Source organism: Aplidium turbinatum, chromosome 2, assembly GCF_918807975.1.
Source record: "Aplidium turbinatum chromosome 2, kaAplTurb1.1, whole genome shotgun sequence".
In the NCBI taxonomy this organism is placed as follows: Eukaryota; Metazoa; Chordata; class Ascidiacea; order Aplousobranchia; family Polyclinidae; genus Aplidium; species Aplidium turbinatum.
Genome location: NC_137473.1, coordinates 9,276,530 through 9,348,618, shown reverse-complemented (window position 1 = coordinate 9,348,618; position 72,089 = coordinate 9,276,530). Strand labels below are relative to the sequence as shown.

Sequence of the window (72,089 nt, the reverse complement as noted above, 5' to 3'; positions counted from 1 at the left end):
CAAGTTATCAAACAGCTGAGATGTGAAGGTTATAAAATATCTTTTAATGCAGACCGTTTTGTAAACCCTCAGAAATATTTTGAAAACTTTTCCCACCACCACAGTGTATCAAAAAACTAAATGAAAAATGTGTGTTCACTCAAGATTGTGATTCTGTTCAGTTTGAAGCGATTTCACATATCTAGAAAAAAAGTTTTCTTATCAACCATAACTGTTTTGTTATTTGTATTATATATTCAGTAAGTTAACTTTGTTTTGTATGACAACCTACCCAGTATGTTGAATTTTGTGTGTTTTATGTGCAAGCATAGTTGTAGTTTCAGATTGCAAAATTGTTAAAATATATCATTTTAGCAAAAAATGTAAGTATTTCTCACCTCGTTTTGTAATTAACAAGATTTTTTTTTAAATATTAGTTGTATGTGATTTTACTTTATCACTCAGTTGTTTATACTTTTTTTTAAATTTCAGGATTACAACTGAAATTGACTGGGGCTGTTCCTAGGGACAGGCTGTTCCACCCCAGAGTTGGTCGAAGTTAAAACTTCACTGCTCTGGATAGCGGTGTTTAAGGGTTAGTTAAGATTTCAACCTGTTTATTCAATTTGGAGTCAAAATAATTCGGTTGATCATTTATGCTTTTTTAACTTTCATGGATAAACTTAATTTTTTTTTATACATGAGAAAGAGCGTGGAAAACGTCACGAGCATAATAAACACCCTCCAACTGTCCACCAATGTCCGACTTGCGGACGAACTTACAAACAGAAGAAAGGTCTCCAAGAATATTCGAAAAAAAAACACCGCCCATCTCCACCCGATGCGAGAGAAACTACCCAGGAACCAGATATTTGGTAGATACCGTATGTATAAAATAATGTTAGTTAAAAGACTAAGCTTGTGTTTATGATGAAAATATTTTTTTAATACCTCTGGAGTGTAATGAAAATGATTTGCAGGGAAGATGTTTCTGATGGTGAGTTGTATGAGGCTGCGGAGAAATTTTCACAGAACAGAGAGCAGTGGGTTTATTTTAACTTTCGTGAGCTTGTGTTTTTGTGTCTTTAAGGTTGTTTTAAGGTTGTTTAAGGTTGTGTTTTAAGGTCAAAACACAACTTTTTAACTTCAGCACCACATATAATATCAATCGTCAACTCAAACCAGGCTGGAGACCACGCGATGAGAAACTTTAAGATCACGTGATGATAGAATGTAGTTACCTCACTACATTTAAGAAATAAAAGCGGTGGATCAACTAACCCAGTGGCTCAACTAACCCGACCTTCAATTTATTTTTTCTTTGTAGAGAGTGTCTCATATGGTAAAGTTCGCTTTTGTGTTTTTTATTTTCTTGAAACTACGCAAAAAATTTTTTTGTTATTTCTTTTAGAGGAGAAAAACTCCCATCTCGTATGATAAGCTTGTGGGTTATTCTAAATACAAAATACTTAAACAAAAATTTAAAAAAAAATTGAAATAAATGTTAAAATAATGTTATAGTTAAAAGACTAAGCTTGTGTTTATGATGAAAATATTTTTTTAATACCTCTGAAGTGTAAGGAAAATGATTTGCAGGGGGGATGTTTCTGATGGTGAGTTGTATGAGGCTGCGGAGAAATTTTCACAGAACAGAGAGAAGTGGGTTTATTTTAACTTTCGTGAGCTTGTGTTTTTGTGTCTTAAACACGTTTTTTATTTTATTTTGAAATATAAGAGAAATTATATTTAAAAACATTAAATTAGAATTTGTAATCATTTTAAAGTTGAAATAAATTTAAAAAAAATGTTAGTTAAAAGACTAAGCTTGTGTTTATGATGAAATATTTATTAAATAGTGAGCAGAGCGAGGAAGCTCTCTCAGAACTTCAAGTTTTAGAAGAGAGTTGATTGGTGGACTTCCTTCCTTCAGACTTTCAGATTGAAGGACTCGAAGAAGATTGGAGGTAAGCCTGCAGTATGTTTAACTCACTATTTTTAGTCCATGTCTAATTCACCTTCTAGAAAAAAAAAATTAACTTCGTCTTACTAGTTTGTATATGATTCCTACAATGAGAAAGATTTGTTTTGTAAATGATTGCTACAATGAGAAAGATTTGTTTGGTATTCCATTTTTTTTAAGGATGGTAACTGAAGAATTTGATCTGTCTTGGCTGTGGAGCCAAGATCGTCCGATCGCGAGGGATACATTCAACCTCTTTCCACCCTGTGATTCAATCATCCCTCTTCAAGAAGAAAACATCAAAGCCACCCTTCAAACTACTGATGAACGGGATCTTAGGAGATGTGAGCATCGAGGCTGCGACGCACAATGTCTCTGTGACATTGTTGACTCATTTGAGGAGGTTGAAACCCCATCTGAATCCTTACCCGATTTGTTTATTGATGAATTTTGGAGCGTTAATAAATCGTGTAAATAAGTATTATACCGTCCGTGTTGTTGTTATGTATTATCGAAATACACCACACACAAATTGTAAACAGTTTGTTTTATTGGACTGCATAAGCGAAAGTAGTAGGGAAAGAGGAGATCGTTGTCTGCTGGCAAAGCCAAAAGCAGAGTTCTGGCAGAGTCTTGGCAGAGCAAGTGACTTGGCAGAGTCTGGCAGAGCAAGTGCACTGACAGAGCAAGCTGGTAGCGTCTTAGCCTCTGTCCTGGCAGTACTTCTTGTTTGTTTATAAAAGTAGTGTTTTGGTCTTGTTTGTTTATAAAACACTGTCCTAGCAGAGCCTTAGCAGAGCAAGTGCTCTGTCCAGTCAGAGTCTTGGCTGAGTCAAAAAGCAGTGCTCTAGCACTGTTCTGGTCTTGTTTATGAAAAAAGCTCTAGCACTGCCCTGGTCTTGTTTGTTTATAAAAGCTCTGTTCTGGTCTTGTTTATGAGAAAAGCTCTGGCACTGGCAGTATTTCTTGTTTGTTTATTTTATGAGAAAGGTAGTGGTCTTGTGCAAAGCTTACCATGATGTCGCAACCATTGCGTTAGATGTTCTGGTAATATTACACCATTCTTGCATATTACTTCATTTTTTTTATTCTGAGTTGTAGGTTATATGTACAGCAGTAGAGTACCGTATCATTAGTCCTTAGTTGATGTGATGGCAGTGAAAAGGAACTTTGGTTATTCAAGTGTTGCAACAACACATTGACGGATTATGTGGTCAGACTACCAAAAGAAATCAATTTAAAAGGGGATTGGGAGGTTGGTGTTGCCGAAGTTCAATACCCTCACTCCTGGTGGAATGTTAAGAATTCAGTCAACAATTGGGTGCAGTATATTAATGGGGTTAAAGTGACAATCCCAATCATCAAAGTATCCTTAAAGTTTTAGAAACAAAATTGAAGCTTCGAATGGGAAAAGAATATTCTTCTCGAATGTATTACGACCCCTTACACGAGGCTTGTGAATTTTACAGTTGACAGCGGTGTCCGTCTGATTCTCGGTCAAGAGCTAGCTGAAATGCTAGGGTTTAACAAGAAATGTTTTAAAACTGGGGAGTATCAATCGAAACACCGCGTGAATCTGCGTCAGGGTTTTTACTTTGTCTATTTGTATTGTGACGTGGTTGAACCCGCGTAGTCGGTGACACTTTAGCTCCCTTGTTGGGCGTCATACCGGTGGAAAGGAAGACTGGTGATTACACTTATCGAAGAAGTGAAAAAGTACACTATCATCTTGTGCAACGAAAAAACTTTAGTACCATGCATACATCACTGTGAGACGATCAAGGCAATCCAGTTCAATTTGAAACAGGGAAGGTAGTGGTCACTCTTCAGTTTCGAAAAAGACTTCTTCAGCAGCTATAATGCCCTACAAGCCAGCCTTTTGTTGCAATGCAAAAGCTTATGAAAATTATTATGTCTCACAAGTTGGGCATGGAACTCCAGGCTTTTTACCGGCGCTCAATATCAAAACGGTTATTGGTTGAAGAGTATTTTTTCCAGTCTAGGCAAAGCGGTTTTATCTCTCTTTAAATCAGGAGCCAAAATGGTTGGCAAGGAGGTTTTAAAGACTGGTGCACAGTTCGCCTCGGATGTATTGGGAGGAAAAAGTGTCAAAGATGCGGCCATACAACGCTCTAAACAGACCGGCATGAACTTACTAAACAGAGCTGTAGCCCCAACCAAAAGAACTTCCAACCCCCACCACAAGAAGCCTTTTTCTCATCTCCTTCAGCTAAAAGGTCGAGAAAAAGCAAAAAGTCTACTAGTTTGAAAAAACGCAAACGAAAAGCAGTCGCTCCTAAGGACATCTTCAATGGGTAGCTTGATTCATGAAAAGTCTTGTGAAGGATTGAGAAGCGCACTAGATTTGTTTTCTGTTCCGCCAACACAAACCTGTTTAGAACAGCGACATTATGTCGAACATCATCCCCAATCTACTCTTACCGACAGTGGGCCTGTTGAGTTTTTATTTGTGGAAAAAGGCGACTACTATATTGATTTGGCCACACCCTACTTTACGTTTGCGCCAAAGTGGTCAAAAACGATGGGGTAAATTTGGATGCAGATCAAGCCGTGGCTCCAGTTTGCAATTGGTTGCATAGCCTATGGTCTCAAGTCGACTTGAGCCTCAACACCACCCACATTTCTCAGTCTAATCACACGTATCCGTTCCGTGCCTATTTAGAGACACTTCTCAGTTTTGGAAGCCCAGCAAAGACGTCACAGCTATCGGCACAACAACCTGTGGTACAAAGACTCCCACGGAAAGTTTGATAGCTGCAAATCGCGCAGCTGCAAATCGCGGCTTTAACTAACGTAGGCTATTGACAACGGAAAGACGATCATTGGACATGATTGGAAAACTGCATCTGGATGTAGCCTTTCAGAATAGGTATTTGCTCAACGGAGTTGAGATGAAGCTCAAGCTGACTAGAGCCTCCGACTCGGTTTATCTCATGGAAGAAGGAAAGGTCAAACTAGAAGAAGTGGTTCGTTTCTGCAGAAAAGTTAAGCCAAGCGATCCAGTCAGGATCGCCCACATCAAGGCTCTCCAATCTGGAACAGCCAAGTATCCGATACGCCGTGTTGAAACAAAGGCCTTTACTGTACCTCAAGGTAATCTTTCTGTCACCAAAGAAAACTGCAAAACTTTTGCAGCTTTGTATATGCATTGGGTATAAGCAAGATGACTGATATGTCTTTTTAACCAGTCACTTAGATGGATTGCGACTTATATTGAAAGTAATATTTTTTGAAAGAATTCAATCGAGCATGACAACGTCGTTTGAAACGCGCCCTGATCAAATTTGGAGGGAAAAGTCGGCTTATATTATGGAAGCACTCAACATACGGCTCATTTCTAAAAAATTGAAGATGGAAGAAGAGTTGAAAATCAACATCGACATACTCAACACAATATTACAAGAGTTGATTCATCACAGGGTGATGCACCACCCCCCAAACGTAAGTTTTCTTATTACTGTTTTAAAAGTTTATTATTTTATCACCATCGTTATGTTCGGGAGTACTTCTATATTAGCAATATGGTTCTGCTATTTTGCATTCATCAAATGAGTAGTTGGAGATGCATGTCTATTGCCCCATCGGTATCACCGGAAGTAGCACCAAAGGTAGACCCAAGGGTATTGACGGAAGTGGTATCCCCGGGTATCACCACAGGTAGGGTATCACCATCTCATTTCGGCGCGTGACATCATTCTATGCTAGTATTGGTTTATTAAATATGATAAATAATAATTGTTTTTGAAATGTGTACCTTTCTTATTTTTCGAATCTGTTAAGAGTGATATTAATGAAACCGTTTTGTTCTTCACAGCTGGTGGTGGTTAGGCGTAAAACTCTCATAACCCAGTAGGTCTAAAGTCCACTAAACAGAGATTTGTCTATCATAAGCAGTTTTGTTGTGGATGCACGAACTCAGCTTGCTTCCTGTATAATGATATCTTCAGAATAGCCTAGCAAGCAGCTGGTACAATGCACTCTTAGTTTATTTTTTTAAATACGATAAACGATGATTGTTTTTGAAATGCGTTTTCTGCAACAAGGACATGTGCTAATTTTTTGTTCACAAGTTCGGCAACAACATAAATGTCCGCACGGTAAAAGTATAATATTGGTTCGTTTATCTAAGCAGACAACACAAAGATTGTTATCGATGACTTCTGTCTCCACCCTTCTTTGTGGTCGTTGAAGGCCTTCCATGAGTAACTCCCCCGCAGGTCTAGCTGGTTCACTTTGTAGGCGTGAAGTATCAGGTTCCCCAGAAAAGAACATATATCGTTGTTCTGTTCTCAAGCGATGGTTGTTGATCAAAACCCGTCCATCTCTTGTGAAACTGCTATGTGGACCGTTTAAAAATTGACTGGTGATGATTTCTATGAAACGCGTTCCTTTCTTGGTTTTCAAGTATTCACATCTATTAAGAATGATCATGGTAAGTTGTTTTGTTCATTTTTTTAATTTAATTTGATTGGTATGGTACTTACAGAGGGCTCCATTTTGCAAAGTTTATGAAATGGATGGGTGTATTCTTTATAAAAATTTCAACAGGCGTTTTTTTTATAATTTGAAAAAAAAAAAAAAACCCAGATGGTTCGGTTTGTTTAAAAAATTTCAACAGGCGGTTTGTGTTTAAAAAATTTTCAACAGGCGGTTTGTGTTTGTTTTATAAAAAACAGGCAGTTATGTTTGTGTTTAAAAAATTTCAACAGGCGGTTTGTGTTTGTTTTATAAAAAACAGGCAGTTATGTTTGTGTTTAAAAAATTTCAACAGGCGGTTTGTGTTTGTTTTATAAAAAACAGGCAGTTATGTTTGTGTTTAAAAAAAAATCAACAGGCGGTTTGTTAATTAAAAACCGGATGGTGTGGTTTTGTGTTTGTTTTATAAAAAAAAATTCAACAGGCAGTCTGTGTTTGTTTTATAAAAAACAGGCAGTTATGTTTGTGTTTAAAAAACTTCAACAGGCGGTTTGTTAATTGTTTAATTTAATTTGAAAAACCAGAGGGTGTGGTTTGTGTGGAAGTGGACGTGACTCTGTTTCCTGAAGAAAGGTATATCAATTGAAACAACTTCTAACTAACTCAGTCATCATGAGTAATTCTGAATGTCTTGATTTTCTTGATCAGTTTAATATTCAATTAGAATCAGATGTGTTACAAAATGTTCAGCAGTCTGTTTCTGAAATTAAGAATGTGTTGCAGTCTAAAAACCCAATTCCAAATAATTGTAATTTGTGGAGAGGTTTTTTGTTCGTTAAAAAATTAGACTTTCAATCAATGTGCTCAGTTGTTCAAAAATTATTGTTTAAAAAACCTGTAATTGTTTTGAAAATGGAGAAGTTTAATTCTTCGTTAGTTTTATTCTGGGATCGTTGTGATGAACTAAATTCGTTCTCTGCTCAGAAATTTCATTGTGAACAAGTTATTAAACAGCTGAGATGTGAAGGTTATAAAATATCTTTTAATGCAGACCGTTTTGTAAATCCTCAGAAATATTTTGAAAACTTTTCTCAACCGCCACAGTGTATCAAAAAACTAAATGAAAAATGTGTATTCACTCAAGATTGTGATTCTGTTCAGTTTGAAGCGATTTTCACATATCTAGAAAAAAAGTTTTCTTATCAACCATAACTGTTTTGTTATTTGTATTGTATATTCAGTAAGTTAACTTTGTTTTGTATGACAACCTACCCAGTATGTTGAATTTTGTGTGTTTTTATGTGCAAGTATATTTGTTGTTTCAGATTTTAACAATTTTAAAATAACCTACATCATAGCAAAAATGTAAGTATTTCTTACCTCGTTTTGTAATTAACAAGATTTTTTCAATTAATTGTAGATGATTTTACTTTATCACTCAGTTATTTACACCTTTTTTTTTTTTCAGGATTACAATAGAAATTGATTGGGGGTGTGAAGTGCCAGAATTGGCTGAAATCAAAATTTCACCGCTCTGGATAGCGGTATTCAAGGGTTAGTTAAGATTTCAACCTGTTTATTCAATTTGGAGTCAAAATAATTCGGTAGATTATGTATGCTTTCATGGATAAACTTAATGTTTCTTTTTCAGGTGAAACACACTGGAGAACATCACAAGACTACAAGGACCGCCACTTTTACGGTGGCGGTCTATCGCCAGTCGTGGCCGCCTTCCTAGGTGGTCACATGACAACCCTCGAGGATCTCCTCGAGGATGGGTGGTCCCCCATGTCTTTACTTCACATAGTTAATGAAATCCCCACTGGGTACGCCCAGTGGGTGAGAGAAGCATTAGCTTCTCATAATTTATAAAAATATATAATTAGATTTACTTTGGAGTAAAATTTTATGATCCTCCACTCCAAAGTCTGGAATAAACTATTTATTATTTCAACTTCTAATGAGTAATTTATTCCAGGTTGTTTTAGAAATTTGTTAATAGGCTATGTATAGTTGTGAAATTTGTGGTGCTTTGTTTCAATCAAGAGGAGGAAAAAGACGTCACATGATGAAACACAACAACATTCGGTGGCCTTGTCAGTTGTGTGACAAAACATTTGCACAAAAAGTAACACGAACCCGACATGAAAAGGGAATGCACAAGAAAGTTTGTTTTTATAGCACACAAAAGACAGTTCCTTATTTCGATTTTTTAATCATAAAGTCATTTTAGGAAAGTTGAAAGTGTTGGTGATAGAGCAGAGTGTTCAAATGGAGGAGTTGATGCTGAATTACTTAACCCAGAATTTTGGAGGTAAATAAACAACAAAACATATTTTAGCAAACTAAAAAAGAATAAGTTTTACCCAATTAAAAAAAGAAAAGAGTTATTTTACTTGTAAAGAATTTTTTTTTTTTATTTCAGAGCAATCAACTAGGTGGGGAATGATTTCTTTTTTTTTAAAGTATGTTTTTTTAAATTTTTTTTTTTTTTCAGAGAAATCGACTGGGTGGAGAATGAAATGGAGCAGGATCTCGCAAACACGCAGTGGTGGAGGTAAGTTTTAAGATTAAAAAGATAAACACTATATTACCACCAGAGAAATTCAGCAGAGACCCACTAACCCCTCATAAAAATGTAGTCAGTGATTTTTTGTTCTGTTGTTTTGCAGAGATATTGATTGGGATCAACCATTTCAAAATCAAGAAGGTACCGGGTAAGTTTGTGTAATTCATTTATCTTGCAACTTAGATAAACTTCAGTAGCAGCTGTGATGAAGAAAATAAATAAGTTGAATTATTTATTTATTTTATTTTTTTGTTAAAATAGTGCCACCACTCACCACCTTTCTGGGGGCAACACTAACATTATTTTCACTTTTATTTTTTCTAGAGCAGAACCAATGGAAAGCAATGAGGATGTTAGGTGAGTGTGTTTAACTTATGCATGATAGTTGGAGTCTTTTTATTTTTTATTTGCTAAGCGTTGTGTTATGATAGTTGTTAACTTTGTTCAGTCAGATATTTATTTTTATTTTTTTTGCTGAGAGTTGTGTTATGCTAGTTGTTAACTTTGTTCAGTCAGATATTTATTTTTTTTTTATTTGCTGAGAGTTGTGTTATGCTAGTTGTTAACTTTGTTCAGTCAGATATTTATTTATTTTTTATTTGCTAAGAGTTGTGTTATGATAGTTGTTGTTAACTTTGTTCAGTCAGGTATTTACTGTTTTCTTTACTTAGTTGTTTACTGAGTTGATAAAGTAAGGTGTGAGTACACGTGTTTATTCATCTTTCTTTAATTTCAGAGCATTTAGACAACAACACATATCTAGTATCCACGCAAACCACAGAACCAACCAGAGAGTCCAGGACAGATACAATTTTGCTTTGGACAATAACAATTTGACATCAAGAACAGATGAGTTTCGACGTGATATATTTGAAAATCAACAATCTCAATTCAAAATTAACTATAGTTTTGGTTTTATCTTACGCCACCGAGTAAATGGATTGCTGCGGTACTTTCATAGTTCCCACGGAGCGGATCGTGTGTTACAATTCTCACCCCTCATATCAAATGCTCAAGATTTTGACAATTTTTTGGAAACTTTGGTTAACCAAGACATTTTAGAAAATGCTAGAGCACAACGACCAGACTCTAGTTGGATTGTAGACTGTGTTACTAATATCACATTTTTTGTCAACAAATTACCAAAACATAGTATTGGTTGTGGTGTAGAATTACCTGATTTTATTTTGAATAAGAATGGTTTAAATGTTCTTGTGAAGAGTCAACACACTGGTCGTCTATATACAGACAATCTATGTTTGTTCCGTTGTCTTGCCTTGCAAGGTGGTTGTTCATGTCATAACTTGGAAACAGTTGCTAAAGAAAAATTTTATGCATATTGCACACGTTTTCATATTGACCCAACACAATTTTCAGGTGTTTCATTGTTTGATTTAGATCAAATTGAAAAGTTGTTTAAAATTAATATCTGTGTATATAAATTAGAGATGCAACAAGAAATTATTGCTTCTTTAGTTCAACGAAGTGTTAATCGATTTCCACAGACCATGTATTTGAATTTATTTGAAAATCATTTTAGTTACATTTCCAACTTATCTCTTTATTCAAACACTTTTGTATGTGAAAAATGCCAAAAAATTTGGACCCAAGGTTTCATGTACAATAGACATTTGAAAATGTGCGATACTAATGTTAAACATAAATTTGTAGGCGGTGTTTAAACACACCTCAAAATGTTTTTGATAAATTAGAACAAATCAATATCTGTGTTCCTGAAACTCAACGTTATTTTCCCTATAGGGCGAGTTATGATTATGAATGTTTGTTTTCTAGTGATCAACTTCCCAGTAGATCTGATACAATTCAGTGGAAAGCCGAACACGTGCCTGTTAGTGTCAGTGTGTGTTCAAATGTACCAGGTTTTGAAAATCCTGTATGTTTTGTTGATGAGGGAAATGCAAAACATCTTGTTGCTAAAAAGTTAGATTATTTAAATCGAATTTCAACAGTTGCTTATAACATACTTGTTGATAAATTTAACTATGTGTTTGAAGAATTGGAAAGTCGTTGCTCCTCTGATGAAAAGAACCCTAAAAACAAACCCATTAAGGAGTTGATCAATCGCTTTGATGATTACTTAAAAGAATTACCTGTTCTGGGTTTCAATAGCGGTCGATATGACTTAAATTTGGTAAAAAGAGAATTTTTTGAACAAATCCAAAATGATATTGAGTTTGTAGTGAAAAGGAATAACAATTTCATGTGTGTTAAAACTGAAAATCTCAAATTTCTTGATATTATGAATTACATTGCTCCTGGTTTTTCTTATGATAAATTTATTAAAGTTTATGATGTGGAACAAACCAAATTCTTCTTTCCCTATGAATGGTTAACTGACTTATCACAACTAAACCAAACCTTTCTTCCAAACCACGAGGCTTTTTACAGTCAGCTAAAAGGGTGTAACATTACTGCCGAGGAGTATGCTTTATGTCAAAAGACCTGGGAGGACAAGGGTATGCAAACAATGAAAGACTTTTTAGTTTATTACAACAATCTTGATGTCGGGCCTTTTTTAACTGCTGTTGAAAAGTGTTTTCAATTTTATAAATCTAAATCTCTTGATATGTTTAAAGATGGTATCTCTGTACCTGGTTTGACTTTAAAATATTTGTTTTCTACTCTTGATGCTGATGTAAACTTTACTTTAATTGATGAGAGAAATAAAGATCTTCACCACTTACTAAAATCTCAGATTGTAGGTGGACCTTCGATTATTTTTCACAGATACCATGAAAAAGGTGTGACAAAATTGCGTGAGTTAGAATACAGCACAAGTGCCAAAGTGTGTCAATCCATCCTCGGGTTTGATGCTAATGCATTATATTTATCTGCTCTTTCTCAAACAGCCCCTACAGGAAGGTTCATTCGCTACAAAGAGTCAGAAGGGTTTAAACCCACCACTTCTCACAAGTATGGGTTTCTTGCAATGGAGTGGCTGGAGTTTCTTTCTTTCCAGGAGGGTTGTCATATTCAACACGCATTCAATCGAGGTGAAGTGAAGGTTGGTAAACTCTATGTAGATGGTTTTTGTAAAGAAACTCAAACAGTCTATCAATTTCACGGATGCTACTGGCATGGTCACCGCTGTCAATTGAACATCGATCCTTCAACGGGGCTGATGAAAGAAACAAATGCATCAAACGGTATCTCCATGGAACAATTGAGCGAAAACACGGACAAGCACACCAAGTATTTGCACGATTTAGGTTATGTAGTGGTTCATTCTTTTGAATGTCAGTGGTTAGAGAAAAAGAAAAGTAATTGTGTAAAGGAATTCTTGAAAACTTTAAATGTGATAAAACCCTTGTACAACATGACCCAGGATTCTTTGCTTTCTGCAATTTTAAATGATAAGCTGTTTGGGCTCGTCTTGTGTGACATAGAAACACCTGAAGAGTTGAAAAGTTATTTTTCTGAATTTTGCCCCATTTTTAAAAATGTTGAAGTATCCCGTAATGATGTTGGAGAGTGCATGCAGCAATTTGCTGAACAAAACAAGCTACTGCCTCAAGCCAGACGAATGCTCATTTCAAGCTTCTTTGGTGCAAAAGTCTTATTGATTACTCCTTTGCTAAAATGGTATTTGAAACACGGTCTTGTTGTTACAAAAATTTATGAAGTTATTCAATACCAACCAAAGAAATGCTTTCAGAAATTCGCAGATCAGGTCTCGAGCGCCCGCCGAACGGGTGATATGGACCCCTCCAAGAAAATTTTGGCAGATACTTTCAAACTGTGGGGAAACTCTGCTTATGGGAAAACGATAACTAACAAACAAAAACATAAAAACATCAAATACTGCGATGGTGAGTCTGTCACGCAAGCTATCAATGAACCTTTTTTCCACCATTTAAACCCCATCTCTGATAATCTTTTTGAGGTAGAAAATTTCAAAAAAAGTATTAAATTAGATCTCCCCCTCCAGATAGTTTTCTTTGTTTATGGGTATGCCAAACTAAGAATGTTAGAATTTTACTACGATTGTTTGGATAAATTTGTTGCCCGTGAAGACTTTCAATGCCTCGAGATGGACACAGATTCTTTGTACTTTGCCATATCTGCAACATCTTTAGAAGATGTGATCAAACCTGAAAAGCGTGTCGAATTCTTTTCCAACTACCACTTATGGTTTCCTTCTATTGCTTGCCCTTCCCACCGTGCTGATTTTATTTCTATTAAATGCAGTGGTGGTGAGTTCGTTCCCCAAGAGTGTTGCATTGCCCAACAAAAATTTGATAAGCGCACTCCTGGTTTGTTTAAGGAGGAATGGACTGGCACAGGTTTTGTGGGTTTGTGTTCGAAAACGTATTATTGCTTTGGTACTGTTGATAAGCAAGTTTCTAAAGGGCTAAGTACAACCACCAATAAATTCAACAAAAATTCCTATCTCAATGTCATCAAAAATCAACAAAGTTCTGGAGGGACCAACATCTCCTTTTGAGTGAGAGATAATAAACTGTTTACCTATCGTCAAACTAAAAAAGGATTGGCATATTTTTATCCAAAGCGTGTTGTGTGTTCCGACGGAGTCACAACATTACCATTGTTTCTGTAATTTATTTTTTGTTTACTTTTGAATTCATGATTTGTGTTTGCTTTCGCAAAGATATTTAATGTGTTTTCTCTATACCCAGTAAATAGTGTTGTTCTTTTTCTGCATTATTTATTCAAGATTTTGTTTTTGCAGATTTAAGTTGATTTTTTTTTAAAAAGTTACATGTCATAATGAATTACATTACAAGATCTTCTCCATTGGAACAAGATGATGATATACACGAAGCTTTGTTTCTGGAATGTGATTACCAGTTGGATGTCGACAAAGCCAAGATGGAGTACCCTTTTCCTACTGGTTCAGACTTGTGGTTGGGAAGATATCGGAAGTGGTTAGATGGAGCTCTTCAACTGATCAACAAAAAATCGAACTGCCCTTATAAAAATTCAATTGATTTGGACAGTTTGTCTCTTGATTTGGGTTGCAATTGTATCATTACATATGTTTTTCGTGAACGAGTCATCATTTATAAATGCACCTATCATCGGATACACCCCAATCAATTGCATTGTGATTGTGGTGAATTATCTTGTAACATATGTAACACACTATGTCGTTGTCTGTGTAGAAAATATTATAAAACAAATATCATAGATTGCAAAAGAATTGTTGGTTGGTATTTTCTTTGTACAACATGCATAGAAATGGAGTGGTCAATGCGTTTCCTGAGTGTATAATAATGTTATTATTGCATTTCAGAGTTAGGATTTCAAACACTATGTCTAATGAATTGAGAGACGGTGATTGTTTGCGGCTTGCGTCCCAATTACATTACTCGAAGGGATGGTTTGTCCTTGGTGCGCAAATTGGAATTACATTACCGATTCTCGAAAACATCCAGGAGGATTATCGATATTGTATGTTTGGTCCAATTAATCATCAAGTGTGGAGTTGTTAAAAGAAATGAATGAAATTCTTGCTAGTGGTTTGGCAGATGATGAAAAAGTAAAACTTTACCAGCAAATCCTACAACGCTATCTACAATTTCAAACTAAAAAAACTGAACCGCTCCATATAAGTATTGAACCACAGCTGGAGGAAAGGACTCACGAACAAGAACTTTTACAAAACAAACAGCAAAGCGAACAGAGAATATTACAAAGTATCCCAGTTAGGTTCGCAAAAAAAGGACAGCTGTTGATTAACTTTATAAAAGACGACCCAAATTTAAAGTGGAATGATAAGGTGAACTGATTGTCAATGAAAAGGTTATCCACAACTCAAATATTCAAGATTTGGTCAATGATTCGTTAAACGCGAGAAAAAACTTTCAACCGACAGGATGGAAAACATTTATGAATGCATTAAGAGTGTCTAACGTGCCTAGACATTGAATTGCAAACAAAGATCGGTTGAACTTCCTTGAAACTAATTTTGATACGTCTCCTTTAATTTCTACACCGAAAAATAAGCGTCCCCCATCTCTGAAGTCAAAAAGCGAACCTAAAAATAAAAGGTATTGGCTCCCTTACTGATCATGACTCTTCATCAAATTTATTACAACCCAAAAAAGGTTGGAAGTGTAGGTGGAGTTAATTCTTTACAAAGAGCTTCAAAAAAATCTTCAAAAACAGTGAAAGAGTGGTTGCAAAGTCAACATGCTTACACACTTCACAAACCACTAAGAAAAAAATTCCCCCGAAGACGTGTGATTGTTGGTTCCATAGATGATTGGCAAGCCGATTTGATTGATTTGATTGGATTGAAACGACACAATGATGGTTACAGATTTTTGCTGACTTGCATCGATGTCTTGTCTAAGTATGCTTGGGTTGTTCCACTTAAGGATAAACCAGGAAAAAGTCTTATTCAAGCATTTCAAACAATTATTACAAAAAGAAAACCGCTACGCCTTTAAACGGATAAAGGGAGTGAATTCACGAATCACTCTTTCCAGCTGTTCTTTTCGGTACTTTTTCGGGGTTTTATTCGGTACAAAGAGCGTGAAAACTTCAAACCAGTCACCTCTCACAAATACTGCCATCTCGCGATGGAGTGGTTGGAGTTTCTTTCATCTCAGCAAGGTCTTTCAATCCAACATCAATTCAATGGAGGGGAAAAGAAAATTGGTAAACTTCCTGTGGATGGATACTGCAAAAACACACGCACTGTGTACCAATTTCATGGATGTTTCTGGCACGGGCATCTGTGGGCCCTCAATATTGACCCTGTCACTGGCACGATGAAGGCAGTAAACTCCTCCAATGGCGAGACAATGGAAAAACTTAGGGAAAACACAAGCAAAAATACTGAATACATTAAATGTCTGGGTTACACTGTGGTCGAGATGTATGAGTGTGATTGGCTTCAGGAAAAGAAAACACGTGTTGTCGAACAATTTCTCAAAACTTTAAACATCATTAAACCTTTACGCAACATGACTCAGGACACATTTCTTTCCTACATTAAACAAGACAAGCTTTTTGGAATGGTGTTGTGTGATATTGAGACTTAGACAATTTAAAAAAGCACTTTTCTGAATTTTGCCCCATTTTTAAAAATGTTGATGTATCCATAGGAGTATACATGCAAGAGTTTGCAGAAAAAAATCAAATATTATCCAAACCAAGATAGCTCATTGGGAATTATTTTGGTTCGAAAACTTTATTGATCACACCCCTGTTAAAATGGTATTTAGAACACGGTCTTGTTGTGACTAAAATTTATGAAGTGATCCAATACACTCCAAAAAACTGTTTTGGAGAATTTGGTAACCAAGTTTCGGAGGCAGGGCTAGGAGGTGACGCTGATCCAGATAAGGCAATTATTGGGGACACATTCAAATTATGGCGAAATTCAAGCTATGGAAAATCCATCACAAACAAAACAAAACACAAAGACATGTGATATCACACCAATGACTCTGTGCACAAGGCAATCAACAAACCTTTTTTCACCATTTGAATTCACTCTCTGAAAGTCTGTATGAAGTATAGAATGTTTCAAAAACAAAATTAACTTAGATCTCCCACTTCAAATTGGCTTTTTTGTCTATGGGTATGCAAAGCTGAGAATGCTAGAATTTTATTATAACTTTTTGGATTACTTTGTTGATTGTAGAGACTTTCAGTGTTTGGAGATGGATACAGATTCATTGTATTATGCTCTCTCTGCCCCTTGCCTAGAAAATTTTTTTGATACATACTCTCCCCATTTTCGATCGAGTGGAATCACATGCAAAAGCTAGGCATAAACATTTCCGACCATGCTTGGTTTAAGCAAATCACACAATGGCCGAGTATCGGCAGCAATGGCCGAGTTGTTAGCGCGTTGGGCTCGCAGTCGAGAGCCTGCATGTTCGACTCCAGCCACCCGCACTTGCTGTTGTTTCTCTGGGCAAAAAACTTTACGATAATTGCCTCTACCCAGTGATCGATTTCGAGTAATGGGTAGTACCAAATTTAAGTCATAAGTAGAGTAGACAACCGGAAACAGACATTGCCGTCGGCTGCAGCGTGGATCAGGTGTACGTCGGAAGGCGTACACCGATGCATAGCGCTCAAGCCCACTTTCCCGCAATGCAGGATAAAGATATGACAAACAAACAAACAATAAACATACATTGAATAAAAACCCGACTTGAGGTTTACAGGATTTTCGAGTGTGTGTTTCCTAGGTAAGAGATAGGCTAATAATCTTCTTCAGCGATGCCGAGTATTGTACACAAACGCGGAGAGAAAACGAGGGTGGCTCTTTCCATGATTTCACATGTAAGTTTTCTTGTAAAATTATCATAATGAGCTTGAAACACATAAGCTGGTTTGACGCAAAGAGCATCAATATCATCCCTCGAAACACTTACCTCAATTGTTTTCCGATAGAGCTGTTGGCTTAACGAATTCAAAATTGAAACAAGCTTTTTAGGTAAATCACAGTGTCCATCAGGGAAAGAGAGGTGAAGCGTTTGACCCATGCAGTTTACCACGATAATATAGGATTTTGTTGAGATGTTGTTGAAGTTGATTGGGAAGTGGATTTCTGATAACCCATCTCCCATCCCCCCTCCAATCTCACTTGATAGGGAAGCTTTACTTTGAAATTTACGAGTGTGTTGTCTGGCAATTTATTCATGGAGGCATTCAAAGGAGAGTAATATACATGTTCACTTGATGACTGGATTCGATAATAAATAACCTAAGCAGGAGCTGAGCAGGGAAATCCAAAAATCTTTCTGTTCTACACCAGTCGAGAGATTATAAATACTTGCTATGATGACAGCATACACAATGATAACTTAACAAATGAACACAATTTCGTTACGTGGAACTTTATGCCCAAACAGACCCCAAGATCCCTCAGAGGCTGGACGTTCACTCTCTTGAGGACTCATTTTCTTTCTGAAGGATGAATAGCCTGGCGTTTGCTTATAAAACACGATTGAACCGTGAAGTGATAAAATTTTTTGCCAGTTCATCGTTCTTTGATAAATCACCAGAGTAAATTTTCAAGATCTTTTTCAACTTATACCCTCTTGCAGATAGCATACCGAATAGCAAAACGTGATGACCGCAAGATGTCGCCATCAAACCTTGTACTGGCTGTTCATTAAACTTGGTTGAGGTCGCATTTATTTGGAGGAAGAGATAGATTTCTCTATACATTGGACGGAGTCCTAAAGGATCAAAATAAGTCGCTTTGTGGTTTTCAGCAATGAAAATCCCTACCCAATGTAAGCCAGGTTGATCGGACCTGTCAGGATTGATAACGCATAAACTAGGGTTTTTAAAGTCAACTTCCATCAATTGATCCCTCGCGAAAACTCCTTTAAAAACTATCCTTGCATATGGGTCGGTCTGTAAAACCCTTGCCAGTTTCTGAGTATCCATGATTAAATTATGATACTTATTCAAAAAACACAACAACATTTCTCTTTATTAGAAAAAAGGGAAAGCCTTTTTTTTCCTTTTCACAGTATAAAAAGGGTGGAATGAATGTTTTTTTTTATTATGTGATAGTTTGGAAAAAAAATCAGTCAGACAACTAAAATTAAACAATTTCACAATTACGTGAACAATCAAACTCACTTGTGAAACCTCTGCTCATGCCGATTTCTTGACATCACTTGCGAAAACGTCCTTGCACAAAATTCTTCTGTGTTTTCTCAAATGCTGATTTTTTCCATTTCTAGACTTGAATTGGACATTACAGATTTCACAATTATACATTTTCTATCTTTCCCCTATCGACCTGAAATTAAAATGTTCAGTTTACAACCGAAAAACTACAGACATAATTACGCATCAACTTCACTTCTTTCAAGCCACCCATACAGCCGGTATGAAATCTACTCACTTTTTATAGAACTCTTCATACAATAAAAGCTTCCTTTTGCTGATTGAAACTCTCTGATTCAAATGCAACGCAAAATCAGACAATCGGCTCACAATAGACAATCTACAGTATTCACTCTTTATTCTTTATAGAACAAAAGCTTCCTTGTGCTTATTTCAACTTCCTCATTCAAATGAAACGAAATTAACCGTTACTCTCCCGGCCGAAAAATGTGCTCACAATCACTACATTTGGGAGGGGGTTAACCATCACTACATTCAAGGAAACTTCCTGGTTTAAATGAAACGAAATTAACCGTTACTCTCCCGCTCAAATCGGGCGAAAAATGCGTTCACTTTGATATAGTGTCATCAGCCGAAAAATGTGTTATCTTTGATATAGCATCATCAGCCGAAAATGTGCTCACAATCACTACATTTGGGAGAGGGTTAACCATCACTACATTCAAGGAAACTTCCTGGTTTAACCCTTAACATACCAAGCGGGGTCTCGTAGGGACCCCAGAGGTGATTTTTTTTGTCTCCCGCCTTACCTATAGCAACAATTTTTCTCTTTATCTTTGTATGTGTCATAAATTTAAGCAAGTTCAGTATAGTGCAACAAAAATTAAAAAATTATTTGAAACATATGCAAAAAACAGCATAACGTTACCTGGGGTCCTAATGGGACCCCCCTTGGTATATTAGGTTACAAATGCTGAATGTTATCCAGTTAACTTCACGCGAAAAATGTCCTTACATTTTGCCAGAGTTTGAGACTTTGATGACAAATCAACACTTGGTCAAAGAAAAGAAAATGCTAAACTTGCAGCTTTTCCCGAAAGTTGGGATGGATTTGTAGAAAACTGCAAAAAAACTCTATATCATAAGCCATTTGAAGAAGTAACGGTAGAAGAACAATTAGTCTCTTTCCGAGGGAAATGTCCAATGAGACAGTACATGAAATCAAAACTAGCAAGATATGGAATTAAAGTGTGGGCAGCTGAAGACATGAAAACCACTTACCTGTAGAATCTCCAAGTCTATACTGGAAAACTTCCTGGGAGTGCACCAGAGAAAAATCAAGGACGCCGGGTTTGTGTGTACTGTGTGACATGATGAAATCACTGTTTACAACTGGAAGAAGTGTTACCACAAATAATTTTTTCACATTAGTGCCAACTGTAGAATTTTTGCTCCAGAAAAATATCACCAAGACAGGAACACTGAGCAAAAAAGTCAGATATTCCTGCAGTTATGGAAGTTGCAAAAGGAAGATATGTTTTATCGTCAAACTTTATCTTTTCAGATAAACTGTCAGTTGTAAGCTACCGGTATGTGCCTAAAAAAACAAGGCGGTTCGTTTACTATCTTCTCAGTATCTTGATGATTCACTGTCTAATGAAGATCACAAGAAATCCAACATGATACTTGAATATAACCGCACAAAAGGCGAAGTGGATGATGCAGACAAGTTTGTGAGTGAATATTTTGTGCCAGACGAATGTCACGATGGCCTTTCCAACTTTTTACGAACGTGCTTGACATTGGAGCTCTGAATTCCTATATCACTTGGGTGTTCAAAAACAGAGACTGGAACAGTTGAAAATCTAATCGAGGACATTATTTCTTGATGGAGTTAGGCAAAGAATTGACGACACCTAATGTCTTGCGCAGAGCATGTAATCCATCTGGTTTCAGCTTCACATCGTTAGAGCTATTGAAGGTATGGGAGTTTCTGTAGCTCGAAACACTGAAGCTTCAAATATATTCTTAACGTCAAGGCAGCTAGTGAGACGGAAGAGATGAAGATGTTTTCAATGTCCTTGAAACAACTATAGAAAAGTTAATATTATATGCTCCAAATGCAAACGATTAGCACCGAGTCACCAACACGTGACAAGTGCAAAAGAATGTGAAGATGACAGTGAATGAACTGTGTGTTTACTGTTTATGAATATGATCTAAGTAATTTGTAGAAACACATATATTATACTGCATGTGATGCTAAGACTAAAATTTTAGTTTTTATAACACTTGGGGTAAAAACAGGGGTTTGTTACAGTGCCATAAAAATGGCATCTGCTTTACTTACAATCTCAGCAACCTTCCTTTGTTACATTAGCTGTATATTCTGTAATTTAAGTAAGGATGAAGAAAATAGACTACAAGTTGGCTTGTGCTTTGATGTGCCGGTATACTGATTGTATGTATTGTGAGAGAAAGCAAATCTGGCTCAGCCAATTTGCCGTTTTTCATTTCCAAGGAAGAATGGCCTCCTTCATCCCCAAACCTGAACCCCCTAGACTTTGGCATCTGGTCTTACCCGGAGAGCAGGGTTTCGACTAAACACCACCAAAGTTTGGAAGCGCTGAAGGCTAATTTGAAAAAAGAATGGACCTAAATACCTCAAAGAGTTATTCATGGCTCTTGCAGGTCCTTTTCGAAGCGTCCCCGACTTGTTATCGACGCAAATGGCCGACACATTGAGTAAAACTTGTTTTTCCTAAATATTTATTTATTTGACTATTATATTATAATGTTTATTACTCAAATATTTGTTAAATACATTTGTTTGAAGTTGTAACGTTAATTATTGATGACCCTATATATACTGTATACTTTAAACAATAGAAACGATGGGGTCCTTGGAGGACCCCACCTTGGTAAACGACGTTGGTGAGCTAGGCTTGGTATGTTAAAGGTTAAATGATACGAAATTAACCGTTACTCTCCCGCTCAAATCGGGCGAAAAATGCGTTCACTTTGATATAGTGTCATCAGCCGAAAAATGTGTTATCTTTGATATAGCATCACCAGCCGAAATATGTGTTATCTTTGATATAGCATCACCAGCCGAAAAATGTGCTCGCAATCTAGCGTCACTACATTCAAGGGTTGGATCATGCTTTTAAGACTACTACGCCATATATTAACAAACAAGCAGAGTAAATGTAATTGTCAAAACAATGCATTGTACAACTGTTGGTTAGATTATGGCGCAATCAGGATGGTAGCGAAAGACCATTAGCAGTCATCTAGTCAGCCACCACCCCATCACAGTAAATCTAACTACACATTCATACACACTAGTGTGCAGAGGCAGGCACACTACTTCAATGAATAAAAAGGGTTCGCCACTGAGATTGAAAAACAACAGTTGTTGGTTTGAATCTCCATTCTCAGACTGAGTACCTAAGCCGAGGATGAAAATTCAATACAATTAACAAATTAACAACACTCTTCAATATGCTCGAAATCTTAAATTTCTTAATTGGCATTTTAGAATTAAATTTGCAATCCTTAGTTGTATACGCCCCACGGGCTACTTTTAATTTTAGTTTGCTATGATGATAAGTCACGACTTTAAACGGTGATTATAGGCTATATTTAACATTATCCATTGCAGTTTGTTCTGAAGCTGAAAAACTATAAAGGAATACTTTATCAAATAGAAAAGAGAGAACAACATTAGAGTTGTATTGGTAGTAGAGGTCACACAAAGCGAAAATATAGGCTAGTTAAAATGAACGGCCCAGAATTACGATAAACTTGATAAAGTATCATCAATGACATGACGATAATTGACATACGGCGGAAATTACTCTTTTTGGGGCCTAGTGACAAAGCCCTTCCGGTATGCGAAGCTGGTTGCAGCAAAGTTTATGGAATGGCGTAGCCGGCGTCGGCTGCGCAGCCGAGTGGTGAGAACGTCTGCGCGACGTCCGAAAGGACATGGGTTCGACACCGCTCCAGAGCACGCGGCTGTGTCTCGGCAAAGACACTTAATGGCAAGCCAAAATAAGGGGAGCAGCTGACTCGAAGACTATATGTCACTTCGCTGCTTCCTGTCGTCTGTTGTATCGCATCTGTGATCGCAGTGTAGCCTACTGTATGTTATCGCAATGGGCGGAAATAAAAACACGATTATTATTATTATATGGATGTGAAAATAATTTTTGGAATCTTATTTAACACACTATTGATAGAAATTAACGCATTCGTGCTGTTACAGTACCATAGGATAGATGTAGGAGCCAAGAATGCAACTGCACTCTCAAACTTTTCAAATTGTCAAAAATATGGGGAAAAACTTTCAGCATGTCTCAAAAATTGCATGATTGTAGCCTATACTTACTTTTAATTTGTTTGCTCAAATAATCTAAATTATGCCAGACTTTTAGGAGCAGTGTAAAATTTTTAATCAGGTGGACTATGCTTTGTCACAAAAAATATTTGAGCGCATTTAATTATATTTGGGCAAGAAATTTTTCGCACCGCCAAAAACTAACTTTCTCCTGCACCTATGTACAGTAGGCTACCTCACTAACATGATACTTCTGCAACAAAATTACTTGAAATCAGTGATGTATGCGCATACAAAAAATATTGACGCCGTCAGCGTAAACGCAAACGTTCGAAAAAACATACGCCGTATATAACTAATTCATCTAGGCTACTTGTTTTACAGTATCAGGTTTGGTGGCCGTGCTTAACTATACTTATCGATGCAAATACCGCAATATTAGATCTTTTTATGCACGTCTTAAACCATTAAGGTTTTGCCACCTTTTCCTTTTGTTGGTTTTGTTACTGTATTTCTTTTTTACAATATCATTTCTTTTGCGTTCTGACAAAGAAAAATAAATTGAATTGAATTGAACGTAACTTGTAAAAAAAAGTTGTCAGCGTCAGCACATACACCAGCGTAAACTCATTTTGTTTGCTAGGTGCCAAACATTCACACGGTATAAACCACTCGAAACAAACAAGTTTTATTTTGAATTTCCACGAAGAAACACAAGCATCTGAAAGTGTTCATCTGACATTTTGCTGCGTTTTGGTTTCAATATGTCTTTGCCCATTGAAAACATTCTTTTAACTGCAGCGCTGGAAGGTATTGGCGTGTTGTAGCGAAAAAAATACCTTAAAAAGTATGCGTTGACGCTATGCGCTAAACAACCGCGAAAACTTTACGGCGTAGCCTCAAGCGACAACTATCCAAAAAAATGTGGCCGTAAGGGTTAGCGCAAACAAAAAGTCTACGCCGCAAGTCTACGGCGTATACGTACATCTCTGCTTGAAATCATGTAAAATCGGTCACAGTGGTGACTTGTAATAACTTAGGCTACCTATCACTAGCAACTGCATATCCAAACGAGGAGCCCAATTGGGCAACAAGCAAAAAAACAATGCCTGTAACGATTTTTTGGCGCCATGAAGCAATCAAAAGTAGCCCAAATGGTCGTCAAAGCTCCCAATCTGCCAACCCTAGTCTGTAATAGTTCATTATGTAGCCTAAACTTTAGACTAGAACAGGGGTCACCAACCTTTTTGCATCCGGCCACGATGGCACTAAGGAGAGCTTTTTTTTTGCGGGCCGAACGCATTTCGTACCCAGTATCCGGAGTTACATGTTGTTAATATTATCTTAGAATACCGCAGCAACAAAATTAGTCGAACAAAGCTATTGCGAGGCCAAGCTCCTTAACAACACTTTTTACTTTTTCAACAATGCCTAATAAACAAAGCCACTTGTTTTGCGCACTTATAGCGAGGCGAGCGGTTTCATCAGAATATTCATCGCCAAGCAAGAGTAGTGTTGTCACTTCGCTTCACAAAAGATATCTTGCAATTAACAGATGCAGTAAACAAGGAAACGTTTGACACATCGCAATACAGGCAACAATAGTGACCTGCAAACATATCAGCAAAAAACAAGCTCCAATAACAGGGAGAAAGAAACCAGGTAGGCTACCATGAAACAAACGCTTGTGGAAATCACCGAAAAAAACGTTTCTATGGTAACTCATGAAAGTGTTCCATCTAAAAAAGCAATTAGTTGGTTTTTCATCCTTTTTGTGAGAGTCTATAAAACCGTCTTTATTTGATTAATTAGACAACTGTCACTTGCGGTGCTTATCAGCATGGCAAGAATTGTTGGTTAACAACATTTTGCAGTAGCCTATTAAGCTAAATATTTTCATAATCCAACCAGAAAAAGTCTTTAAATTTATATAAATTATAATGTTTTGCCAATTTATTATAAATTGAGTTGGCACACCGACCTATTTTGCCAACAAAAACTTGCATAAAGGGAACACTGCTCGTGAAACACAATAACGGTGAAACGCACACAAGTGTTTACATGACATAACTTAAACTAAGCAACCCAATGCTCACAGACAATTTCGTCGAGATTTTTGTTGCTGAATGTTTTTGCAAAGAACATCAATGTTTACATTGAAATTTGTGACAGACATTTTCAAAATAGAATGCAAATGTTTGTCCGTCAACCTTGATCGAAGTTTCTATTTCGAAATCTTCATTCGTGAAAATGTTTGCTCGCTTATGTAGGTACAGTAGGTACTACAAAGACTGTAAGCATAATAGAAACGTTTTCCTTCAGGTTAGTAAAATCATCAGGGAACCGTGAATAAAGCTCTGCTATGTTGCTTAAAGTGTGGCTGGTCATCGCATTGGAATAACTTTAAGCGACCCCCACCTAGAACTACAATCTGATTTGTCGATCGGTGGAATCGTATACAAAGCGAAAATATGCTTCCTGAAAAGCATTTTTTGCCTTCATGCTCTTTAACTCCTTAAGAAAAGTATTTTTGGTTATATTTGTACGCTGATACTTTCCGCGGGCGCACATAACAGCGTGGCAGGCCGCCAGTTGGTGACCCCTGGACTAGAACATTACATGACTATAGAATTGGCAAAAATAAATCTTAATTCCATGTTTTCAAAATCTACACTTTTTTTAGAACTTATGCTTCTCTTTCTTCCTTGTTAATTGTATAATGGACCAATGGTTTACCTTTTCAAAACCCACACCCTTTTTTCCTTTTAGCCGCACTTCTCTTTCTTGCTTTGAGAGTTTGATCGATTTGATCTTTATTCTCGGACTGGGAAAGCTTTTTCAAGAACTTAATCCTGGCAGCTACGCATACTTGCGGAGGCTTGGAACCTCTGACGCAGGCCCTGTTACCGAGATTGACAAAATGGAGTTCTCAAATGCCTTGCTCTAGCGCAGTGTTTCTCAACCTTTTGTGGTTCACGACCCCTTTTAGGTGTTTAATACAGCCTGCGACCCCCTTCCTGCTATTTTTCTCTATAGATATATAAATTAGAACAAAAATACATTTCAACAACATTTAATTTCAAAGAACTGTTGAATGTCACAACTTTTAATGTTTGGCGTTTCAAACCGGCTACATGGCGTTGAAAAATTCTAAATGCTTGCTGATGTGATTGGGATGCTTTGTTTCTAAACGCCATTTTAACTGCGGTGGCTTTATACAGTTAGCACCGAGAACTACATTGCACAAAACACACTGTGGCTTCTCAATGCTGTTGCTAACTATGGAAGTAATGTCAAACATTAAATACTCTTCAAAATGTTTTCGTTTCTTGTCTATGGTAAGTAGTCTATAGAACTGAAATATTTATAACTGCATAATAATTAAAATCTGATTTAGACAAATGTTTTTTAACAACTTTGTTCTTCACTTTTACCGCAATTTTCTTCACTTCGCCGACCAAGGTTTTTCGACGACTGTTAAACAAGCTGACTCAGTTCATTCGTTCTACTTGAACAAACGATGATAAATTGGCCTACAACCGAGCTACACGTTCCCTTTCGTAACAGTGCAACCAATTAGTCACTTGCTACGACATTACTGTATACAGAGTGATTAATTATTGCGAAGATTTTTCATTTATCCAGAATTCTTTGCGACCCCCATGACATGACCTTCGCGACCCCCAGGTTGAGAAACGCTGCTCTAGCGCATACCTGAGAGCAGAACCAGCCCCGCTTGATCTTTAGCCGGGGGCGTAACCACTGAGTTAACGCGGCGTATCACTAACACGTAACCACTCAGTGGTTCAAAAGTCACCGGACCATGATGTTTAGTTCACACAATAAAGTGGGCTGGATTTATAGGTGAAAATGTGAAAAGTGAGATCTCAATGAAGAACCAAAGTGGTTAAAAGACAAGCGATAGGCATAGACACTTGGTTGTGTTTAAGCAAACGATATTTTAATTCAATGCATTTTCATTTTTGAAAATATAAACTTCATTATTGTTATTACTATCTGAAGCCTTTACAGACTGTTTCACCTAACGAATCATCAGAAGGTCTTATTCAAATAGAATAAGACCTTAGAATAAGAATAAGACCTTTCCTAAGACCGATAATAAGAATAAGACCTTCAAATAGAATAAGACCGTTAGGTGAAACAGTCTGTAAAGGCTTCAGATAGTAATTAATAACTATATTTGATTTAATTCGCTCTGCTTTGACTTTTAGCTTAGCATTGAGCACTTTTTGTCGTATTAATAGTTTTCATTGTTTTAAACTTCATTATTGATATTGTAACAAGATTTTCGTTAGATCTGCACATAGGCTACTTCTTGACGCTCGTCTGCAACCCCCTGAGAAGTTCACACTTCAATTGTCCACCCGTTAGCTCAATGGTTTTAAGCGCTCGACTAAAAATCACGCGACGCTGGTTCGACTCTCGGGGTATGCGATTGAGCATCGCATTTCAGGACTGCTTTCCATTCAGAGGCAACCAGTGAATGGAATAATTCCCTGGCTATAATATTTCAACAATCGGAAACTTTACTTTGCCAAACTTGGTAACCGGCCCTGCGTCAGAAGTCTCAACAAATATGCCAAATTACTAGAAATATAATCGACCAAGGCCAGGGCCGGATTTAGCTGAAAGGGGCCCGGGGCACTTTTAGATAGGGGCCCCGTGCGAAAAAACCACCTCTACATCTACAGTAGCATTAATCCAGCACTGCACAGCATTTTGCAGAAACTTCAAAGGCTGAATCAAAAATAATAATAACAGAAAATCATATTTTTTTCCACGTAGGGGGCCCTTCAAAAGTCGGGGGGCCCGGGGCACCTGCACCCTTTGCCCTCCCCTAAATCTGGGCCTGACCAACGCTTTGTCAATTCGAGGATAAAGATTCAAAACCAATACAAATACATGAGTAGGCTAACAAAGATCATTTGACTCCCAATACGGATATTCGAAAGAAATCTTCGAATATCCGTAGGGCAAATTAAATTGAACTGCACTGACGTAGTCTATATAGCCTAAGTAATTTTACAACAGGCCTATTTTATCATCAAAAACAAGCCTTACTTTGCTAGAGTGTGATGATACCGAAATATTCTAGTAGGCAAGCGTTTGAACAAATCAGGCATAACAATTTCTTCATTTAAGAAGTTTAACTCAAAAAGAATAGGCTCCGGTGCAAAGGAATTTCGTTTCAAAGTTAGACTGTACATCTTGCTTGCAACCAGTCTTGCACAATTGGGATTTTTCAGCTTTTTGAAAATAAATTAAAATTGTAATTAGAGTAGAATTTAAACTAGATTAGAATTAGTTTGACGCAGTTGTCACATATCTTTTTCTATTTGGATAAAAAACGCCAATGAGACAATTCTGGATCAAAGTATCATTCCACCATAACAGAACCAAAATTACTTATGTCATAATAGACTTTGTGCCCTAAGTGAATTGATAAGTTAATAAGTTAATCGAGGTTTTAATAATTTCGCTGCTTAATTGACGGAATGACACTTTAAACTTGATTATTTTATTGTATTTTCCTTGCACGAGGTTCATAAGAGAGCAGTTTCCTTTCATTTGCTAAAAAATACTGTTGGACAAACCAGAATTTTTAGCAAAAGCGGAGATTCGATTAGAACTACAATTACAGTAAACAAGTTTTTACCGAATTAAATTAGAATTATTGTCATTTCACTCTAAGTTATCGCATTAGACAACTAGAATTATCGTTTCTAACACTAGTTGCTACGTTCATCTGATGAAATTGAAAGTAAAATTAACAACAAACAAGATGGTTTATTGCTTCACTGACTTCACTGACTAGTGCTAGAAACGATAATTGTCCTGATGAACACCCAAACTTTTCAGTATTCAACTAGAATTATTTAATCAGAGCTGTACGAGTTATACAAATTTGAATTAGCCTAACTAGACAAAAAAAAAAATTCAATTCTGCCTCCTGCCAAGCGTTTCTGCCTATCACTAGTGTAATACAGATTACGCAAAGTCGTTCTGGCAGCAACAAAAATTACCACTTCATGCGGCCTGCAACGCCAGCTGCTAATTCTGATCAAAGTGCAACTGGATCTAAAGAGCAGGAAATGCTTAAATTTCCTTAGACAGGAAACTTTGTCAAAAAGTGTCAAAAAAGGCACAAACCACAGCTGTGGACTTACTGTGCTGTTATAATTAAAATTAACATAATATACGTTTCTAAACGTAAAATCAACGAGAATAAAGACTGATTTGTGGCTGAATGGTAACGTTCAGTTTGATCATATTTACTTGACATCCAGTATTTGAATTCCTCAGCAGTCGAAAGTTGCCTTTTGTCATTTTAACGTTCAGCGACGATGAAACGTTGTAAGAACCCAGACAGCAAAAACCGTCATTTTCACATTGATTTAACATCTGCAGACGTTGAATCAATGTGAAAATGACGAATTTTTCTGTCTGAATAAAGACATTTTTGGCTATTGGGGTTGTGCACTCGCAATGATTCTCGCCAGTCGCATAGGCTACAGTATTCCAAAGGATATTCCCATCCCTCACCAAAGGAAGAATAATAATTAATCAGATAACTCCTATTGAGATGGTTTTCTACAAAGGTAAGGAGGCTACTTTAATTTGTTTATTAAGGTGACTTTCTTAGGCTACAGTACTCAAACAACAAAAAGTAGGTTTAAGGATGAGAAAAACAAACTACAATTTCCAAGTAGCCTCACGCTATCATTGATACAAGAATTCGGCTGCAATGTCACAACTCACAACAGGCTTCAAATTCTTCAAATTTTGGTCACTACAAAAAAGCGGAGTTTGGTTTGATGCACCGTTAAAGCGGAGTTTGGTTTGATGCATCGTTAAAGCGTGGCATTTTGTTGCCGACACTGGGAACTTACTTCAGTGAAAGCAAAGTTGCGACAGTAGCCTTGGTGCTGCACTGAATGCACTCATTTCAATTTATAGTTTAGAGAGAAAGTTTGCTTTTTCATCATAACGCTTAAGCCTGTTGTATTGTTGTGCCTTGCCTGTCATCTTAGTTTAACCATCCAATTAACAATCTGCGTGTTATGATTAAATGCTTGGGTCTAATCTCCACATACTGTCAATCACCCCCCTCTGGATCCACCACTGGCCTCAGCAGTCCTAGGCATTATTTGTTGGGTTAATTATTAATTGTTTATTGGATCTTGGTATTTGGTAACCGTGCCTGCGTCGGTGGTTCAAGGCCTCTGTCCAAGTATAGCTATGCAAAGCTTCTAGGAATAACCCATAAAAGGCTTTGTCAGTCCTAGAATGAATATTCAAAACCAAGTAACCCAACCACGTACTCAACATAAACGTTATATCTGATCTCAAGAGTTTCCCGCTCCTTTTCAAGTCAATATATCCGTTTGTGCCAGATGTGATGCAGCTGCTGATGAACGCACGCACAAGGTTTTGTTCTATTAATGTTAGAAGTTGGAACATTCCTCACTTGAAACCCGCATTGATGGTTCAGTGAAAGAACGTTTAGTCACTTAGTGGCTTTCTGTTCTACTATATAGAATATGAAGCTTCAAAGGCTCAATTATCTGTGATTGCCGCCGAAACTTAGTTCCATCATGCACAAATAATGCCAGTGGAATACAAAATCAAACGAAGTTGTTCGACCGAGAAGCCGCCATGTGGTTCTACTTATTGTGCTATCATTTTTATGCACAATCTATACAAAGTAGCTCTGCTGATTGTGTTCATTACAGTACTTCCTGCATTTTCCTTCCTGGATCAGATTTCCTCATTTATTGAATAATGACTTGATCCAGGGCGTGTTGACAGCCCCCTGAAGGGCATCGCTGATCAGGCAGCCACTCATTTTAGTCTGTTTAATGTTTTCTGACTGCTTAAAAAATGAATATTAGGTACAAAGTTTAAATATTCAATGGATTAAATCATGCAAGGTTGGGAACCCACTTATGTTTAGTTCATTCAGCGTTTATCGGCTTGTAATTTCACATATACCGGTAACAATTACTACGTATTTTTTTCCATTTTTGTAAAATTTTCTCGCTCGCTTCGCTCACCCAACCACATTTTATTCACCTCTGCGATATTGGGCAAACTCTTTCCCAACTTTTTTTTAGATCCGCTACTGCAGGGCTACTCAACTAATGTTAGCAAAGGTCCATTTTGACAAGTTGAACATTTTTGCGGTCCAGTAAATATTTCACATGCAACCACGGAAATTAAACAACCAGTACGAGCACCGAAACACTTTTCAGGTAGTAGCCTATTGTAACACGACTTGGATTTTTGTCTGACACAAACAAAGAATAAAAAAGGAAAAAATGTATTTGTGTTTCTTTGTACTGTAGCTGTGTGGATCGCACATCAGAGAAGACGGCAAAGCGTTGGGGGGTCTGGGGGCGAAGCCCCCAGCTCCTTGGATAATCACAAAAAATTGCTTATCCTTAATGGAAATCTGTTTAAAGAGGCCCTAAAATGTGGCAATGAAGTTATTCTTCCAGAAGCCCGAGGTCCACCTTCAACACCCAAAAGGTCCAGATTTGGACCGCGGTCCGCCAGTTGAGTAGCCCTGCGCTACTGCATTGTCGGCAATTAAAAATCTTAAATAGCTGCTGACATATTGTTAAAATGATGAAATAATTTTTTCCCACATTGAAAAATTTTGTCGCCCTAAACGCTTTCTGGTCTTATTTTAAAGAGCGATTACTAAAATAGGGGCCCACTAGTGGATTTCGGGGGGAGGGGAGAGATGGTGCTCATACGGCCCTGCTTGAAGTACAGCCCCTTCAAAAGCAGCTGTGAGGAAGACAAACGAAGGTGTCGCACCAAATTATTTGAGCAAAATATTTGTGACTCTTCATTGGATTCTCCATGCATTAAGCAACGTTAATTCAACGTAGTCAACTAAATTCTTGCAAATAGGCTACTGTTCACAAAATCACGACTGAATTATCGTTTGTTATCATGACTTCCTGTGCTTTTCAATATAACAGGCTGTCAATCATGCTTTCAATAGCATAAATAGGATCAGTTCATTTTCTGCAGCCTTTTTCGTGTCAAAAGAGGATATAAAATATATTGGCAAAAAATGCAATTTCCTGAAAGATCAGTGACATCTGATTACTGTAATATAGGCTACCTAAAGTGATTGCACGGCATGCAACGTGGTCTTGCCTGTTGCTGCTAGCCGATTGTTGCATTGTTGCAACAAACTGTACGTGCTTAACAGTAGCTTGGTAGTCAACCTAACGTCAGGTTGTCTGTTTTGTTAGTATAGCCTACGTATCTCTTGTTAAATGGAGGTTTAATGCATGTTTTTGCTTTGTAGACACTTACGTTGTATAAGTTAGTTTAAGCTTCTAATAAAGCAAATACGATGTATCGCAGGGGTCACCAACCTTTTTGCTTGCGGGCCACCTTAGCACTAAGGAGAACTGTGGCGGGCCGCACTAATAAAACTTGAGGTTGGTCGACTCTTATGCTAGAAAAGAACTCATCTCGTACCCAGTATCCAGCGTTACATGTTGTTCATATTTATCTTAGAATACCGAAGCAACATAATTAGTCGAACAAACGCTATCGCCAGGCCAAACTCCTTTAACAACACTTTTGACTTCTTTGACAATGCCTAATAAACGAGATAAGAATTGGCAAGAATTGTTGATTAACAACGTTTTGCAGTACTAAGCTAAATATTTTTGTATTACAACCAGAAAAAGTCTTTAAATTTATATATAATGTTTTGCCAATTTATTATAAATTGAGTTGGCACACCGACCTATTTTGCCAACAAAAACATGCATAAAGGGAACACTGCTCATGAAACACAATAACGGTGAAACGCACAAAACATGAAATTTACAAACTTAAAATAAGCAACCCTATGCTCACAGACAATTTCGAAATTCCAAAACAGATGTTTTAATCAACCACTGGGACAATGTGGTTGGACATCGCATTAGCCCCACCTAGAACTATGGGTCTACTGTAATCTGATTGGTCAGTCGGTGGAATCGTATGCAAAGCAAAAATATGCTTCCCGGAAAGTATTTTTTGCCTTCATGCTCTTTAACTCCTCAAGAAAAGTAATTTGGTTATACTTGTACGCTGATACCTTCCGCGAGCCGCATATAACAGCGTGGCGGGCCGCATGCGGCCCGCGAGTTGGTGACCCCTGATTTACAGAATAGTTTCATTTCAATTACAAGCTGTCGTATTGCGTTTCCTTGGCGGCTAAGTTGCGTTCACATTGAGATAATTACCGTTATTATGAGATTACACGATCCCACAAGCATCGACAACATTAATTAAGTTAATGGGATATCAGATTAATACAGTGTTGTTAACCTTTATCCTTTATGGCACCACATTGAAATCATCACCAGTCCTCGCACCTCCTTCTAGAACGATTGAAAAGTAATTGTCAATTACAGGTTGAGAATTTACATCAATTAAATGTCCGGTAAACAAATAGACTACCTAGAGTACTCAGCTTCTCACGTCACGTTATGATTAAGCCAAATAATTCAACATCCATGCCCCCCCCTGAGAACAGGTCTTGCACCTTCGTGAGTGCACCTCTAGATCAGTAGGCTATTATGTTGTTGTGTATTTCGTATCAGTTATGTTACATTTATTTATGTAGATAATTCTCCACCTGCAGGCTTTCAATCCACGTTCAGGCATGTCACAGAGTTCCAATTAAAATTTGCCATTTTCTTAGAATTTGATTAGGCCTATATCTTATTCAGCGTTTTCAATGCACTTTGTACTGCATTGCGTTATCTGGTGGTGATCGCTTTCGGCTCTGATAAGCCTGAGATCGATTTCAAGTCGGGTCACACAACAGACTTTGAAAGTGGAACCGATTGTGAATGGTATTAAAATAATTTTTTTGGCAAGCAAGATAAAATTTGTGAGGGAGGCATTTTTTCTCATGGCTTCACCCCTTAGTTGTAAAGCGACAATAAATGATCCATAACATTATTATTATTATTATGATTATTCACTTCTCGGTTTAAAGTAGAAGAATGGTAGATGCACGATCGACTTAAGTTTTATGGCATGATGTAGGCTACGATACAAGATATTGTGACCGTGCTATATTTTAAACTGATTATCCTGTTTTAGTGTCATGCACGTTATAATTTCCTCGTTTCGTCGCTTCTACCTTCTTCGAGACCTCTGCCATGTTTATCATATATTGTTAATCGTTGTGGTGGTCAGAGATAAAAACAAACTGAACATACTTTTTTTTATTTTTTAAGCCTAATTAGACTATGCCGCTATACGACACTAAGGTTGCTTGCGTTTCATATTGTTCCACGTGAAGTCGATAATTACTAATAAGAAGTCATGATGTATCCTATACCCTATTGAGAAGTCAGGGCTTTCCCGGCTTTTAAACCTTTGGGCATTTGACTGAAGATTCCGATGTTTGGCAATCTTACTACAGGTTACTACTTGCCTATTTCTTTTATTTATGTTTGTAATGTTTGGCATTGTAGCTACGTGAGGTCCCTTATATTGAAAGTCCGGGTGCTGATGAAAATCGACAACTTTTTAGGTTATTAAACTTCACTCTGTCAATCTTGATAGGCTAACCGGACCTGTGTCAGTTGTTCAAACTATCTACACATTCTACAGGGCCGTTGAGGAGCTAAACCAAACGCATCAAGAACTGTGTCCATCAACACTCTTGATAACGTACCACAGCCGACCAACAAAGCAATTGTCTATAAAGTTTTTTTATTATTTTCTTTTTCAGGCCTATAGATACCAATTTTTTAAGTTTTATATTTTCTTTAATTTTTAAAGGCGTTGCGACCGTGCCAGAATCCTTATGTTTGGTAAATCATTTTCTCTCTTGAGCACGCTTTGACGTACGCGTTTGGACGTTTTCACCTTTTTCTGAATCCCTGCTGAGCTATATGTTATGACAAATTGACAAGGTCATATTTTTTTGCTTTGATGGTTGGAACTAAACAACATGATGATAATGATGACAATTTGGGCCCGTTAGGCCATCAATGAAATCCTCTGGCCACAAGTCAAGACAATTCTCAGTACAAGGAAGTAGCCTATACTATATCTAAATTAATACGCGGAGTGTTTTTTTTTTTTTCAATTTTCGAGCTCCTTGTAAAGATTACGGGCCTCGGAAATCATCTCGGGCCGAATCTAAAAGTACCCTCTGCCTTTAGACCCCCCTTGTCAACGCTATTAGGCTTACCTCTACAAGTAGGCCATGCAAAACTGCCAGGAATAACCTTTTAGAATCAAGGACAATTTATTTTGTTTCAATAGCGCCACATTTAAAAAAACAAGCTAAGTAAATAAAGAGTAAAAACAGTGCGTTGTAAGTTAATTACAGCTGTTTGTTAGATTTTGGCGCAATCAGGATGGTAGCGAGAGAACATAAGCTGTCATCTATTCAGCCACCACCCCATAACAGTGGCGTAGCCAGAAAAAAAATTGGGGGGGGGGACAAATATTTGATGAATTGAAGAGAACGACAAAGTGTTTAATTTAAGACATCTGCAGTGGCGTTTCCTGGTGGGTTAAGCAAGGGAAGCAATAAAGCTGATGGGGGGTTAGAGCGTGCCGAAGGCACGCGTATTCTAGGGGGGTCCGGGGGCATGCTCCCCCGGAAAATTTTTGCAAAATTACACTCAAATAATGGATTATAGCGCTTTCTGGAAACACTTTCAGGGTAATATTTGTATGAAATTTATAGACAGATAAACAGCTATTCACTTATTAAAGGTAGCTGTTACACACGAACGGGCAAAAATTGCGGCTAAAATTAGAGAACACAAAAAAACTTAGCTGCACAAAAACTGCAAAAAATCCAACAGAGTAAGCGATTCTGAAATTGCTTCCACAGATTAGTTAAAAGAAGCGTAAATCGCGTAAAGTTTGCGCGATTTACGATTTTCAAAATTTATTGGTGTCTTTCTGTGTGTCTAAAACAAGTCCTGGGGGTGTTAATAGCTAGATGTCTTGATAAACAATATAAATTTATACAAATTATATTATATTTTCAACAAAGGGTTTAACTTCGGAATCCAAACATTGAAAATTGGGGGGGGGGGGCATGGCTCCTTTCGCCCCCCCCCCTGGCTACGCCTATGCCCCATAACAATAAATCTAACTACACATTCATACACACTGGTGTGCAAAAGCAGGCACACTGCTATGGATGAAAAGGTTTAGTTAGCTACTGACATTAAGAAACAACTGCACTTGGTTCCAATCTCCATCCTCAGACTGAGAAAGCCGAGGATAAAGATCAATGTGACAGTGTAAATTGAGAAAGAAATTAAATAGAATAAAATTAAGAAATAACTAATTTAGAAGCAATCAATTCGACAGATGTTTTCAGGTACAACTTTTTATTTTCTTACAGCTGTTTCTAGCCTCCTGCATGCCATGCAATTAAAGTTAAAAATTATGTTAGATTATGTTTATTTTTCCTTTTTAAACAGTCGTGGCCTAATGTTAGACCGTTACTTGAGAAGGTAGGCCTACCCCTTATCAAGTTGGCTACCATTTTTCAAGAATAACAAGTAATTATTTAACTTATTATAGTTTGTTTTTATACGTTTAAAACGTCGGACTATGATTTGAAATTACTTGTCTGTTAAATTAACTCATTCAAAGTGTGCTGCTGATAAAACAATTCTTATTGTTGCGTCACATAGTCCAGAAAAAAAGAGAAAAATTGGCTATATCGGAAAAGATATTTTATAAATAATTTTTTTTGTGGTAAGAAACATAGGGATTCAATGCGTTCCTTCGGATTCTCACGAATCCAGTAGGAAGGCTTCTTAAGCCGAATGTTGCGATTGGTGAATCTATTTGTAAACAAGCAACATCAAAAATTGTATCTGATTTGAAGCTGCAAGTAGAAATCAATGTTGTTACTGAAGAAGGATTTGCCCCTCAACGATATCCAGCCTTTTTCTTATTCCTTTGTTTCTTCCGCTATTTTGCGTTCCATCGCTGCGTCTTACGCAGTTCGATGTCGTCGATTTTGAATGATGAGATATTCTACGAGGAGAATCATACAAGTTGTGGAAGTACGCCGTAAACCGGTAAATATTAAAAAAATTTTTTTTGGAATTCTATTGAATAATAGACAAACAAAACAAAGTAACTTTAGCGGGTTTAACATAATGTATTACACACAAAACAAATAACATAATAACTCTTAAGAATAATTGGGGGGGGGGCAATTGGTCTCCCCTGGTTGCACCTTAGCGCTTTACAAAGCAGACAGACAGGGTCAATGCTGCGATATAAAGGCACAGCCGAATATAGCCTATTATTACCCTGAATCCTAAGCAGGAATAAGATTCAGTAGTACTTTAGAAAAGGCTTTTGTAAGACCTGACAGCAGTCTCTGCCCGACAGTGCATTGGACCGATGGCTACCGATTCAAAAACGGACCCACTAACCACTAAGCCGGTACAAGATTATAATGCGACCTATGACCATGTTAGGCCTCTATGGCCATATCAAGCACGGTATTTTTTCTGTAAACAAACTAAATCACTCTGTGTGTTTCAGAGAAAAGGCTCGGTAGATTATTGCGATGTGCACCCCAGCGACTCCCTGAACAGCTTTTGTTACAAAGTTGATGAAGACTCCTTCACGGGAACAACAAGGATGCTTGTGAGCACACACTACGTCGAGTTTCTTCTATGGTGTATATTCACTTTCAGCATTGTTGCTTTGTTTTTCTTAATATCCTTGTAGCTCGAATACAACAGCAACCATTTCTTGTACCCAGTGATGTTGAAAAGGGGGAATTCATCGTACTTGGAAAGCTCAGTTTGTTTTTATTTCTAACCATCACAACGCGGTGAGAAGGTGGGATGTCGTCACTCAAAGATACGAGACATGCAAATATTTTATCTAAGATGTTAAATTTCTTGCCAATCAGTGCATTTTTAAAAATATAAAATGCAGTTTTAAATAATTTTTTAAAGCAAGAAGCTGAAAAGAAATGTAATCTTAATGAATTGACAAAATATCGAAAAATTTTCTCCCGGAATTTTTTTTGCAATTTTGCCCAAATTATCGACAAATCAAATGTTTTCGGGTCCGACCGCCCCACTCCTGCACCTCCAGCTCTTAGACCATTGCCCACCCTTCCCGCAAGATAGTTTTTCGGTTACTTTTCAGTCCAGGCTACTGATGACATCATGAAAGTGATTATTTTTGTATTCCACACGCTATGCAAGCAAAGCACACTTTGTGAAATTACTATTGTTTGACGAAAGCTTCAAATAAAGTACTAAAACACAGATCGTCAGGTTGCACTTGCCAGTTAACCTACATCGACGGTTCACCAGGTGATATATAACAGTGGCCAGTGGCGTAGCCAAGGGGGGGGTTTTGGGGGTTACAACCCCCCCCATTGACACGCGTGTGACGTCACGATATTGAGAATGATGCTTTCAGTCTAAAAAAAATTGCCTAATTTTATATAAAACTGCATGAAAAGAGCGAGTTTTGCCAAAACCAAACATTCAAACATCTCAGCCAGGAATTAGCAACAAGAAAACATAGAGACTTAGCTTTATTTTCGAAAAATGCCGAAGAAAACATGATCTTATCCTTTTGCTATGCCACCGGACAGCACCATTTTACAGGAATATTCATACCCACATTTTTGTTGAAAATGCTCTCAGAATGCACCAAATTCAAAGTAATTTTTCAAAATTTTCTGGGGGAGGCCCCCCCAGACCCCCCGCCGCTGGGTCGTCAAAACCCCCTCTTTTAAAATTCCTGGCTACGCTACTGACAGTGGCATACAGCTGTTTCGATATTCTGGGCTTCGTTACATCAAGTTCAACCACACGGGGAGATCTAACGTCAAATTAAAGTTGATTTTGTGATTTTCAAACAGCGCATATTCCCAGACAGCGCAATCCGTCATTTTTACATTGATTTAACGCCTGCAGACATTAAATCAATGTAAAAATAACGGATTTTGTTATCTGGGTTGGCACCAATAAATTTAGATGATATCGAAATTTAAAAAGTTGTTGCTGTTTCCAAACATGATTCTGATGCTCACTTTTGATTTTACATGACCTCTGGCAATACTCAACGACAACGTTAAAACAACGTATACAGTAACTATTGAAAAAGCTGTTGCGGAAATTCGCTCAAGGAATACTGAGTGTTTGAAACAAGACTTGAGCTAATATAGAATCAGGTAAAAATACATTGCACAGCAACATTCTAGACACACTGTGACGTGTTGAAGAACAAATAAAAGACAGAACTGCAGTGCGTTGGTGGTATGGGATAAAAAGCAGACAAAGTTACTGAATGTTTAAACGTTTTCATGAAATTACCTACACCAAACGTAGTTATTGTGTCATAAATTTGCTTGTGGACATTCGTAAGAAACCGAATGAAGGCTTCAAATTTTCAGTGAAAAATGCAGATGATGATAGTTATGGATTAGTTTTAAAGTATCCTTTTTTTACACTCACTCACTTAACTCTTCAACGAGTTATTGTTGCAGAATATCTACAGTACTTTTAATATTAGTATCTATCCTTCAAACATAAACACAAGCGACTTAACAATCTATTCTAGAACGTGAAAACGAGTAGACAATGGACATGCTTCTTCAAAATAAAACAATCAATGCAAAACATGTGGTTGCAGTGCTATCTGAGTAAGTAACACCAAGTACATATGACAGAGAAGCGACACGTAAAAGTCTTATGGCCTACTGATATAATAAAGAATATGGTAAATTTCACTTCAACGTATAAGCTATACAACAACATGACACAAGGAATAATAATAACCAAATAGGTTGAAAAAGTTGCAAAGTGAGAAATACAGCATTAAAGCCGTCCAACTGAATTTGTAGAGAAAACTAGAACACTCCAAAACAAGTGATCAAAAGACAATGCAACATTGTTTCATCACAAGCAATAAAATGGAGAAAAACGGAAAGGGCAATGATGAGAGCAATGTGTGGGGTAAAAACCAGGAAGGAGAAAAACAATGAAGAACTTATGGATATGCTAGAGATGGGGGGGGACTATTGAACAACTTGCAAGGGCAAATAGAGTAAGATGGTATGGACATGTACTAAGGAGGAATGAAGGAAGTTTTCTTCAAATGACATTGACTTTGAAGGTAGATGGAAAGAAGAAACAGGGACGTGCAAAAAAAAAGACAAATCATGAAAAACAAAGGTAAAGAAAGAGACAGACAAGGTCGGACTGAAAGAAGCAAAAGCCATGGACGAAATGGGAAGAAGAATAGGAAGATAATCGCTGCAAGGAAAGAATCGGCTACCCCAACTAATGAGGACAAAACCGAATTCGTATGATGACGAGGCTGTGAGAAGAGAGGTCTTGTAAATTTGGAGTCAAACTTACGATTATTGGGTGGCATTGCTAAACAAATATCACACAACTTACGTTTTGTAACTTACGACTGATTATAAAAAAATGTGATGTTGTTCAATTTCTTTTTTTAACTTGTAGTTCCAGTCGCTTCGCTTTGAATAGACTCAAAGCTCTACAGTGGCGCAAACGGCTCGTGCGAAAAGTAATAGATCGATAAACGGCTTGAAAAACATATCAAACGAATGTCTTTAACAGCCGCGCACATAAAACATTTGACTTCTTTGTAGGCTGAATGACAAAACGTCTTTTGCTTTTCACTGAATACACGAGATAAACTTATTTTCGAGATAGATTAACTTATTATTTATTAAGTGAAGATACTTTTACAAAATACTGATGACAAATGAGAAAAAAACATGATCTTGTGGAGTTATTGAACAAATCTAATCCCCTTCTTCAGAAGTATCTAGCTGGTCAATCATGTCACTCATGCTCGCAGTGATTGGAGCAAAGGGAGTGCTTTTCCATTTTCTAGGAGTAAGAACTTTCCTATTTTGAGAGTCTTTTAGGATGATAACAAAACCTTCAATTTTTACAAGCGGCAAAGTTATGCAGCCTTTCCATTCCGCCTCTATACCCCAATCATTTCCGCACTCTTTGCACAAGACCTTGCTCTTTTTACTCCAGTCTGATCCCATCGGCTTTTTGCGTGGATGATCAACGGTGCAATATTTTTGTTTAAATGTATCAGTTGGATTTGTGTGTTGACAGTTTTCAACAATTCTGAAAAATACTTAGTTCAAAATAGGTTCCTTGCTTGCACTGCATGCCTATTCACTGATACCCACTTTAAATAGGGTATTGAGTTTAGAAAATTTCATTATGAGTAATTTTTCTTCAGAATCAGTGTCCTAAACAATAGCATAAACACAACTGCAAAGGGGCATTTTGCCCATGGTTGCGTTTTTTGTTTTTATTTTTAACTTAACATAACACTTAACACAAACTTATCAGAGTAAACGTATAAACAAACTATTTAAATTAGAAATAGCCCACTCTTCATTTATGTGAGAAAAACATCTCAATCTTTACTGCACCTGATGGCATCACCAACTAGAAGCTGGGGAAAAAATATCTTAAATTTTACAAAATTTCTTGTTGCCAAAAGTACCTTATGTCAAATGAAGAGCACACATCAACTTTGCACTTCCTGCACTTCAATTCGTACTCCTTGTCACTCGTACGTAGAGGATTGCTGAGATTCTTCAACAAGGCAAGCTGATCTTGCAAGAGAGATTCATGCTGGCATGCAGCTAGCTGTTGAGACAAAATTAACAGCAGATCTCTAAATATTGGTTGAAAAAATAAGTCTTATTTAGGCTTTAATGTTAAGTCTTATTTAGGCTTAGCAGTTTAATGAAAGTAGAGCAGCAGTCTTTAAAGAAATTCTTGAGCGGCAGTCTTGAAATGAAAGCAGTCTTTAAAGTCCAACAAAACTGAAATTCACAATTTACTGTTGTTATTAAAATTGTTTAATACCTCTTTTGCGTAAGCCAAACTTTCGCTTTCTATAATGTTTTGTATGCGCTTGGTAGCCTTTTCCATAATCAGAGTCCTTTGCATATTCAATTGCTCCCTGTGAGCAACCTTGGCGGAAGAGAGCTGATGCATTTCCCCACCACTCTTACGAACGCGGCCTTATTGAGAAGAGTGAGAGTTGTTTAAAAAGTGATTTAAAAAAATCGCATAAAGTTGATGCAAATTTTGAAAAATGTTGTAAAACGTAAATTTGCAGTTTAGTTAAAGGAAATATGCTGCATTTTTGAACATATAGGTGAGTTTTAACAAAACAATTCAACACAAAACTTCTAATCAAAGCCCAAAGTGCACGATTGGCTCATCATCAACCACAACACTAACCCAACTAATAAATCAGTTCTTTTTGCAGTAATATATGCGTCTGCAGACGTTAAATCAACATAACAAAGGACTGATTTGTTGACCGTGTACAGATACAACCACCATGGCTGAAACATTGTCTAAAACGGAGCTGGCATCACCTTTGGTCTGTACGGTAGCTATTTCACTCCGGAGATAATCATAGTTGATCACAATGCTGCAATCCACGACATCCATCCCTTCTCCAGCCGAGTCAGGAGTACAGATCAACATCTTGATATCTCCATCCCTGAAGACTTTCATGACGTCGGTTTGTTGAGCATGAGTTAAGCCTGAAAGAGAATAGGTTGTCGAACAACAATTGTGCCTTTTGAGGAGCCAGCACTGGAAGTTAAAAATCTAAAAAAATCGGTTATGCTACATTTTATATATCCTCAGACTAAGAATTACTTTTGAAAGCTTCCCAGGCAGCAAATCAGTGCTTTTTTACATTGATTCAACGTCTGCAGACGTTGAATCAATGTAAAAAACGACTGATTTGCTGTCTGGGTTAGCTTTCTTCCAGCTTCACATTCTTAAATGGGATCTAAAAAAACTGCAGACTAATTTCTGTTGAAAATAATGGACTGATAAAGCGTTCGCACACTCATTAACATTAAGTAAATAAATTTCGTTGAAAAAACTCACAATTTTACTACGATTGTTTATCATAAAAACTACAGACAAGGATCAGCATTACAACACAAACAAAATACTAACCGGTGGTGGTGGAATTGGAATTGCCTGTACCAGTGAACACTTCTGCATTCAAAAATTTAAGACTTTCTGTCTCATGCATCCAATCCTATACAGTTAGTAGCAGTAACATTTTAATCTTTAATAAATTCAGTATTTTATTATTAAAAATGCATGGAGAATCAGCAGAGCCCTATTTATGGCATATGCATTTCGCTCTACAACTGTAGAGCATCATTAGTGCCTTATTCAAATAGATTTTATTTGAAAATTGAGAATCGCTGGCCTGCTGCTTCTTAGTCAGGAGATCCTTTATCCTTAAAAAAACTCACTAAATACTTTAATAAATTATGTTAAAAGATAGGATTGTTCTGCGAATCCCAGCATTCCATGAATGTAAATTAAAATATAAAATTTGCTTGTGGTCAGTGAGAGTGTATTGTAGTCAGGAATTCACTATTATTTGATAAACTTTTCCGTTTTTAGCCATGCTCTGATGAAGGCATTGCACCATGTGTCAGAAAAGAGTTTACATCGTTTCAGCGCTAATGTTATTACTTCTTTTGCATCATTCAAAAACTGATGTTGAAAAACGTGCCAATGTACAAGAGACAACTTCAAAGAAATTAGTTTAAAATAATTCTCTTTAGGGACCCAGTGGGTAAAGTTTCTGTTTCAGGGTCCACAGATGTGGGTTTTATACCCGGTCCGGTCATACAAAAGGCGTCACTAAAATAGCATTGAATCGTGTTCCATGGAAAACGTTTAGCATTGAGGAGAGCGTTTGACGAAGACATTTAGCATTGAGGAGATGTAGTAGTAGTCCAGTTTTAATCCGGTGATGTCCCCGTTACCGAGGGTGGCCGGATTCACCTCCAAGTGCCCCAATCGTCTTCACACCCTGCCTCCACATCGATCTGTCTAGCGCGTCCTCTCTTGTCAAGCCCACCTTGCTGCTTTCCTCCTCAAATTGCTTTTTCCACGTTTTCTTTGGTCTTCCTTGTTTTCTACGACCCTCCACTCGCAACTCCAGCGCTCTTCTCAAAACATCATCTTCATCCCTTCTCAAAACATGCCCATACCACCTCACTCTCTCACCAAGAATAAATAATAAATATATGAATAATGTTCTCTGATATTCTTCTACTGTATATTGCTGCAATGCATCTTATTACAGAACATGTCTGAATATTGTAAAGGTGGTTGGTTGACTCGAAGACCATAGTTCTTGGTCTTTTCGAGGCTTCCGGTCGTTCAACTTCACACTGTTCCGACAAGGATAATAATCACGTGATTGTGGGAATTATTCCATACTGCAAACTGTACTGTGCTATCCATTCAACTTATTTTGTGTTTGCTTTCTGTGCAACGAACGAAATCAAACTAACTACTACTCACAACTCATGCTGATTGCCTTATGCTGTTAATAGTCAAGACTGTTGCGACGATACTTTGAGCCAGGTACCCATGAGGCATTCCGGCCCCAAAATAAAGACACTTCTAAAGAAAATGCAGCATACTGTTAATAGCAAATGATAAAAAGCACATTCGATACCGATAAGCACGTTTCAAAAAAATTTCTTACCTTTAGAGAGGAAGTATAGGTTCTCTTTTGGACCATGAGCATTCCTTTCGAATTCGAATCTTTGGCAAATCTAATCAAAATCAACCTTTCTATTTCTTTCAAATATTCATTCGAGCATCTTTTGTCGTCCTTCAGACTAAGAAGGCCTGGAGTTGCATCTGAAAGATGTTCAGAAAAATTACGAAACTATCTCCAGGAAATAAAGTAGGGTTGCTATAGCCCAGGGCCCCAGGGGTGGGCAAACTTTTTTATCTCGAGGGCCGCATTAAGAGTCTGAATTTGTTCGGGGGCCACACTATAGTATAATTAAGATTATAAGCCCATAGGCGTCGAAATAGGGTGGGCCGGGTGGGCGACGCCCACCCTGTTTTCATGACACTTATGAAGTGTTCGTTACAATTATTTCTGTTTTTCTTAAACGCTGAATTATCCAACCAACTGCAGCGTAACTTCTTGTTTTACGCTATGTCTCTCGCTATTAGCGCTATGTTCTGTCGGATACTTATCCGACAGAACAAAGCAATTCCGCAACAACGCTGCGTGGAAAAAAAGGGTACTCACTGCATTGTTGTTGTTACGGCAACTGCCACAGCTCTCCCGTGATTTGTCACAACCTAATATCCGCCATTTTCAAGTTTTCGAGATAAACCACTTTTTGTGTTTATAGCTGTAAAATCACCAAGGTAAAGCACTCGAAGTTGACATTTGGAAGGCTGGAGGGGACAACCAAACAAAATTTTTAAGAATGAAATTTGAGCCAGGTTTTTGTTTGTTTATTAAAATATGGCGTATATTTAGTTTTGCCAGATAACTAGTTATAAAAAAAGTATTAGGTTTGTATGATAAAACCTAATATATACTCTCGATGTTGATTTTAACCGCCTTATTGGCTTATTTAATGTTATGTTTTTGTATGATAAAGCCTCATATAAGCTCAATGTTGACTTTGTCCACACTATGTTGGCTTTGTAAGCCTAAATCAAACCTAAAGTACCGGTAAGCCTCTGGATTTCTCCCAGAACTGTGTATCATTTCATCACTGTAATCTTTAGATGACTTTGCTAATATCACAGAAGCCTGCTAGGTTAAAGGCTATCGCTGACTCAAAATTAGTTGCTGGTAACCTACTTAATAACCATGCCTTCATTTAAGGCAGAGGTGACGAACCTGCGGCCCCTCAAAGAGTTTTGTGAGGCCCGCAAAACGATTTGACAATCGCTCATGCATTAAAGACAAAATACATCTCAAAGCTGTTTATGCAATCACTGGTACACCTTTCCTTTGCTATTTTCTTGCCCTAAACACTAACTTCCAAGGTTTAAAGTTAGAAAATAGAAAAGCTATAAGGCAAAGTTGTTAACACTATTCACCAACTTCACCTTGTATTTTTGGTCGATTCCAATGTATGACGTCATAGAATTTTGACAAGCGCTAAGTTGTGTGGCCCGATAACTCATGTGTAATTGACAAAGTGGCCCGCAACCGCAAAAAGGTTCGTCACCCCTGATTTAAGGCTACCGTACTACATTGGCTCATTGGCTACACAGCATGTGGGACGGTTGATTAAAAATGACCAAACACACTGAGTAGCGTACTCCCGGGCCTCTGCTTTAAAATCTTAATAATCATATGCAAGCTAAGTTATTTAGGGTACCGTAAAGTCAACTAAGCCATCAGTAGCCTACACCAGTAGGCTACGAAACATCAAACTGATCGACGAGACGTAAATGATACGGCATTTAATGAAAAGAAAAGCTAGTGTGTTCGGATGGACATTTTTAGGCTAGCCTACATAATTAAGCTTACTTAGTGCTTGACAACATTTTCGCTCAATCTACTTTATCAAACGCTTATCCGCTTCATGCAACTCAAGAGATGTAAGATGTTGTGAAATAGCCTGCTGCAATTGCTTCTGAAATTATGGCTGTCACGTGACGATATCCTGTTACGTGATTGGAGTAGATGAATATATTAGGTTTCAAAAAATTATTCTTGCACAGATTAGTATATGTTAGGTTTTACCCACCAATTATCTCGAAAACCATACTACATTAGGGCACAAATTTTTGTCAGGAGATGCATAAAGTCTTTTAAACGTAGAAAAATGCAAAAAAGTCATTTTCGACAAAATGGCGCATATTAGGTCTACCAAAATCACGGGAGAGCTGGCAATTCCAGGTGAGAGAAAGCCACGTTTGATCCTTTCTCGGAAAGGTCTCACTTTCGTCACGTCACAATCAAACTTCAGTTCCGGGTCAGCGTAAGGGAATGTGAATATGACATCATAATGAACATGACAATAAAATAACCGACACAAACTAAAGACGTACTGAAACAATCGCTTTCACAAATCAAAATGCGGCAAATCCGAAGGCGCCACTTTAAAGATAACAGGTCACGAGTCACGCTTTTTTTAGGTCACAAAGGAAAACATCAAAGAAGTTTGTTTAGTTTAGCAGCGCTCATAAGATCGCAAGGTGCAAGAAAGAAAACATCCAACCTATTAAAGCTTAATTGCTGCAGCGACGCTAAACGCAGTCTTTGTGAGAAAGACTAACCACACTCTTCGAAATTACCGTTGGCAATTGCCGAGGTGATTGTAAGGACCACAAGATTACAAGAAAAAACTAATTTTCTTAAACTACACCAGACTAGGATGTTGATTCAATCTTACTGTTGCTGGATGTTTTATTTGAGTTACTTCCTACTTCGCCGGCGCTTAGACACGTGCCCAGCTGGGAGAATCTTTTATAGAAATATCACCCTATTCTGTTTGCATTGATTTAACTCCAGTAGACGTCAAATTATCGTAAGCATCTACTCCTTGTTGCGCCTCGCTTTCCGTTATCTCGTCCAGCTGATACAGCATCTGATGATACCGATTCTGACTAGTTCATCACACAGACTTTGTGTTGCTCGCAGTGTCCCAATTGTGCCGAAATTATGTTGGCTTATAAGCTTACGTAAATCGAGGGAATCTTCTCGCAGGGAGCTCTTGATATGTTACCTGTACCTGGTTGAGCAATTAACGTTATTTTATGATAATTCAACGTCGCTAGATGTCGAATTAATGTAAAACAAACGTAAATTTCTTATTGGGCATTGTTGTTACGCAATATAACCCGCCGGAAAAATTAAATCGATTTGTGCTGACTCGAACGTTGAATCAACCCAAAATTAACTTACTTTTCCCCTCCCCGTGAGTTTTTTAACGTGAATTACCGTAACAGCGTGCGTATTGCGTTGCTCGCTTTATCACTACTTTTGGTATTATTACATCACAACAAATCAGACAATGCGTTCGTGATAGACTACTTTAGTATATTTTTCGCTTCTCGTTTTACATGTTTTAGTACAATCTTTTCCTACTAAGTGTTCAAAGCAATTGCCGAGGCAATTTCAAATTTTGCCGTTTGGCCTCGGCAACGTTTTTGCCGAAGTAAAAATATGCTAATTTCGAAGACTGAACCATTGCGAATTTGCAAACATATACAAAACACGTTCAATGAAATCTGTTTGAAAACTCTCGCCCACCCAGAATTCCTCTTTTCTAAGAAAAAAATCGACGCCTATGTATAAGCCAAAGCATAAAATCTAAAATAGTTAAAATATAAACTTTTATTTAATTTTAAAGTGACTAAAGAAATGGAGATTTTATATATAAAAGATATACAAAACGTTTATCTCAATTATTTATTTAAATACAACTCACATGTATCAGAAGTATTAATGAGATTTGTGCAGTTGGTCATTAACCTACTTGTAGAAAGACTAAAATTTATCTTTATCAAGATGAAATATATGCAGAAAAAGTTTAAACTAAGTCCTTGTAGTAATGAAGCTTTTCAAGCAAAAATTATTATTTTTTATATAACTGCTTCAGGCTTTCGCGGGCCGCACAGAAAATTGTCTCGGCCTCATGCGGCCCGCAAGCCGTAGTTTTCCCACCTCTGCTGTAACCTATGTATGTTAAGCCTACAACAATTTACACATTGTATTTACAATAACGATTTTTTGAAGGTAATATACAATTATACAGTATACCTGTACAGTGTACACAAGTGATAAAAAATAAATGAAGTACAAAGTCATAAAGCGTACAATAAAAAATGTCTCAAATACGTACATCAGAAATCTAAAACGTTTCATGAAATGTTACGAATTGTTATTAAAAATATATATCATTTAGCACATTTGCATCGCAGTGTCTACAACAGCAAAATATGTAGCCTGACAATTGACAAGATCAGTCCTGTTTGCGTATTTGTAATTTGCAAGTCGCTGCAGAAGATGGACTGTTTTGACCGGTAGACGCTTTAAACACAGAACAATTTTCTCTTTGAACCAGCTGACTGCAGTCATTGTGACATTTCTAGCACTCAACCAGAGAGTTAATTCTTGCTTTGAACTTTATTTGGTAATAACAGAAGAAAAAAAGAGTAATAGCAGGGATGGGAATCGAACCCACGTCATTGAAATTACTATTCTCTAGCACTAACTCTTTAGGCCAAACTGGCCACGGCGAAACGTTTAATTTTTTGTCTAACATGATTAATAATTGAAGTCGCATAATTGGAATCAGCTGATTTAAATCTTGGCTTCTGATTGGTTAATAGACCCCATCTGCTCTAGCGACCTGCAGATTATAAATACGCGTCCCGTTTTACATTGATTCAACGTCTACAAATGCAAAAGTGAACGATTTTTCGGTCGCACACGTCTTTCATCATCTTACCTTTCACTAATCGGAACAATTGCTTTTCAACCTCGTTAAAAGTATTGGGTACTTTCAATTCTAAAAACTTATTTAAGTGGTTGACTCCGTCAATAACTCTGCACTTAGAATGCAAGTCCAGCACATCATTGCACACCTGCACAAAGACAACAGAATACTAAGGCTATAGCAGGGTTACTCAACTAATATTAATAAAGGTCCAGTGAGACAACTTGAATGCTTTTAGTGGTCCGGTAAATAAATTATTTCGTACGCAACCAAGAAAGTTAAAGTATCAATGATGGTAACGAACCATTTTTTTTAGGTAAAAAATGTAACTCCTCAACGATTTTTGACCAAGTGTTGGGAGACCCGCCCCCAGCTGCTAGGATAATCACAAAAGCAAATGCTTTCTCCCAGTAGAAATCTGTTTAAAGAGGCCCAGAATCGTGGCAATGAGGTTATTCTTCCGAACGCCCGAGGTCCACTATCAACACTCAGAAGGTCCGGATTCGGACCACGGTCCGCCAGTTGAGTAGCCCTGGGCCATAGAGTAGACCATTGCAAAAGACAACGCAGAAGTAGCTTACAGTGGGACTCGCGTAACTGAATAATCATATCTTTGGTCCGGGAATGTTTTTGGTTTATTTTTCTACGCAGATTTTCACGTTTGATAGATCTATTGATGTTATCATATCAATAGAACATAATCCACTCAGAATTGTACAGGAGCTAGTCGGAGTCGAAAATTCTTGGCAAAAACAGGAGCCGGAATATGATTTTTTGATACTTTTAGGGTACGGTACAAACATTAACGCTGTACTTGGTGCAGTTGATATTTTTGTGAACTTCTATGGTTCTATTTTATAAGCAGATTTCCTTTAAAAACATGTTTTTCTTTTTATGACAGGGATAGTGAAGGTATAAAAAACTAGGTTATGGTTCATGGCTTACGTTCGGAATCAGAGTGGAGTCAATATTATTGAAATATTTGGAGCAGGAGTGGAGTTTGGAGTCGCAGACTTCGGAGTCGGAGTGGAGCAGAAGCCCAGAAAACCTGACTCCACATTTACTTTAGATGTTAATATCATTGTTCTTCTTCGCAGTTTGATGAAATAAAGCTAATTATAATGAAGACGAAGTTCTTGCGAGTTTTTTTTATACCTTATATCATGAAATTATTTTATTTTGTCGATATGTTTCTGTGGTGTGCCATTTTGATGGTGAACAGGCAGTTTTTACCTGTTTAGCTGAGTTGATAAGTCGGTCGTGCTGACTGAAGAAACGTCACAAATAAAGCCGGTTATTATTTCAATATCTTGTGGTAATGTGGTAGCCCAGTTTGCAGTCAACAGAAGAGCGCAAGAATTATGTTTTATAATTAGATGTCTACCAAACAGCCCCATTCTGTGTGTGAGAAAGAACATAGTACATGAGGAAAAAGTAATAAATCCTCAATTGTCAGTGCAACAACGCTTTGTAGTTACAAAAACAAAGGAACTCGACAACAAAACAAAAAACAGTGCATCGAACAATGGTTTCCCAAACATTTAAACATATTGTTTCAAGGGATCGATTGTTTGACCTGTTAAGTGCACATCACAACAATAGTCGATTCAGTATCACAGCCTTTCATGGTAAATTTAATTTCGCTTCGTGCTCTTCGCCCTTGTCTGGAAGGCGCTAGCCTGTTACAGCGTGTAAAGAAACCGAGAAACATTGTTTCTAATGACAATTGCACTCTGACAGAAATAATTCGATTACATCAGACAACGATAGTCCAATATTGAATTCTCTGGAATAGTCAAAACGACAAAATGAAACACAAACTACCAAACAAAATTAAAACCAAAGCTTTTAGCTCTGCGGGCTAGGCTCCTAGTCCGGTTGCCAAATCCAATTTTTTGACTGAACCTGGAAATTTTATGCAAAGTTTTTTTTTTTATTGATTTTGGTAGCCTAGGGTCTACTCTTTCAGAATCTGCCGGGTGCACTCCGCGCATCCTTGAGCATTTTGAGAAATTCAAGATGGCGTCCAAAATGGCCGCCGTTTCAGATAACTCCCTATAACTCAGTTAGTATTTGACCTAGGATGATAAGTTTGGTGTCTAACCATATGTTTTGAGGGGCAAGGAATACATTAAAACTATTTATTTGACTGGTTGGGGATTGCATCATGTAGAAATGCAATAATGCCGCCAATAGGGTTGCCATATTACAAAATTCCAACAAAAACAAACAAATTCACTTGTATTTGGTCTAGAATGATAATTTTGGTGTCTATCTATATGTTTCGTTGACAAGGAATCCATTTAAGGAATTAAAACAGTTGCATATGAATTACATCACAGGAAAATCCAAAATGGCTGCTGATATATTTGCCGAATACTTAGGCCTAGTGTAAATTTCTTAATCTCGAACTCCCACTATGCTACGTAATCACTTTGCTTTCTGACTGATCAGCGCGAGCTTACGTCTCAGCAGGCTAGTAAGAAAGATCGATAAAGCGTTCTCTCTAAAGAGTTTCATAGACTGCATCGGGACTCTGATGGAAAACAGTGGACTGGAGGAAGTTCTGAGTGATGTGTTTGGAGGAGTCGCAAAAATGTTGACTGGAAAGAAATTTCCGCAGAACGTTCGAGCATTGAGAATGCTGGCTGAGGAAGTTCTTCGAGAAGTACTTGATTGCAATACACTTGAGTCGAAGGAGGATTTCGTGGAAGTCTTGGAGAACATAGCCAAAAGGAGTAAGACTGCCAAACTGTGGGTGGACACGTTGATCAAACCAGTGTTCCTTATCATGAAGTTTGTCCGAGCTGAGCGGGAAGCTGATTGGCTGTTGCATCTTGATGCTGCAAACAAATGCTTCCCTATTTCTTTGCCGCTGACCATGTGCATTATCCAAGGTATAGGATGTGCTACCTAAGGGCAATGGAAGCCCTCCCAGAAAAGGTACTAGCCCGGTTCATGAAAGGGGAACATGTGATGAGCCACCAGCGCGGACTATGGAATGGCCTGTGGAGTGATATGTTTAAAGAAACTACTTTCATGAGATATGGCCATGCTCCAAATGACATCATAGGAATAACTTTGAAGCCGGATACGCTCAAGATCTGGGCATTGTGTCTTCATACATGTAGTACTCGTCGTCGTGTGAGCCTCTGGGGCCGAGGGTCTATCATTTTACCACCCCAGATTCACGATGTTCCAGGACTACACTGGAAGGCTACTAGAGAGCAGCCAGTCTTTGGTTTCATCATTCATGACACGCAGACCTTCCACTCCGTTATAAGGTGACTTGAAGATGGAACAGTCATTGATGATGTGGTCCGCGGTCTGTTCCTCGGCACCACATTCACAGGAGGAGGAAGAGGCCATTTCCCCATTAGTGCATGGTTGAGCGGAAAAGCCCGACGCCCGTATGGAGGTGGTTGAGGCGCACCCATGCCTGTGTGGGTAATGTCAGGCCGATGGGGCGTGTGTCGGCATCGGGGATGAACGAATAGAGTCTGGTGGCACTTGACTTCCATTCAGAACTCCATTTATGGTCCGCCCAAGTAGCCGCAGAGATACATATAGTACTGTGGAAACTGCTCCTTGGGCGAAATGCTTGGAGATTCTGGAGACCAGGAAAGTGGACATAAGAAAAGAAGGCACGGATAGAGAATGACAACAAGGACCGAGAAGCCATAAGGACGAAGCTTCAAATATGTATGGATCCACTTGATCCCGCGAAACATCCAGAGGATCTAGTGAACATTGCAATTGGTCAACATGGAACCCCTGCAGTGAATGTGCAGGAAGCTGTGCAGAAAGGATTCAAATAGATGTGCGAATTTGGAGAGAATTTACCTGATGGCTTACATGAAACAATTCACAAGACCGTGACTACCATGGTGGCTACAAAGAAACATGTGAATGTGGGAGGTAGTAAAGTGAACAACATGAATATCATCTACTCCAGGGTCATAGGCTAACAGGCAAGTGGGCTTGATGTTGACATAAAAGATGTCCTATCCTACGAAGTGGCTCCAGTACCAAAGTCTATGTTTGACCCCACAGGAGAAATGAGAGCTGCAACACCAAAGTCATCCTTAAAGCGACAGCTTTAGGTTAAGGTATCTGCTCGAACAACAGCAAGTGACACTTCAGTAGTTGTGATTGATGGTTCAGCCCTACTCTGGGTGATTGCTTGGCCTGCAGAGGGCACCACTACAGACTACGCAAACAACTTGAAACACGCCATTGCTAAAGACTAAAATTTGGGGACGTTCACCTAGTGTTCGATCGGTACTACAATTGCAGTACCGGTACTAAGAGTGTCGCTCGAGCCACTGGAGTTAGCCGAGTCCACCAGATGCAGTTGAACACCAAGTTACCACTTCAAAAAACGGTATTGACGGAATGACGGTGACCGAAAACAAGAAGCAGTTGATAAACCTGATTGTCAAACTTCTGATTAAAGACGAGTCATTCCATGAATACACCCAAAGTCACAAGTTGATAGTGATTGGTGAGGACGTTGCCCCATTTGAGATCAGCCGTGGTGGTGTAGTGATCAGGAAAGAGGACCTGTCAACTAGTCATGAGGAAGCGGACAATATCATTATCCAACAGGTGATGTTGCCTGCTCGAAATAATGAAGAGAGTGATATAACTGTGATATCCGATGACACTGACGTTTTCATTCTCTTGCTTCATTATTATCACGTTGGAAGCATGAAAAATCGTATCACCATGGAATCACCAATTAAGGAATGAACAGTCATTGGCATTGGAAAAACCGTAGAGAAGCATGTGTCTTTTGAGAATGAACTCCTGCCAGCCCATGCTCTTACTGGTTGTGATACCGTAGCATGCTGCTATGAGGTTAGCAAAGGTACTGCATTAAAGGTTCTGAAAGATGGTCACTCACTGTCACTTTTCGGGGTCATTGATTCTCCCATAGAATCAGTGGTTGCGCAGGCAACCACATTCATGTCAGCCTGTTACGGTCAATATACTACGAGTAAATCAATGTCTGAAACACGCTGGAGGGTATGGGCATCCCAAACGGGTCGGGCCTCCGCGGTACCACCAAAACTTTGTTCCCTTCCTCCTACAAGCGAGGCCTTTAAAGAGAATGTAAGAAGGGCCCATCACCAAACCATTGTGTAGCGTTCACTGGAAGACAGCAATCGGCCTGAACTTGATGCAGAAATGTACGGATGGGTGAAAAACTCGAAAGTTAAAACGCTACAACCGGTCCCCCTTCCTGCAAATGTTGAACTCGCCCCAGAAACTGTCATGCGCATGATCAGTTGTGGATACAAGAGTGACAACCTCTGCAGAACGCTTTCTTGCAGCTGCACAAGAGATGGTTTAAAATGCACAAAATTCTGTGTGTGATATGCTGCAGGTTGCAGCCAGACTCTTACTTACCATTTTAATTCAATTGGACAACGTCACAGATTTATGGACCAGGTGCTTAATGACGAGATGATAACCACAAGTGACTGTCCTGTGACCGCGAGAGAGGCTTGTACATTACTAATGGTAACATTTGTGATAACTAATGGTGACGTTTGTGAGTGATATTATATGTTAGATGGTATTTCACAAACAAAGTCGCAGAAATAATGATTTTCTGTAAGTATTCAACAAATATATCAGCAGCCATTTTGGAGTTTCCTGTGATGTAACTCATATGCAACTGTTTTAATGCCTTAAATGGATTCCTTGTCAACGAAACATATGGATAGACAGCAAAATTATTATTCTGGACCAAATACAAGTGAATTTGTTTGTTTTTGTTGGAATTTTGTAATATGGCAACCCTATTGGCGGCATTATTGCATTTCTACATGATGCAATCCCCAACTAGTCAAATAAATAGTTTCAATGTATTCCTTGCCCCTCAAAACATATAGTTAGACACCAAACTTATCATCCTAGGTCAAATACTAACTGAGTTATAGGGAGTTATCTGAAACGGCGGCCATTTTGGACGCCATCTTGAATTTCTCAAAATGCTCAAGGATGCGCAAAGTGCACCCGGCAGATTCTGAAAGAGTAGACCCTAGGCTACCAAAATCAATAAAAAAAAAAACTTTGCATAAAATTTCCAGGTTCAGTCATACTTCTGCCGGACTATCCCAACATTCCACGAAGCAATAACGCGACGAAAAAGATTATGAGTCGCCAAATTAAATCCGTACAGTAACGCGAGTTGCAAAATATTATTTACGCACTTCACGGGTTAAGTACCTTATATCGACCAAAACTTCCATTCAAAGATTCAATTGCAACGCGCACATCAATGTTTTCGTCAAACTATAATCTTTCGTTGTGTAGTCCGCATGAGAGCTTCACAAAGAAAAATGTTTTAGCAAAGTCATCAAATGAAAAAAAAGCAAGAAAACGTGAAACGCCCTGGCCAGTCTAGTGTTACACAGTTATATACGTCAAAGTAGAATTTTAAGAAAAAGCGAGTACCCTCTAGTGTTGCGCATAGTTTTATACGTCAATGCAAAGTTTTAAGAAATAGAAAGGGACCTTACCTCCAAATATTCAACGCAACTGATGGCGTCTCTTCCTTTCTCAAAATCTCCTTGTGCGATTTCGTTCCTGATCGAAACACACCACGTTTTATACGCTTGCTTTTTGTCTTCCGTGTCCGCATATTTTGGAATGTTCTCGCAAGCTGAAACGATAAAATAAGATAAAATATACAAAATATAAACGTCTTACAATGTTTTATGGTATAGCTTACTGGCAGGTGGTTAAAGATTTGATTTAAACAAAAAAGACACCAAGAAAACACGCTGTTTTGAGTTTATCTTCAAGATTATCATTGGAACGTCCAGCCAAGTTGAAATCGCACGCTTTTGGTAAGAATCGTTTTGAACGTAGATCTTATTATTGTGAAGAAAGGCGTTCTTCCCGGCTATCAGCACAGTGCGATACTGATGAGCCCAGCCTCATGGGCGAAACACGTGTCTATCGCTGTCTATTCGATGCTACAATCGGCTGCCAAAATAACTTAAAGATCTTATTATTGTTAGTAGATTAGATTAGATTATTTCCTTGAGGCACCAACTTCTTATCAAGAAAGGGGTAAAGGTGGTCCCATAGTAAGCTACTGAGATTCGGGGAATGCGGACATAAGATTCTTATCACACTAGCCAGTCCTAACTAACGAGACGAGAGAGGTCAGTTCCTTTCTTACGACCGCATTTCCTTCAGCAATTACGCCCAACCAATTTGCTTTATTACACTCTGGATAGTTGTGAGCGATGTTTATCAGCAACCAGCTTCAGCCGGAAGTCAAGTCATGTTTGTATTGTCGGAAAGCCAACGTCATATCCGCTTATCACACCGCTATCAAGAAAGTATTTGACGTTCAGCTGTTGTGTCGTAAAACAAGAGAAGCAAAAAAGAGTTTTTTCAAACTTCTTTGTTTCAAATTTCCTTTTTTGAGAAAAACGACCGAAATATCATTAAAACACGTGATCTATTAGGACGTGAGCAAAACGAAAAACCTTTAGTTGATCTCAGGAGATCTCCAAACTTTTCCATCAAAGACACGACTTTGAGAAGAAAAGGATCCTTTTTTTTGGGAGCCAAAGGAGTTGTTTCTGTAAAGTGCATCAGTAGTTAAAGTTGGTAGTTGCAACCACAATATTATTATAATTGTTAAATATTATTAAAATCCAGCTTGCAAAGTTCGTGCTTTCTACATTGATTTAACATCTGCAGACGTAAAAAACGTAAAACGAAAATGTAAAAAGAACAAATTTTGCCAGCTGGGATTGTTCTTAACATAACATGTCCTTGATACAACTACTTGATAGTCTTATAACGAAAACACACGATCTTTTTCTTCCGAAAAGCAGGTCACACCAATGACTGCGAATAAAAGGCATAAACATCACGCATACGTAACGTTACGTATTGTTACGTCCCTTATTTACGTCACTACACTGACAATTAAAAAAACGTCTACCAATAAAAAGCCTCAGATGAGCTAAAGCGCGGGAGATAAAACCACAATGCCACAAAACTTAAGCAGAATGCGGGAATTAAAGTTGAAATTGGACAAAAGTAAAGTAAAAATGAAGCACAAGGTGGGCTACCTTCTTCGGGATAAGGAATATATTTATGGAGTTCTTCCACGTTGTTAGGATCTCGCACGGTAACTATTCCATCAACTGCATCCAAATTGGCGCACAATTTCAATATTTCTTTGTCAGCTTTATCCGGATTTTTGCCAACACCTAAAGTGGCTGTCAAACCTACTACCTAAAACGATACACAAAATTAAAGGAAACCAAAAGTTTTTACGGTGTTTTGCGAAGGCACAACGAAAAAATGTTTTGAAAACTTTTAAAAATTTTGCTTATTCACCAGTGGATGCCATGTTAGGGGTGTCCGACGTTTTTTTCGTAAACAGTTTTTCGTGAAACAATTGTTCGTAAGCAATTGTTCGTAAAATCAATTCTTCGTAAAGCAATTCTTCGGGCATGCAATTGACCGTAATACTAATTGTACGTAAAAAAATGTTCATAGAAGTTAGGCTACAGCTTTAAAAAAAAAAAACAGTTACAATTGTTTACGAACAATCAATTAGGGTAGCCTAAATGCTAGAGATGTGCTAATTGTGCTTAAAGACGTGCTGTACCTGTAGAGTGTAGACGAGCAGACAGAGTGTAGAGTCCCTGATTCAGAATGGCATTACAGTTTGTGAGCAGCGAAAAAGGAAAGCCAAAACTTTTGTATAGTGGCCAGCTTTATTACAAAGATTATAGTGCACTTTAACGCACAAGGGCAAGAAACTACTTATTGGAAATGTGAGCATTTTAATAAGAAATGTCCTGCACGAGTAACAACTGTTATGGCAGCCATTGCACAATCCAGAGGTGAGTACAATCATGCTGGAGATGCTGGTCATGTCGAAGCAGCAAAGGTTGTGGAAAATATTCGTTGTGCAGCAAAAGACAGTCGTGATGCCCCAAGTTACTTCGTCTTAGCAAAAACTATTGGACTCAGTCAAGCCACGGCAACAAAACTGCCAAGTGTGCAGAGCATGAAAAGAGCAGTCACCCAAGTGCGATTGAAGGAAAATGCAGGCCCGGCAATCCCACATTCTCTCCGTGACATTGTGCTTCCAGTAGAGTACAAGCAAACGTTTGCTGGTGTAACATTCTTGGCCTATGATTCTGGGCCTGGAGATAACCGTATGGTCCTCTTTGCCACTGAAAGAAATCTGCAGCTCCTTGCCCGTTCAAAGCACTGGTATGCTGACGGCACCTTCAAGACAGTGCCTTCACTGTTTGAACAGCTTTACACAATACACGGACTGAAGGAAAACACTTCAGTGCCTCTGGTGTATGCCCTGCTGGGGGACAAAAGAAGAGGGACATACATTCATCTGCTGCAAAAGATCAAGGAGTTGTTACCTGCTGTTGCTGTTCCAGAGACAATCATGACTGACTTTGAGATGGCCATGGTTAATGCAGTAAGCAGAGAGTACCCACTTTCAACTCACCGTGGCTGTTTCTTCCATTTGTGCCAGTGCATTTGGAGAAAGACGCAATCAAGTGGCCTGAAGGAGCAGTACGAGACAAGTGCAGAGTTTGCTCTGAGGCTGCGCATGTTGTCGTCTCTGGCCTTTGTGCCTATTGATGAAGTCAGCCGGGCCTTTGACATTCTCATTGATAGGAATGTATTACCAGATGTTGCTCAGCCAGTAATTGACTACTTTGAAGACACTTGGGTTGGGCGCCCAGATCGTCGTCAAGGGCGTCGTCCTCCAATGTTTGCAATTCAAATGTGGAACTGCTATGATGGCGTCCTCAGTGGCCTTCCCAAAACTAATAATAGCATTGAAGGATGGCACAGAGGGTTCATGTTCCAGGTGTCTGCAAATCATCCAGATATTTGGAAGTTCATATCTGCAATCAAGCGAGAGCAAAACCTCAATGAGGTTCGCATTGAACAGTATGTCAGTGGCCAGGCAGGACCCCCTCCAAAGAAGAAGTACAAGGACAGTGCAGAAAGACTAACTAGAGTCGTCCGAACTTGGCGTCAAGACTTTCAAGATGATGAAATTTGTGATTACTTGCGTGGAATTGCACACAATACTTCATACTAAACTTGGCTCGTGGACAATTTGTACGAAGTTACTCAAAGTAGTATTGGTAGTGTAAGCAAAGAATTGCTAAACACAGACAATTGTTGTATTCCAATAAATAACCAAAAATGCGCTTTTTCATTGTGCTTATTTTTTTGTGTCGTCGTAACTTGGTTATTCAGGAAAATTTGCATTACGCACCTTCATCGGAAATTGCAAGACAAACCTTGCTGTTGCGAAAAAATTGTTCACGAAACAATTCACCTATCACCTGTTTACGAACAATTCACCTATACGAGGAATTGATGTATACGAAGAATTGCTTTACGAAGAATTGATTTTACAAACAATTGATTACGAACAATTGCTCTACGAACAACTGTTTACGAACAATTCACCTATAACCCATGTTAGGCCTACTGTTTTCTTTGAAAACAATGTTAAGTTAAGCTACACTGGGCTACCGAAAAATTTATGTTGATTGAATGGTCTTATTAGCTGGCATAGGGCTACACACACACAGTTCTGGTTAGAAAAAAGCAATACCGATGTGCTAGCGAATATTCAGCTAGTGCTGGCCATGGACTTCTAAATAGTAGCATCTGGACTGGAAACTAACTGGACAACATGAGGCCAAACAGTTGGTACAACAGTTGGCCAACAGTGGGCCAACAGCCAAGTAACTAACCCTGTTGGCCCACTGTTGGCCAACTGTTGTACCAACTGTTGTACCAACTGTTTGGCCTCATGTTGTCCAGTTAGTTTCCAGTCCAGGTGCTACTATTTAGAAGTCCATGTGCTGGCAGTCAAAAAAATCGTTCTTTGTGCGTGGACGTTGTGTATAAGAATATAGATTGTTTGTATAGTAAATGTAAACTTCAAAGAAGACCAGACTATGCAAAGATTTTGATAGAAATACCCGATTAACTTTTGGCTGCATCATATATAAACTATTTGTTAAAAGCCTATGCACGACCTTTAATGGAGCGAAAATAAAAGAAATTATTAAAATTAAGACACGGTCCATACAGCAATTAGAGAAGACCCTGAAACATTCAGCATGTTGCTTAAAAACTTGTGGACTTGATGAAGTACCGAACGCTGAAAGTTTGATTTCTAGTCGAGCAAAGTGTACCACAACTATCGGCGCAAATTATTTTAAAGTAATTACCTGGGGTAGTTTAAGATTCGGGTTTGTTGTCAGGGTTCGTTTTAAGATGAAATACTGCCTCATGACAGCATTGTACGGATGGCCTTTCATGCAATGGTGACATTCGTCGAATATGATCAGTTCAAACTGGCTCAGACTAAAAACGTTTGTTTCTTCAGGCTTGAGCTGAGATAAAGTAACAACCATAATATCCTCGGAAATTTCAAGATTTCACGATGTGTAAGATCGCAAAAACCCTACACTGTTTAATTTGCTGAAAGTTATGATGTACATTGTACATGCGATGCTTTAGTTTTTATACAAACAAGCCAGGAATTAAATAATTCAATACAACAATATACCCAAAGGATTTAAGCATCATTTAAGTGCAACTTCAATCTTCACAGACAGCCGTGGCTTTCACAGCAAAGATAGAACCAATTCGAAAAAGAATTTTAAAAATGAGAATAAAAGCATGGAACCTACGGGTTGCATATCTCAAACAACTTACAAAAACAGAAATTTATAATAATAAAATAAAAAAAATAAAGAACCCAAAATATAGATTCTAAACATTCAAACTATTAAACAAAATATCTACACTTTGGGCTCTATATTTTTTAATTAGATTGACCAGGAGCTCCGACCATTTTGCTCCTAAGCAATTTATATTAAAATAAACTTAATTCAATATTTTAAAATAAAACAAAGAATACTTTCAAAGCATTGAGGAGTATCTGTGGGGTCAGCACCACAACATCAACTGTGATTACATCCAACGTGTTCTTCTCAGTATTCCCACAATAGTAATCTACTCTGTAAGGGAAAAGATATACGTTTAGAACGTCAAAGAGCCACTAAGGTAATGCAATTTTCTTCCCCCAGTAGGATTACCCAGGAAATATGGGGATGAAAAATATTAATCAGCAAATATTATACAAAGGGTGAACTAAATTGCGTGGTCGTAGTTACTGATACTACGGTAAGCAAAACTGGCTACCCAGATTTCATAGGTATCCCAGTCCTAGCAAACGAGGACCTTAGTTTCTTATCCTTAAGAGCTCAGTTACTGAATAGGTTTACCAGTCTATAGTTTACCGAAAAATTACTTAATTAATCAATCTATTAAAATCAGAAAATATCTCAGACAGCAAAATCCGTAAGTTTTACATTGATCCAACGTATGCGGACGTTAAATCAAGGTAAAATGACGATTTTTGCTGTCTGGAATAATGACTTGTTTGTCACGTAACTTCATATAATTATAACTGCAAAGGTATCAGATACTTTAGCCAATAATAAGTATACTGTATTTCCATTGCTGACAAGCACAAAGAAGCCGAAAAAATCAAGGATTATCAACCAAAATACACTAGCCTAGCAGACAATCAGCACAGGGCAAACAATAATCGTCGCTTACGTGAAATCGCTGTTTAAATATTGCTCCAATCTTTCTTTTTGCTGCTGCGCTAACGCTCCACCAGGAGTAAAAAATAAAACCGGTTTTCTGGTGTTAAAATTGTTATCAAGATACTTTTTCACAATATTGGCAGCAACTATAGTTTTTCCAGCAGCTGAAAAGCAAAATCAACTTTAAATAAATTTCAACAAACATCATTACACACAGTTGGTTGCAGTTACAATATAACACGCGTTACTTCCCATGCAACATTAATACATATTGTCCACTAAAGTAAATAATTTTCACCTGGTGGTGCACATATGATCACATTCTTTTTTTCATTAGCGAGTTTAACAAGTTCCTCCTGATAATTTCGAAGCTTCATAGGCGTGTACTCTTGTAGGTTGTCATTTATTGCAGCTGTGGTTTGATGAGAAAGTATAATGAATAACTTGAAAAATAAAGCAAATAATCATGGCTACTACAAAACGTGCAATAAACGAACAAAAAATGAAGTTTTGCAGATTTTTAGAAAATTCAGTAATCCATCGATTGTATTTTTAGCCTATTTGTATCAGGTGTCTTGAAAATTTAGTATAAATAGAAAAACAATCGGTTAATTTTGTTACAAACTTTCATTTAAGCAATAAAATTTATAACCAAAGTTAGAGGAAAAAAACTTGGGCAAGCGAAAGCGCGGTCAACCTCTTGTGTAGAACAAATTAAAATATGTTACAAAAAATAAACTATATTTTTGTTTCAGCAATCAGCATCAAACGAATCGATATCAAACAATAGAACACTCGGCTTTGCTTTTTACACACGAACTTCAACTAAAACTGTTTTGAACAAGTACTGACCTCCAGTAGAAGAAGTTTGAACATTTCCGCTATCACCTGAAGCACCATTAGGTCGGTCCAAGTCATTTTCTTGAAACTGAAGAAAGTAAAAAGCGTTATTCATGCTTCACAGTTCAGCAACACATTATGCAAGGCCACAGTCAGGGTTTGTTATTCTCAACCAGCTCTCTGCTCTAGGTTAGTGCAGATGTTGCATATGACTCAGTATGGTGCAAATGTTTCTGACTTTACAATGTGGAGGTTAGCACATATATAAAAGTGTAAGATACCTATCATATTTCCTCCCAGCAATATTTCTATGTTGGTTGATGCGGGGTTTTACAGCATTTCTTTCAAAATTGACATAGATAAGCAACTTTCAGAGTTTGCAACTTGAGTCTGCACAGGTCAACATGTACGGATTTGCAAATAAACAGCTAAATTCGTAACACCGTAGCCTTGGCCGACAAATGTCACGTTGACATACCGTTATGTATTGCATTTGCTTTAGGCCACGTAAGCGTTTGAGTCTATGGACGACAAATAAATTCAGGAAAAACTTGCAGAATGATGGAGCAGCACTTCGCATCAATAGTGTAATACCGTAAATAACCAATTCGAAAACTTGGTCATGACACGTGATATGTTTTGAAGTGCACTTGGCACTATGTGAAACAGGAACAAAGTGTATCGTCAAATTCATCATGCAATGTATAATAGAAACTATGTCGGTGGTCAACTGTAAAACAAAACTACGAAATCTTTTGCCTCACTGACAATCTTGTCAGTGCTGTATAATACATGTTGACTGTATCACAACATCCATAATCTACTTAATAGTTTTGAAGCGTGGCCTGCGAAAATAGATGGCCTAAACACCATGAAAAAGCATTCAAAACTGAAGTCGATTGCAGATAAACATGTCCTTGGGCCCTATATTTTCCTAAAATGTTTTTCAAGTGTTGTTTATCATAAAAAACTTTAATATAATAAAAGAATTAGCCTATTTATCAAGAAATGGGGAAACACAATTCTTTAGTTCAAACCATCAATAGAATTCTCTATAGGCTATGTAGATTCAATGGTTTTTATTGGTGGGTATTACTTTATCAACTATCAATGTACTTACATTCAGATAAAAACATGAAAAAAGCACTGAACACTGAAACAATTAAACACTAAAAAAATACTTTTTGCAGATGTAAAACCCAAGCACACTTTCATCTGCAGTTGATTTCAGCCTTCAGTTCTAAAGTCTTGTGTACGGCGTCTAGGCTATCTATTTCTGTAGGCCATGTTCTGAAAACATGTTTTTCTACCAAAATACTGTGTTCTTCTCTAGTAAACTCACAATTGGCACGTTGTTAGCAGATTCAACATCCATCACATCACCAGCCTCCCCTTCAAGTGACATGAACTCCACTACTTCACCGTCTGAAGAATCCTTTAAAAACAACGTGTTGTTACAGAAAGTGTATACTCGACATTTGAACAACTTAAATATACATCAACTTAATACCAAATACGATGACCAAATACGTGAACTTACTGCCAAGTCACTAGATGGCCGGCTGAGAGGCTGCTCGTTTTCAGAAATCACGTGATCGTTCAAACTGGGACGTTGCTCATTCTCAGATATCATATGTGGATTCTGACTAGGAGGCTGCACGTTCTCAGTGATCATTTGTTCTTCTGCAGAATCGTGTACCTCGCCTGAAAATCATCAGCACAAGTAAAGTTTTAAAACATTGCACAGATGCATGATTATTAGTTGATGGAACAACTCTTGAACAGGTCTAAAAATTCAAATACATCGGTGCTATTGCGAATTGGGGTGCAAGGAACGAAACAGAACTTAACATAAGAGCAGCCCTGGCAAAGCAAGCTTCCAACAAATGAAATCAATTCTTTGCAAGAAATACATCTATTTTAAGACAAGGTTTGGAGTTTTAAATTGCTATATATATTTATTATTTATTCTCTTTTTCAATACAACCTGGAAACCTGCAACATCTCAACAAAATTGGCTGCGACAATTATTGTTTTTGAAATGTGGTGCTTCATAAGTATGCTACGAATTTCTTGTATTTGTGAGGCAGCTTCTACCAAAAAGTTGCGGCAGTCCATCACAAACTGCACTATATATCACTTTGGTTAGCCAGTAGCCACAGCTTATAGGCCATCAATGCTTCAGTAGTTCGTTTTTGGAAGTAAGTTACTCGAAGCAGTTAATATGAAGGCTACAAGGCTGTTACAAAGCCAGCTTAGTTTGCAAAGAAATATGCCAACTACTAACACCTTTTAGGCATTTATCCAGTTCAATGTACAAATAGTTGATTAATAAAAACAATCCACTGATTCCTATGAACATCAATTACTGCGTTACTGAAAAGATGCTAAAGTCATAGAAAGGATCAGGCACTAAGGCATTTAGAGTTTTACGTCAATTACTGCGATACTGCGTTGGTTCAATAGTGGAACCATCTGTTAAGTGCTAAGAAAAAAACAAGTCGAAACCCATTGTGGATAACTTTTCAACCACAAGTCAAAGGGTTACATAAAGCAAAAATAGTGAATATTGCAAAGATAACCTTTCAAGAACTTCTGTAGCTCACCTAAATCAAAATATTGCATAAGCAGATTGGCAAGGGTGCCTTCTGTGGAGTTTGAATACTGGCATTCTATAACGTGACAATGAAACTCCTTTATCCATCCCGGTCCTTTTCTATTTATGAAAAAAAATATCCACCAGATCGTGTAATTGTTTCCAAAATTTGTATACTTTGCACGTAGGAGATCTCTGCAAAATCAAACTCATTGAAAGTTCATTGTAGAAACCAAACAACTCTAGGTTTTAAATGATGTTTTTATTTTAAAACAAAATAGCCCAATAAGATTTATGGCTCTTTTTCGTATATGTTACTCAGCCTTTTTCTTCAGAATGTGGCACTGAAGTACAGACTACATTACTAGTGACCATACCATCTTCCCCAAACAAAATGGACCATAAGATTGTCTTAGATGATTAGGCAAAAGTCGGAAGCATAATCGAGTAGCGAGAGCCCTGGTGCGACATCGTTCAAGAGCATATGGTTGTGTTTTTGACAAGACACTTAAAGGCCGGAATCGCCCGTTTCGGCGAGTCCAATTCGGCTAGTCCGATTCGGCGAGTGCCCTATTAGGCGAGTTCCCTATTTGGCGATTTTTTGATTTTTTTTTTAAATTATCGGGTACCGTAGCCTAATTATCATTGCCGTTTTAGGGTTAGGGTCAAGGTTGGGGTTAGGGTCTTATTTCAACGTTTAGCCACGTTAAAACGATGTAAAAGCGGCAATGATAATTAGGCGACGGTACCTGACAACTAAAAAAAAATTTCAAAACTCGTCGAATAGGGAACTCGCCGAAAAGGGCTCTCGCCGAATAGGGCACTCGCCGAATCGGACTAGCCGAATTGGACTCGCCGAATCGGACTCGCCGAATAGTAGCAGACCCCTTAAAGGCATGCCTGAAGGTCCACTTAATCTACATCTTCAAATACCAAGCATAACAGGATATGACAAAAGACTGGTTGCTCTCCAGCAGTTTCTAGCCGTTTTCTAGCCGTTTCTAGCTGTTTCAGCCTTCGACGTAGCATGGAGATCACCACTAACACAAGCTGGTAAAAGGAAAGACTCTCGACCCAAAGTCTCATATAAAAAAGAAGTAAAGATTGAAAATAAAAATTGTAACTACTGCAGATTGGTAGAGCTGATTTGTAAATTCACAGATTTACTTTATCATAAAGTTTCAAAGCATACAAAAACTTTATCACACAGTTTCTACTACAAACCAAATTTTGTCAAATAATGTACAAACAGTCAACCTTTCTCCATCACTGAGCCATGGGCTAAGAGTTGTAATACATAAATCAGCATTTAAAACAGAAAGTTGTGGCTTTATTAGTTGGAATAGCTTTTTCATTTTGGGAAATTCTTCAACATGATTAAAGAACTTTTCACAGTCTTTTTCTTCCAGTTCACCACTCAACGCTGGATAAAGAAATTTTTGATCTAAGAAACACACACAAAAAAGTTATTTATTAACAAAAATCAAAAGTTTCATTTTTTGTCAACCATGCACTTGAAAAAAAAATTCAGACATTACGTGATATGCTACAAACAAGTAATATAAAAAAATCTTGCAAACTTTAAAGCGTACCGTCCTTAAATACTTGGTTGAGTGACTGCATAAGTTTTCATGGGTACAGGTCAATCAGTTATATACAACAGGAAATTGCTAATGGGATATCATAATCATAATATATGGGCAGATAAATTTTTGTTTACAAGTAAAATTACCGCTAAATAACAGATTCCATGTGATGGAAATTTAACTTATCTTGATAAGTATGTCTGTAACGATAGCTCAGTAGGCTAGCGCGTGACTTATGAAACGAAGAAGCTTCAAGATCAAGCAACGCTGGTTCAACCCTGGGTGTGTGCACTTGAGTAAAGCACGTTAAGGACTGCTCTCCATTCAGCAGCATCTAATGGATGAAATAATTTCCAGGCAACAAAACTTCAACAATCGGAAAATTCACTCTGATAATCTTGGTGACTGGGCCTGTGTCAGTGATTCAAAGCCTCTACATTCTACAAGTATGCGAAACTGCCAGGATTAAGCTCTGCAAAAAGCGTTCCCAGTCCGAGGATAAAGATTCAATCAAATTAGTCTTAGTTTTTATTTAAATTAGCAGTTGATTGTCTGAACAGCAGGTTAAAGTACTTAGGAGATAAACAATTATGGACATGATGAAAACCCTGCAGCAGACCATCATTTTTAAAAAATTTGAAAAGAGTTTGAATATCAAGACATAGCACGCATCCACTGTGCTAATTGAAATCTTTCTAAAGCTGAATGACAAATCCTTCGTGTACACTGCGAGTCTATGACAAATTAAGAAACAAGACAAAAACTAAATAGCCTAGATACAATATACAATAAAAAAACAGTCCGAAACCATTGTATTAAAAATACAGTTGTTGGTTTGTAGTCTAGAGCTACCTCATGCAAAGTATTCCCTGAGATAGATGCTTAGACAAACTAACTTAATCACCTTCACTTTCATTCAAAGCATCCAAAAAACTTCGTATAGTTGTTCGATCAGCTGATCTTTCTAGCTCTTCCAAAAACAATTGAACTTGCTTTGGTTGATTTTCAGCTTCTTTGCTGATCTGAAGACGAACTGAAGACACATTTGCAGTTATGCAAAATATTATCTATATCAACTTCTACATGTCAATATTATTATTAAATCATAAAAGAACATGAAAGAAGATAAATAACCAAAAAGAACACAGAAAGAACAAGTGAAGAATGAGGCAGAAAAAGTCAGACTAAATGGAGAAGATGTGATAGACAGAACAAGATTGAGAATAGGAGTAAAGACAATCACTACAAGAAAAGAATCGGTCACCCTTCCTAGAGAGGACATAACTGAGTTTGGATAATGATGATAAACTATTTGAAAAAAATCAGCACAAGTTTGTAATTAAGAAAAACAAAATCAAAAAAGTAGTTAAGCTGGTGTTGCCAGTAACACTTCACACTTGGAATGGCCCGTTCTGGTGAGTCCGCTTCGGTGAGTTCCCTATTCGGTGAGAGCCTTTTTCGGTGAGAGCCCTATTTGGTGATTTTGTTTTTAAATTATCGGGTACCGTAGCCTAATTATCATTGCCGTTTTAGGGTTAGGGGTAGGGGTTAGGGTCTTATTTCAACGTTTAGCGACGTTAAAACGATGTAAAAGCGGCAATGATAATTAGGCAATGGTACCCAATAATTTTCAAAAAAAATTCAAAAAATCACCGAATAGGGAACTTTCCGAAAAAGGCTCTCACCGAATCGGACTCACCGAATAAGTAGCAGACCCCTTCACACTATATGATATGTTTCTTTTAAGGCAACCTTTAATAAAATCTTTGTTATAAGTTTTATTAACAAAAAAGGCAACATTGTATTGGCCCCGATCGATATACAAGACAAACTTTGTCTTGATCTGAATTAATTGTAGACAACAGTTTTGTTTTTGGAATGAAATATTTCAATTTGTAAATTTACTTGCATTTTCGCTCGAAAATTACTATAAACACACAGTACAAAGCAAGTTAATATTTTTTTTTTGCAAAAACACTGTGCTCTATACATAATACAAATATTAGCAGGAGTCCACATCTTTTAGGTGCAGACAATTAGGTGCCGGTCAAATACTGTGAGGTCAGGATATTTAGGTGCAGCGCCCGGTTGCTTCTAAAGGTGCTATTCCCAGTAAAGTCTATTTCATTAGGTGCTTGATGGTAATACTGCAGATTATATCAGCTTGGCAGGTAGGGCAATGCTTTTCACACAAATGTTATACTGAGCAAAAAAAATATTGTTTTGTTAATGCGTGTATCTGGCATTTATTTGTGTTAGTCCAGGTTTGTGTCGGCGAAAGCTTTATCAATAAATTATTGAAGTTCCTAACATGACTGAGTTCACTTTTAGTTAAGTCAAATAATAACTAAGTAGTAGTAGAAGTAATCCCATTTAAAAGTAATTATTAAAAGATAACAGATTGCACAAAGCTGCGCCTTTAAACCACCTACTTCTACTCCAGCGGACAGCGGTACATGTCCTGTGGAGATTAGGTAGCCTACTGCTCTAATTGCATGCTGTGTGAAAAGCATTTCCCTAACTACCAAGCTGATATAATCTGCACACTTTATTGGGAATAGCACCAGAAATGACCAGGCACCACAGTTCTCCTCACCTAAATGACCTGACACCACAGTGTGTTCACCTACTTGACCGCGGAATAGCCCGTTTTGGTGAGTCCAATTCGGTGAGTCCGATTCGGTGAGTCTGATCCCTTAATAGGGGATTTTTTCAATTTTTTTTTTTAAATTATCGGGTACCGTAGCCTAACTATCATTGCCGTTTTAGGGTTAGGGGTTTGGAGTGAGGGTTAGGGGTTAGGAACTCACCGAATCAGACTCACCGAATCGGACTCACCGAATCGGACTCACCGAATAGTAGCAGACCCACTTGACCGGCACCTAAAAGACGTGTTCCCAAACGCAGGTAGGTACCAGAAGGCTACCACAAGAAATATATAATCTCATTCATTTCTCAAATATAAAATTCTTTAACCTGCGTTGTTGAAGTCAGGCATATAATCCAGAAGAGAAAGAGGAACAACAAAGTATTCAATCACTTTCCTGTAGTAGTTTATAAAACGCTTCACATTTTCTGTTTCATTTACAGTTACACTCTCCATGTTGCATCACTGGCACACTACAATATGTGAAATCAACTGCAATGTATTATAAAATGTTAATAAACGTCAACAGTCTAACAATTATCTTGTCAATGTTCATTCTTGTGATAACAAAGAGTAAAAGTCAATCAAATTACAGATGCAATTTAACAAAACGGTGAAATTAGTGAAAGACTATACAGTTAGCATTTCAGCTTCTTTCAGTTTTACATTCCAATGAGTATGATATCTTGTAAAATGTAGCCTCACTGCCTCATGTTATCTTTAGCTGTCACACTTGCAAACTCCAAAGCTAAATATAAAGCAACTGTTAAAAAAAAATATTCAAGTTATTAGACGATTTAAAAAATATATGTAATCAGTGTGTTTTTATTGCGTTATTTATTATTAAGCAAATTTTTATTTGCGTTATATGCATTTTCATTGCAAATCCGGAACTAACAATTATTGTAGTATCAATACAGGTCGTCAAGCATCAACATGAAAACTTGAGGAAAACTAGCAATGGTAACCAGACTTTGTAAGTTATGTGTAAAGAATAGCAATTATATGCGTTAGTTTATTTTGTCTATACATAAGATTGACATAATATAGGCCTTATGATTGTGTCAAAATACCCAATCTATGGCAACTTTTGGATAAAACTTTCATCAACAAAAATATATTAACCTCTTAAAAACAACCTAATCAATCGATATTCTAAAAGGTGTTAAGCAAAGAGATGTTTTGTCTGCTATACAGTTTTGCATGGTGGCTGCTGCAATAATACCCGAAACTGAAATCGAGTGTACAACTGGAATCACGATTGGCGATCATGTACTATCCAACCTAAGTTATGCAGACGACATAGCCATCATCAACAACTCTAAACTGAAAATGCAGTATTCAAATTAATTTGTCCAATACCAAATTTATGATAACCGATAAAATTAACATCACACTTCACAAAATGTGGCAGACAACCAAAACGATGGCAAGGCAACATCCAGGCATGGACATTGGACAGGTCTCAATTTAGCAACCCCGGAGAGTTAGCTCAAAATCACCAGTCTGATAAACAACTAAACAATGTTGATACGTGATCTGCTGCAAGCGAAGATGGCAACTGATGGGATTATTGAAAAAAATTCCAAAAATGTTTCTTCTTGCCTTTTGCTATGATGTCAATGTCATATATCATAATCAACACGTCAAATTTTGAATTTTATTTTTGAAACAGGTTATATTATGTCAACATGTCAAATTTTAAGTGTAAAAATTTCTGCTTGAGTATGTACAAGTAAACACTAAACATGGGAGAATTTTTCTTTTTATGTAATGGAATATTAGTGTTAGCAGAGACCATAGGCGCCTAACTATTTTTTTGGCCGTGGGGGCGAAAGCGTGTTTAATCAGCAGCAACTTAAATTCAGCAAAATGTCACGCAGATGGATTACGTAATTATGTTGTCACACTAGGATTGCTTTTATTGCCACACTAGGAGTTATCGTTACGTTCGACCTACCGTAAATTATTATAATTAAAACTTGACCAAAACACATGCCATGCGTCTGCGTTGGCTAGCGGTTGATGGACTGTGACTCTTAAGCTAAGCACAACAAAAAGTTTAGCAACGAACTAGATTTATTAGCATGAAACAAGAGACGAAAAGGTTTACTAAAATGTATACTGTAAATGGAATTGAAAATACTAACTTGATCATACGCTTGAAAATATACCTGTTGAAAGCAAAATCTTTCATGTTTACATCAATCAAAGCGCATCAATTCAACTGCACGTCACTTTGAATAAATTTAAAAGTTGCTGACATCCGTATACAGCTTTTGAAAAAGAGTTACGGAGAGACGTTTGATTAAGTTTTCGACTTGACATTGCTTCCTTTTTACTACAATATCGCAACTTATGACTGACCTGCTTTCAATTTGCTGTAAAACGCCCGTTTTCGTGTTGCAGATGAAACAAAAGATGCGCACATTCCTGCCTTTGATCGGGTTTCCATGGCAACGGTCATGTGTACGCCATGCAGTTTGCGCAAGTCTGTTGTTGCGTTGATTATGCCCCATGTGCGCAATGCGAT

General features: G+C 37.7%; 2 protein-coding genes and 1 long non-coding RNA gene across 3 annotated transcripts; 2 read left to right on the top strand and 1 right to left on the bottom strand.

Annotated features, from left to right (window-relative positions):
• The first annotated feature begins 5,209 nt into the window (after nt 1-5,209).
• LOC145788305 (uncharacterized) lies at nt 5,210-13,597 on the top strand. Its single transcript, XM_082600086.1, is given in 8 exon segments — nt 5,210-5,401; nt 5,517-5,617; nt 7,845-7,930; nt 8,028-8,211; nt 8,610-8,690; nt 8,874-8,933; nt 9,049-9,093; nt 10,617-13,597. Coding segments are annotated over 8 exon segments (3,657 nt in total). The 3' UTR covers nt 13,525-13,597.
• A 23,060-nt stretch (nt 13,598-36,657) lies between these two features.
• LOC145764928 (uncharacterized) lies at nt 36,658-37,685 on the top strand. The gene is made up of 2 exons (XR_014288533.1): nt 36,658-36,992; nt 37,468-37,685. It is a non-coding gene; the product is annotated as an uncharacterized LOC145764928 (long non-coding RNA).
• A 323-nt stretch (nt 37,686-38,008) lies between these two features.
• On the bottom strand, nt 38,009-70,031 carry LOC145764927 (antiviral innate immune response receptor RIG-I-like). Its single transcript, XM_082576631.1, has 21 exons — nt 69,886-70,031; nt 67,814-67,942; nt 66,581-66,767; nt 65,334-65,518; nt 64,268-64,431; nt 64,070-64,162; nt 62,740-62,815; nt 62,186-62,299; nt 61,898-62,051; nt 61,194-61,293; nt 60,499-60,663; nt 57,331-57,496; nt 56,737-56,832; nt 55,756-55,898; nt 49,238-49,373; nt 44,503-44,660; nt 42,942-43,026; nt 42,344-42,514; nt 41,823-41,980; nt 41,455-41,600; nt 38,009-41,066 (listed from the first exon to the last, which is right to left on the bottom strand). The coding sequence occupies exons 1-21, from the start codon at nt 70,010-70,012 to the stop codon at nt 40,727-40,729; spliced, it is 3,093 nt and encodes a 1,030-aa protein (XP_082432757.1). The 5' UTR covers nt 70,013-70,031; the 3' UTR covers nt 38,009-40,726.
• Nucleotides 70,032-72,089: the final 2,058 nt, after the last annotated feature.

Excerpts from the sequence above, each read along its gene's own strand:
- LOC145764927 (XM_082576631.1), bottom strand. The coding sequence starts at position 70,012 with ATGGAGAGTGTAACTGTAAATGAAACAGAAAATGTGAAGCGTTTTATA. Across the intron at positions 66,768-67,813 it reads TGCTTTGAATGAAAGTGAAG|ATCAAAAATTTCTTTATCCA; the intron begins GTGATTAAGTTA and ends TGTGTTTCTTAG. Across the intron at positions 62,300-62,739 it reads TCAAACTTCTTCTACTGGAG|CTGCAATAAATGACAACCTA; the intron begins GTCAGTACTTGT and ends ATCAAACCACAG.